At 45.9% G+C, this 72089-nt stretch overlaps 1 long non-coding RNA gene across 1 annotated transcript; it reads right to left on the bottom strand.

Moving 5' to 3' along the window:
- Window positions 1-24871: 24871 nt before the first annotated feature.
- Window positions 24872-51511, bottom strand: LOC308581722. The gene is made up of 3 exons (XR_014005214.1): window positions 51358-51511; window positions 30910-31026; window positions 24872-25145 (listed from the first exon to the last, which is right to left on the bottom strand). It is a non-coding gene; the product is annotated as an uncharacterized lncRNA (long non-coding RNA).
- Window positions 51512-72089: the final 20578 nt, after the last annotated feature.

Genomic DNA, 72089 nt, shown 5'->3' with positions numbered 1-72089 from the left:
GTCAGCCCCCTGGACAGCAGGCAGATCAGGCACACAGGTCTTCCCCACTATGGTATTTCTACTGAATGGGTAGTAATTATTTCCAAATTTTCATATTTGTATAAAAATTCGCACATGTAAATTATATGCCAATCTTCAGCCCTGCCTTTGTCCTTTTTTTCTTTTTTCTTTTTTGGTAATGTGTTGTTGGTGTTGTTTTGGGAGGGTACATAATTGACCACCTTAGCAGAGACCAATTTCATAGCTTCCCATTTTCATTTCAGAATGTTCACATTCAGGAGCAAAAAATGGTCACTGAACAGTTATGCATTGCTTTGTTTTAATCCTAATTTGCAAGCCCTGCCAGCTTCCCTTTATATACCCTGTGCAAACATGCCTGCGTGACTAGTGACAGCCCTGCTTCTAGCACAACCACATGGGTTGAGGAAGGCATTCCACAGGACAGAGGAAGGGAAGTCTGTGATTTAAGGGAACAGTCATAGAGCATCTGCTTTGCATGCAGAAGGTCCCAGGTTCAATGCCAGCATCTCCTGGTAGGGCAGCGAGTGTCTGTAGCCTGAAACTCTAGAGAGCTAATGTTCAGTTGAGCCAGGGAGGTTTCTTAATTTTGCTAGTTTGAGGACTGTACAGCTACCTAGAGCCTGGGGGGTTGGTGAAGGGACAGGGGACGAAATCAACCTTTTGAGATTCTGACCACTTCCAAAGAACAGTAGTTTGTGGGAAGAAGAAGAAGAAGAAGAAGAAGAAGAAGAAGAAGAAGAAGAAGAAGAAGAAGATTTATAGGTAACTTTTACAAAATAATAATAATGAAACTGAAACTCCATAGACATTTCCACCTCACTTCAATTTAAAACTCTTTAACTTGCAATTGAGTGCCTGCAGGGAAAGGACAAAGAGAGCCATTCTGCTGGTGACTTGATGGGAGGGAGCAGCTGCCAGAGAATCTGCTGTGTTGAGCAGGGAGGCACCTTGGAACTCACTTTCTATAAACACTGCTGATCCACCTTCAGGGGCCTAAAAGCATCATCATCCTTTCATCCCAGTATGCAATAATTTGGCTGTGTGGGCTGCAGGTATTGGAGCTGTGATTTCTGATCCGGGGGATATGAGTCACTGCTGGAGCTTCTTAGAGGGGAAAGGATTATATGGTGCTCGTATAAACAGAATGATATCCAGGCGGTAAGCTTTCCCCCTGCCCGTCTGATCCGTCTAATTTAAAAGTAACAAGACTGTCGCTGACAAAGCTCAACATTCATTGAAAATGCATATGCCTTACTCACTTCCCTAGCACGCACATTATCAACTGATCAAACTGAGCATGGGGCGATTCATGCAAAAACTATCAAGGTTTACAGAGGCTACAATCATATAAGCAAGCACAAAGAGCAGTAAGCACTTCCGTGGGTGTTATTCAGGAGGTCATGCCTTGTATTGTTTACTATCCATACTTGCTTGCTTTTTACATGGCAGGGGTGCCTTACTAAGAAGGAGGAGGATGTTCTGTGAAATGATCTGGAGATACATGAAGAACCATGGGGTTAGAAGCAATTTGAAGGCCCAGGAGCATCCATTGTGCCGTTGGGTGCTAGTCTGGACTCTTTATTTCTATGGAATATGGCATTGAATAGCCGGCATGACTTCAATACAAAATATACCCCTCATCTGTGACCCTGGTAAAGGTAAAGGTAAAGGGACCCCAGACCATTAGGTCCAGTCATGACCGACTCTGGGGTTGCAGCGTTCATCTCGCTCCATTGGCCGAGGGAGCCAGCGTACAGCTTCTGGGTCATGTGGCCAGCATGACCAAGCCGCCTCTGGAGAACCAGAGCAGCACACGGAAACGCCATTTACCTTCCCGCTGGAGTGGTACCTATTTATCTACTTGCACTTTGACATGCTTTCGAACAGCTAGGTTGGCAGGAGCAGGGACCGAGCAACGGGAGCTCACCCCGTCGCGGGGTTTCGAACCGCCGACCTTTCGATTTGCAAGTCCTAGGCTCTGTGGTTTAACCCACAGCGCCACCCGCGTCCCGTGACCCTGGTACAAGCTCCTATATCTCACGTGACTGGAAAGAACAGCTAACATCCTGGCTCTAATAGCTGCAGAAAAGTTCAAGAACACTAATCCTTGTATTTGCCAGAAAAATATAGTTATCAGCCTCCTGGAAACAGGAACCAGACTCCAAACCGACCGTGAAGAGAGAGCTAGGGCTGTTCTCTCCCTTACTACCCATGTGTGTGTATTAACATGCATGTCAAGTAGAGTCAAAATAGTCCCCGCTTGGAGTCAGAGATTTAACAAGCCAGAGGAAAGGGCTGAAATCTGAAGAATGACACCTCCAGAACTTAAGTGAACCACTAACCATTTTTAAAAAGATATATCAAAAGTCTTTTCCAAAAGCAAAATAGGTACAAATGAGGGACCACGTTCAGGTGCAGAGATCTCAGGTTCAATCCCTGGCAATTCATTAAAAGGATATCAAGTAGCAGATGATGCAGAATGCATTTGCCTGAGACCCTGGAAAGTCACTGCCAGTTCTGGATAACATATGGCAGATTCCTAGGGACAATGGCTTTTTTTTCCCTGCTGGGGAAAATACCAAAACACACGGACTGTCCCAGATCAAGAGTCTGCATATGTCAGCTTGGTTGTGCAATTGTTTGGTGACATGTTTCCTGGCATTTGCAAGATTTGCTTTTGCTATGGCCAATGACTAATGCAGTTTGTAAGTTGAACTGAATGCCGACATTGCTAAATGTGTGCTTTTGATTTACTAATTTTCTCCCCAGGAGGTGTGTGGCCTGACAGGACGAGAGTCAAAGCAAGCGGCAAATACTGCAGGATCAAATGTGCTCAAAACTGCAACTGCCAGGCTGCTCTACGTCTATATCAATTATTGAAGAGCAACTCTTGCCCTGCTCATTAAATAGCCAATGCTACAAAGGATGTAGTCTATACTGATTGAAATAGCATGCTGTGCATCTGCTAATGTTTCAAATAATGAGTGGGTAAAATAATCAACAAACACTGAGTCAGTTAACAGCCCTATAATATAGTTACATGCTACCACAATATCCGCCAAGCGGCTGCCCGAGATTCCAGGAATTCCAGGTGGGAAATCAAAGCACAACGGAATCTGCAGTATCTTAGAAATATGGTTTATTCACACATTTTTCACCTGAGTTTTATGAAGACACAGTTTAGAGCATTTACATCCCAAGAGAGGTTTGTCCTTCCCAACAGTGCAGTACAGTGGTACCTCGGGTTACAGACGCTTCAGGTTACAGACTCTGCTAACCCAGAAATAGTACCTCAGGTTAAGAACTTTGCTTCAGGATGAGAATAGAAATCGTGCGGCGGTGGCGCGGCAGCAGCGGGAGGCCCCATTAGCTAAAGTGGTGCTTCAGGTTAAGAACAGTTTCAGGTTAAGAATGGACCTCCAGAACGAATTAAGTCCTTAACCTGAGGTACCACTGTAATAGATTCAGATGCATCCTAACGACCACCCCTGTGTCTCTCTATATGCCTGCTCTAGCCATCCAGCATGGCTGTTGCCCTTTAGGCCCCACATGGAGTTCTGCCCACTTCCTCCTTCATCCCAGAAACCCCTGCTCCCCAAACCTCTGTTGTAAAAAGATGCCCTCTCTTCCTGTGGTGACAACTATGAAAACATTTGTGTACAGATTTAGACCCTGTCATCCTCAGGTGTGGCTGGGAGAGGCGCATGCTTGACATTGTGGAGAGATGCTGCCAGCGAGTGTAAGCAATGCTCTGCTTCATGGACGAATGGTCTGACTCATTATAAGGCTGTCTTCTAGGCTCCTGCCTCATCAGCATCTTTTGATTTATACATCACCTTTCCACTCAAAAGTGGTGAAATAGGAAGACATCTCAAAACCAACCAGTTTCATAATAACATAACAAAGCAACAACAGCAAAGACATACAGTAACAGCAGCGAATACAACAATGCACACAAAAATACAGCAATGCAGTACTATAAATGCAATAGGGTTGCATGATGAACTACAGAGCAACTCCTGGCAGCAACTACTACTACTACTACTACTACTACTACTACTACTACTACTTCAGCAGCAACAGAGCTCACTTTGGTCCCATCAATACACCCTTCTCGTACCTCCTCTCATTTGTCCACTCTCTTGGCCACAAGTGCAGATTTCAATTGCTTCCTCATCCTCAGCTGGCTGGCCTGCTTCAGCCACAGGTAAAACACATGGAAAATAATTGGTTCCACTGCTGGAGCGCAACATGGTTTATTCTGCTTGGAGCAGGAGAGCCAAGACTAACATCCTCACATATTAGGGGTAGTCACTCCCATATGAGTGGTCTTGCCACAGCTAGATGTCACACATACACACACTGGTCCTTAGTATAGTTCTTTTCTCTCTCTTTTTCCAGCCAAGCAGGCTTTGCCTCCTTCCCCACATTTTAGCCTTCGGAGCCATCTGTCACACCTGGCTCAGGCATGTGGATGGGAGAGCCCAAGGCTACCGAAATTCCGAAGTGCCAGATGGCTGTCTGTGAAGACAATCAAACTGCCAGGTTGAAAGCAAATAAAGAATCTAATGTGTTGCTCCCTGGGAAGAGAGAGGCAGTTAATTCAACAGGAGAAGGATATGTGCCCACAGAAGCTCAGAATGGGGTGGGGGAAGGGCAGCCATTTAGCAAAAAGGAACCAAAAGAAGCCTACCTTTACACAACGGTTTCTTCATTACAGAAACACTTGGGGGAGGACAAGACAGTGCTTGTGAGAATCTTTTCTCCAGGATGTCCTTGGTGTTGACTCTCCAATGGTTTTGGGTGCTCCTGGACAGGAATGAAGAACTCTGGTGCAGAGGAGCTGCACACTAGTTTCTGCTCAATAAGCTTCTCTTTGGAGATATTTTGGATATGCCTGTCATGGTTGCCACTCAGCTGAGGTAACCATATTATTTTCATGTGTGGCTTCTGGGGCCATTTCCAGAAAACAAGAGGGAAGGCCATTCCCTGCACCACCCTTGTTAGCCATCTTTAGATGTTTTTATCATGCATTCTGATCTGATGCAAATTTATTTGGAAGTAACCCCACTAATTTCAGTGGAACTTGTCGGCATCCGGGGGTCGAAAGGCTAGCTGGCTAGCCCCCAGCTGGATCATCTTCTTCCAGCTGTGCTGCTGTGAAGATCCATCGACCACTGGCTCCGACATAAATCAGTGACCCAAGCCTCCCAGACTTGGGCACACTATACTTAGCAGTGTAAACTGCACAACAGAAGAGGCTGGGGCTTGTGAATACATACTATGGACTACGAATTTATTAAACATAAATCAAGACAAAGAAACTTGTTGTCTCTCCTTGCTGTCTCCTCGGAGAGAGAGTCCCTAGTAGGGTGTTTGAGCATTGCTAGCTCAGTCTAATAAACAATATTTAGGCTTGACCTAGCTGGGTTTTGTCTTGGCTTCGTACCTCTTACTCCCCTGCCTGATCCAGAGGGCATAGGTTTTCTATTTCTTAATATAGTTAGTTCAGATTCCAGCCCGTGACAATTTAGGCAGCAATAAAATTTCTGAAAGTGCCAAAAGAATCTGTTACTTATGCAACAAAAGACTAACTTGGCTACCCTTCTGGAATTAATCTCAGAAAAGCAATGCAGTAACTCAACCTTCAGAAACATTCCGCTGATGAGGGATGAGGAGAGCAGCTTTTGTATTCTCCTTTCATGGAAGTATAATCTCTAAAACAGATTCCCACAAATAACCCAATTGCAAATTGGGAATTACCATTTATGACTTTGAAAACCAGCCTTGTGGTAGGCCATGCATATTATAATTATTAGACGCATATAATTATGCTTATAAAGAACGCATAATTTACTCTTTTGCAGCCAAAAGATCCAGGATGAAGAAGCTGGGATATGCAGCATCTTTTCCTTTGATCAAAAATAGCAGGAGCAAAAACTGCCTTGCAGCTTATATAGAAGGTTTTTTTTTTCTTAAGAGAAACAAAGGCAAGCAAGAAAACACCTACTTTTGTGGCCAGTGGCAATAAAACCAAGCAAGAAAACTGGTGACAAAGATAGAATTTAATGCAGATTTGCATGCTGAATACAATGCTTGTGTTGCATTGAATTGTGATCTTATGTTCCATGACCTTCTTTGCCTATACACAGCATACTCGGCAGCAGGGGGGTAGCCAATATGGTTTCTCCAGTGCTATTTTCCTAGAAAAAGAGGTGCCAGAACTCACCATGAATGCCTCCCTGGTTCTCTTATAATGGCAATGGCATCCACCTGAGAGGTGCCAGAACTGAGTTCCTGTGAGCTGCAGCTGAAGAAAAGCCCTGGGTTTCTCTGCAGATATTGTTGGACTCCGGTTCCCATCAGCCCCAGCCAGTATGGCCAATGGTCAGGGAATATGGGAGTTGTAGTCCAACATCACCCAGAAGGCCTCATGTGGGCTGCTTCTTGCCTATGAGATTAGTGAAGACTCTGGAGCTTTGGGAATCGCCCATGCCCAAGATTCAACAGAGCTTGTTGGCATAACTGGATACAGTGGTGCCTCACAAGACGAAAAGAATCCGTTCTGTCTAGCGGTTTTTTCGTCTTGCGAAGCAAGCCCATTGACGGATTAGTGGATTAGCGCTATTAGCGGCTTTTAGCGGCTTTTAGCGGCTTATCGGCTTATCGGATCAGCTGATAAGCGGCTTAGCGGCTTAGAAAAGGGGGGGAAGGGGGGGAAAACCGCAGGAACTCGCAAGACATTTTCGTCTTGCGAAGCAAGCCCATAGGAGATTCGTTTTGCGAAGCACCTCCAAAACGGAAAACTCTTTCGTCTAGCGAGTTTTCCGTCTTGCGAGGCATTCGTCTTGTGGGGCACCACTGTATCCAGAATGTAACATCGGTATTAGAGAAGTGGTGTCCAGACATTATGCCTGAACAGGTTATGTAAACACAAGTTGGGGGCACATATGCTGACCTGTCCAAAACATCTTCTTGTGCATGGTGCCCCCATTTGTTCCATGGCCACCAACATTCCTCAGATGAAAACAGGGACATTCTAATCTACATTAGTATCACGGCTTGAGCATTTCCTAATGGTCAAGTATAAAAGTTATTAGAGGAAAAACACAAAACTACAATATTTTAAGCACAGAAGTCTTTGAATTTATACACAGTGGTACCTCTGGTTAAGAACTTAATTCATTCTGGAGGTACATTCTTAACCTGAAACTGTTCTTAACCTGAGGTACCACTTTAGCTAATGGGGCCTCCCGCTGCCACCACGCCGCCGCTGCGCGATTTCTGTTCTCATCCTGAAGCAAAGTTCTTAACCTGAGGTACTATTTCTAGGTTAGCGGAGTTTGTAACTAGAAGCGTCTGTACCCTGAAGCATCTGTAACCCGAGGTACCACTGTATTGCATTTACTGAAGCCTGAGAGGGAAAGAATAACAACAACAACAACAACAACAACAACAACAACAACAACAACAACAACAACAAACAACAACTTTTATTTGTATCCCGCTCTCCTAGGCTCAGGGCAGCTAACATCAAATATAAACATGGATATAAAATCAAACAATAATTAAATCACCTCTTAAAAACAAGTCAGGATAAAATTGAAATCTGAATTAGATGGCTTTCCGCAGGATTTGGGTTGGGAACAGTAAACGCTCATCAGGCCCAACTGTTTGTGCTGATCTTATATGGGCCTGTGAGAATGCTGGGAGGCCTCTTTCATACTAGTTCTTATACAAGAGAAGGGGAGTCAGGCTGAGGCCTGACCAAAGGCCTGGCGGAACAATTCTGTCTTGCAGGCCCTGCGGAAAGATGTTAAATCCCGCAGGGCCCTGATCTCTTGTGGCAGAGCGTTCCACCAGGCCTTGGCCCTGGTTGAGGCAAGTCTAGTCTCCCTGAGGCCCAGGATCTCCAGGATGTTACAGTGGTGCCCCGCAAGACGAATGCCTCGCAAGACGGAAAACTCGCTAGACGAAAGAGTTTTCCGTTTTGGAGGTGCTTCGCAAAACGAATCTCCTATGGGCTTGCTTCGCAAGACGAAAATGTCTTGCGAGTTCCTGCGGGGTTTTTTTCCTCCCCCCCCCTTTTTCTAAGCCGCTAAGCCGCTTATCAGCTGATCCGATAAGCCAATAAGCCGATAAGCCGCTAAAAGCCGCTAAAAGCCGCTAAAAGCCGCTAAAAGCCGCTAAAAGCGCTAATCCGCTAATCCGTCAATGGGCTTGCTTCGCAAGACAAAAAAACCGCTAGATGAAGAGAATCACAGAATGGATTCTTTTCGTCTTGCGAGGCACCACTGTATTATTTGCAGACCGTAAGGAAACCCACATCAATAAATACTACTCAATATATGTGCATACCACTCAACTGTCCCAATTTTTCTCGGAACTCCCTGGGTTTACAGAAGCCACCCTGGCTTCTGAAAGTAATCCTGGATGTCCCATTTTGGCCAACACTGCCACCGCCATGCCATGGCCCTCACCGGCGGCCCAGGTCAAGCCCACTGGCTTTTCTGAAAGTGCACTGACAATGCACTTCTGGTGCGCCATGTTCTGACTCTGTTGCCTCTACCACTGTCTCTACTGTGTCACATCCTTCAACTGTGGTCTCTGCCCTGCTGCAGGCACCGCATGCAGGTGGCAGGAGTGGCACAGCCTAGGACGCAGGCCTCAGGTGGTGGCACAGCCCATGCTTAGGATGTTGGCTTTTCCAGCAGCAAACCGACAATGCACTTCTAGCATGCTGCCACCGCCGCCACTGCCTGTGGGCGGCAGTGGTGGTGCAGCCCAGGCCGAAGCCACCAGTTTTCCCAGGAGCCTGATGGTGCACTTCCAGCGCATCTTGGCCTCCACCTCTGCCACTCTGAAATAAATTGTGTGTGTGTTTTAGAAGGCAAGATGCGAGCATGTGCAAAATGCAAGCATGAGCACCACTACGTCCACCCTGCCAAGTGAAAGGAGCCATGATGGACAGGAACTGAACAATGAACTCCAACTTCTACCCTACAGTTCTTAGTCAGTAGGACTCAGCTATACACCTGCGAATAAAACGTTTTAAGTGTGTTTTAAGTACAATATACCAAGTGGCCATAGATGGTGAGCCTTATGAAAAATTCAACGTACTTTTAAAAATGCTTTTAAAGAAAGCATTTTCAGAACGGTTTTTATATGTGTGTAGATTCTACCAGTCCTGCAATAATCCACATGCATCAAAACATTTCACACACAAACACACACTCATTGTTCACAGGTGTTTAGAATAAGTGGCCCAAATATAAGGTGAGTGGAAGAGGGCTTACTCATAGCTAGAACCTTTCATTGGGATCTGGATGAAAAATCGAGTTTTGTCAAACCATTTCATCAAACATCATTATAATGTATTGTTTAGAATCAATGCACATTTAATAGCTGTTTTTATAGCGATAGTTTGCATCAAAAAGTTGTATCTGCACAGCAGAGTCTGAGTGTATTCCCACTTCCAATACACACAGAGACACACACACACATAGCAAAGCATTTGGCAAAATGCTGTAAATAAAATCTAATTCAATTTAGGAACACAAAAAGCAAATTGTTGTTGTGCACAGGCTAATAGTTATGCATGGACTAATAATAGCTACAGGAGCAACAGACGAGAAGAGAATACAAACAAAAATCCATACATATCCCTGCAGATTTGGAGTGGAAATGACTCTGCATTTGTTACGTGCAGTTCCACACAGGAGCAAAATGAGCATATATCACGGGGAAAGCAATTTTGATTCAGTGGCTCTTCTTGTAGCTTCCTCTGAAGCTTCAGTTAAATGACAGGGCTGTTAGGAGATGTAGCAAAGTAAATATACTCCCAATCATGTCCCAACTAGCAAATATATTGATTTGATTTAAATCAACACCGCCGAGAATAAAGCTTTGCTTGAATGTGATTCCATCTGACACTCACCAATATTCCAGGTGTAGGAAGCAATTTAGTTAGCAGCTCCCTCTAGCAGTCTCATTGCATAAACTGCAGGGAGATGGAAGGCGGGAAATCACTTGCAGCTATAAGCAAGCCACAAACAAGCTGTGACAAGTGCCTGCCGCAGAACCTCCTTCCTCTACCAGGACCAACATGAAATCGGTGCAAATAGCAAATACACCTCCTACAAACTGCATTCTTCAAGCTTCTTTCGCTCACATCTGTTTTGCACATCTGCTGAAGTATTTTTGAAGGTGGCTTTTCTGTTCGTTCCTTTGTGAAAGAAAAGAAGGAGCAGAGAGGGGTTAAGAAAGAGAGTGGGAAAGAAGACAGAGAAAGAGAAGGGTGAAGTATCTCATTGTCTAGAAAGGATATTTCCTGGTTCACACTATGAAGCCATTTTCAACTGTCCCCTCGGATTGAAATGAGAGCTGCCCATAGAGCTCAGTGATTAATCTGTTTAATTATTGCCTTCCTGCTTAAGTCTGTGGAAAGGTATGGCAACTTCAAGGCCATTGATTCGGGGTTTGTTAGGCTCTGCATTTTGGGGGCGGGGATGCTGGAGACCGCATATTCAGAATGTCATGCGATGCCTGCAAGAACTTAGGTCCACCAGGAGCCACAAATAGGCTCTGTCCCACCAGGTAAGCCTCTCCTTGGGGCCATTGCTTTGTTAAGTAGAAAGCTACATGTGTGGCTGCATGCTCTTGCATTTGGCTTTTGGAAGAGGCTCTGTTTAAAAGGCTATCAGTGGCTCCTAGCCATGATGGCTATGTTCACTCACAGGTAGTATGTCCCAGCTGCTGGGAATCACAAGCGGGTACCGGGTTGTTGCACTCAGGTCCTGTTTTGGGACTTTTCATGGGCAATTGGTTGGTCACTGTGAGAACAGGATGTTGGACTAGATGGGTGCAGCAGGCTCTTCTTATGTTCTTTTTGTGGGAGAGGGGAGATATGGACATGGAGGAGCAGGTGGAAGAGGAGGAGGGGGAGAAGGAGGGGGAGAAGTCAGGGACTGGACATAGGAGGAATGGTGGAGACCGCTTCCCCAGCCAGACAAGAAGGAGACAGTTCAGAATTACAACAGGGTTTTGAGTGAAGTAACAGCTCAGAGGCAGATGAGGGGGAAAGCTGGGAAATAATGGGAGAGCAGGAGGAGGAGGAAGAAGAAGAAGCACCAGGGGAGAGACAGCTGACAGACTCAGTGTCTTTAGAAAGCTCTCCCAAAACATGGCAGGCATTGAAAATAGGAGAGCAAAGAGCTCAAAGGCAAGAGGCGCTTTTCAGCACCTGTAGCAGTGACTCATGAGGAAGTGGGAGGAGACAGAGCAGGTGGGGTTTCACTGGGAGTGACACCATTACTCCAAGAGGCTGCATTTCTCAGCCTCTCTCTGTGAATATTAAATAAATAGCATTGGTAAGACATTTCCTTGACTTATCTGTTCCTGGCTACCTACCGTGGGGGGGGGGGAAGGGTGGATCCTCTGACGCCTGACAGCAGGAGAGAAAGAACTGATAAAGTGTCTTTAAAAGTTCAAAGAGATAAGTATTATCCCAGCAAACCTCACAACAGCCTTGAATATAGCAAATATGTACCATTGACCCTGACTTCCTGACAACCAGAATTTGAGAGTGTAAGTTGGGATGCAAGAAAACGGAACCAGCCAAAACATCGTGTGGAAAACTGAAGGTTTTCAAATGAGTTGGGTTTCCCTGAGCAATGCTGCATGTGTTCCACAGGATGGATTTCCCTACACTGCCCCCAAATTAATTGTGGAGAACAGGATGTGCTTTTGTTTTCTTTCTGTTTTGGTAAGACAAGAATAGAAGAGCCGTACTGGAGCAGACTGAGGGAGCATCTAGTCCAGCATCCTGTTTTAACAGTGGCCAGGCAGATGCCTATGATGCCAGCGTGGTGTAGTGGTTAAGAGCGGTGGACTCGTAATCTGGTAAACCGGGTTCGCTTCCTCGCTCCTCCACATGCAGCTGCTGGGTGACCTTGGGCCAGTCACGCTTCTCTGAAGTCTCTCAGCCTCACTCACCTCACAGAGTGTTTGTTGTGGGGGAGGAAGGGAAAGGAGATTGTTAGTCACTTTGAGACTCCTTAAGGGGAGTGAAAGGCGGGATATCAACTCCAAATTCTTCTTCTTCTATGGGAAGCCCACAAGCTACTTTTGGGATCCATCTGGATCCAAAGCTTAGCTAGAAACCATATATAAAAAAAATTAAAACCCTATTGTAGGTGGGGAAGTGAGGCTGTAGGGAGAAGACCATCTGCACATTGTTGTTTTAAACTGGCTTTTTCCAATATTTGCAATATAGCATAAATTATGGGCCATTGTCTGAAACTAATGTATTTTAAATGTGAGTTTCTATTTCAGATTTTTCCCCAAGGAAGAATTCCAGCCTCTTAGTTTATGGTTCCAATTCCTCATTAGCCTGTTACACTGAATTACAGGTACATTCCAGCCAGAATTCAAGTAGATCAACAGGACTATTGCACAGTGACACCAGTGAAGAATCGGGGTCCAATTTTCTGTCCTTCCCCCTTTTTAGGCTGAAAAAAAAATACAAATAGGACCTCCCTGTGACTAGGTGTTCATTCAGTTCTCATGTGCATGCAATCCCTGCATTGAGGAGAGTACAGGCACTGTGGAATTAAATAAAATGCATCACAGACTTAGCAATGTAGGAGCTAGGCTAAAGTGTGCATTATGGAGTGCAGAGAGGCATCATGTGATACATCCACGCGTGAACCAAGAAAAAGTCTCATTTCAAAGATGAAAATTTGGGGACATTGGAACCTAGGAAACTGCCTTATATCGTTGATCCATGGTTGGCACCAACTGTAGGATATGAAGAGCTGCAAGAAAAAGAAAATGTTCTGTCTGGAAATGCCAGGAATTCAACCTTGGAATGGAAAGCAGGTGCTTTTCCACTGAGCTCTGCAAAACGTTCAACCTTCAAAAAGCCCAAGTCAAATTGTGAACCTCCTGACTTTCCAATTTTGGGGTGGGGTGTGGGGGACTTCATTCAGCTCCAGTTGATTCCCTCCTAAGTGATAAACAAACTAGGCAGGTATGTGAACACACAGCACACTTGATGCTCCGAAAATAGGGGGGGGGGATGAGAATGAGTAGCTCATTTCTGTGGCGTGAGGGGAGGGAGATCTTCCAAAGTATGAGCTTTTCTCTGAATCTATCCAAATTAAATCTTTATACCTCCATCCGTTTCCATGGAGACATGCCAATTTCTGCTAGCATGACAACAGAAAAGTTCAAATAAAAATGCATAGACCATTTGTCAGTTTCTAGTATATACTTTGGAATATGTTCTGTTCCCAGTGTGGCTACGGTATAATTGTCCTCATTAACACGGTGTATTTTAGTAATGGGAATATAATTGCTAATGTTTATAAGACATATAATCTCATTACCTCCAACCTTATTGGTATTCCTTAGCATTAGCCTCTATGCTATGTATTCATTGTACCTCTCCTTGAAATACACAAACATTTCTCTGTTCCTCGGCATGCAGACATTAAGACATGTTGCTAGCTTTCTGGCAGATATCATGGCTCATCAGGGAGACAAGGCTGCCGGCCTTGTTTTTAATACATTTAATTTACCGTTTTTGAAACAGAGCCAATATGCAGAAGGATGACGCCACAGTGTAATTATCTTGTAGTGCTCCCGACACTCCAGTTAAGAAGGAGAGAAATGACAAGGTCATAGATTGCCTAGAAAAGACATTTGTCCACTAGAGGGAAGAAATGAAATCCAAAGCGGTCTCACACTTATACCAAACCAGTGGCATTCCAGGGTCTCAGGTGGAAGTCTTCCACAACACATTCACTTGCTCCTCTTTTAATTGAAGTTGCCAGGGATTCGCCCTGAGACCTTCCATGTATACATTGTGTTTTCACTTAGCTTTTCGGATGAAAAACTGGGGAGGAACTGAAACAAATTCAGGAAGTACTCAGCAACCGTTGAACATAAAAAACATATAAAGCAGAGCCTGCTGGATCAGGCCAGTTGTCATGGACTGGGCAGAGGAGGAATGGCGGAGACCACCTCCCCCTCCTGACACTTCAAGGAAGGAGAGGAAGACAGTATAGATTTACAACAAGGGTCTGAGGGAGGTAGCAGCTCACGAGGACGCAGACGAGGGGGAAAGCTGGGCAATCATGGGAGAGCCAGAGCAACAGCTGGCTGACACGTTGTCACTAGAAAGCACTCCAGACCCTCCATCTCCCAGAGGCCAGTGAGCATTAAAAGTAGGAGAGCAAAGAGGCAGGGAGCACGTAGCAGCAACCATAGAAGTGATGAGTGGGGGAGACAGGGAGTGGAGATTCACTCAGGACAACACCATTATCCAAGAGGCTGGGTTCTATAGCCTCTCTCTGTAAAGATTGAAATTAAAAAGGAGGGTAAGAAACTTTCCTGGACTTTATACTTTTCTGGGAGCCAGTGACAGCATCCTGTCACCAGTGGACCATCTAGTCCAGGATCCTGTTTCTCACAGTGGCCATCCAGTTGCCTATGGGAAACCCACAAGCAGAACCAGAGCACAACAACACTCTCCCAATACTGCCTCCAGCTGTGGAGGTGGAACATATCCATCAGACTTAAGAGACAATAGTAGCTTCTCCTCCATGAATGTGTCTACTCGTCTTTTCAAGCCATCCAAGTTGGTGGCCATCAGTGCCTCTTGCCATGTGGAAGTGAATTCCATAGTTTAACCATACACTGTGTGAAGAAATACTTTCTTTTGTGTGCCCCAAATCTCCCAACATTCCACTTCATTGGATGTCCCAGAGTTCTAGGGCTATGTGTCAGGGGGGTACATTTCTCTCTTCACTGCAATCACCACTCCACATCCGTTGACTTTTTATGGCCTTTATTTACAAGTATTTACAAAAGGCATCACAAACTAATCACCATCAGTCTGAGTCTAATTCAGATACCGCCAATGGCTTTCGCCCCCACCTCCAGCACCTAAAGCGTGGGAACTTTATGACTCTCCTTTGATCCTGCCTCTTTTCCTCACGTGAGCAGATGTAAATCTCCCTCTGACTCCAAGCTTAACCCAAGTTTCCAAGTTCATCAGCCCAGCCACTTCTTCCTGGTTTCTTGCATTTACAGACTCTAACACTTCACTGCTGAGCCCTGCTCCCCCCTCCTCTCCAGACACACATTCCTCTGCTGCTTCTGATCCTGGCCCAATGCTCTTTCCCATGTCAGGGAACTCTGAGCATTCTGACTCTGCCCTGACACTATGAGAGAAATTTCTTCCTATCCACTTTATCTATATAAAGGGAACCCTGACCATTAGGTCCAGTCGTGACCGACTCTGGGGTTGCGGCACTCATCTTGCTTTACTGGCCAAGGGAGCCGGTGTACAGCTTCCGGGTCATGTGGCCAGCATGACTAAGCCGCTTCTGGCGAACCAGAGCAGCGCATGGAAACGCCATTTACCTTCCCGCCAGAGTGGTACCTATTTATCTACTTGCACTTTGAGGTGCTTTCGAACTGCTAGGTTGGCAGGAGCAGGGACTGAGCAACGGGGGATTGCGAGGATTCGAACCGCTGACCTTCTGATCACCAAGTCCTAGGCTATGTGTTTTAACCCACAGCGCCACCTGCACCCCAACTTTATCTATATACCATGCATAATTTTAGACAATTTTGTCATATCACCTCTTACTACTAAACTATAATGCCTCAGGTGTTCTGACCTTTCCTCATAGGTGAATTGCTCCATCCCCTTATCAACAGGTTTCTTCATTTGTCAGCATATTGAAAATAAGCGACTGAACCTGAAACTTTGCTAAGCTTTTATCTGCTATTTGAGACTAACAACACCCCCATATGGTATAAGGGTTGGGTCCCTTCTAGAAAGTGCTGTAAACAAAAGTGATGTTTCTTTCACATGTGACTCAGAGCAGCACAACAAATGTCAGTGACTCTGTAGACCTCTTTGCAATGAGCAAGGGGTGACTTCTTATGATTAGTTAGTTCCCAAAGATGGAGACACGCCAAGTGGGTGGGTGGAATTTAAGTGACTTTGCAGCATCAGAAGGACGGAGCAGGCAGAATTGTCTGCTTAATGGGAAATTTAGTCCTTTTGGCTTCTAATATAATCCCAAATATGTCACTGCAGCTTAGATGGGGATGGCAAATCAAACAAATGGAAATGGGTGTGATTCATACTTATAAAGAACTTCCTGCAATTTCATTGCCCAGTTGGTACATAAATTCATAAAATCAAGTGTTGGGTTATAGTTCCCAGAAATAATGCTCTCTTGAGGGGAGATTTTAATGGAGAAAAGATTTCAAACACTCATGTTGAGGAGATATGGATAGTCTGTTTCCATTTGAAAATGACTTTTTGGGTTCCTTTGCACAGGTGTCAGGCTTCGGGGAATCAGCTTCCTTCCCCATGGCCGTGAATGAGCAGATCAAATGAAACGGAATTCTTACCAAAATAAAAAAAAATCCTTCCAGTAGCACCTTAAAGACCAACTAAGTTAGTTCTTGGTATGAGCTTTCGTGTGTATGCACACTTCTTCAGATACACACTTCTTCAGATACACACTTCTTCAGATACAGTGTATGCACACTTCTTCAGATGCACACTTCTTCAGAAGTGTGCATACACACGAAAGCTCATACCAAGAACTAACTTAGTTGGTCTTTAAGGTGCTACTGGAAGGAATTTTTTTTATTTTGACTATGGCAGACCAACACGGCTACCTATCTGTAACTGGAATTCTTACCAGTCAGTTTTTTAAATAAACACAGCAAAGGACAAAAGAAAGCATCTAACCAGAATGGTGGTACCCCAAATTAAGGTCACTCCCCTGCCCCCCAACCATCCCTATTAATCTGTGTCATGCCTACGTCTTGTTATCTGATCTTGGAGCCGCTGTGTTTTCTGTTCGGACACTTTCTGAGCTTTCCGGGGTAGATGGGGAAGGGGGGTGGATACTATCCAGAGACTATGAATCTATTCTACTCTCTAGAGTACTCTCTAGAATCTACTCTCTCTCTACCAGTGTTTCTTCTGCTAGCTGTTCCCCATTCAGTATTTCCCAGCTTCTGCCTTCTGAACTATGCCCCTCTGTAAACCACTGTTCCAAATCTATGCTGTCCTTCTGCTTCTGGGAAGATTCAGGATCAGGAGGAGGGGGTGGCTCCCACCATTCTTCCTCAGTGCAGCCCTCCTCAGCACAGTCCCTGACAACAGGCCTCCAATGACAGGGGAACTCTTCTTCCATGGTGCAATGCCATACTAATGAGCAGTGTGGTAAACTATTTCACCCACGTGGGAAGGACAGTTAGATGGGTCTTTCCCACACAACTGGCATTCCAAAGGAAGGTTGGATGTCAACCAGGTGGGGAAATTGCAGATGTGATGTTCACAGATTCATTCACTCCCCATGGAAAGCAACCCATTTTCAGAGATTTATCATGCACCCTTGAAAAGGTGCAAAAGATGCTTGCAATGCGACAGAAGCAGGCTGGGGAGAGGGAGGAGAGGAAACATGCCTGCCATGAAGAAGTAACTGCAGCAATATTCCCTTGCCCACATCCAGTTTGAGATACATAATTGACTGTTAGCCACAGAAGGTGGAGAACATGAACATACTCCTTCACAACCCTCTGTAAACAATGTTGTGCAGTCAGATGACGTCACGTTTATAACATGATTTATAACATGCACTTAAGGAAAAAGTCATAGAAAATGGTGCTGAAGGAACAGTATATTGGGGCTGTAAACAGCTGCAAAGATGTGAAATAGAGCTAAGAGTGTTCAGGGGTCTTTTTTGAACTGTTGCCTATAAAAGGTTTACATGTGAAAATTCAGGGCAGCACTAGTTGGAATTCCAATGTTGTTCATAGGAACATAGGAAGCTACCAAGTTTGACCACTAGTCTCATCTAGCCCAGTTATGTAGTTATGTAAGTAACTATATAAAATATTATATATAAATTATATTATATATAAATATATAAAATATTGTAACTATATAAAATGAGACTGACTGGAAGTGGCTTTCTGGAGTTTTAGGCAGGAGTTCTTCCCTGCCTTACCTAGGATGCATTTTTAAGTAGTAGAATTTGATTTTTTATCAGGCTAAGTAGACTGTTGGTACTACTAGTACTAGTAATATAGAAAATGAATATTTGGGATGAAATGCTGGTCAAGAAAGTCAGTCAAGTCTGTTGCAGATATTGTGAAGGCTCCCTGTCCTCATTTGGCACATTAATATAATTCACGTAGGTCATTAGAACGAAAGTTTATTTAGCTTTCACAACCTTCCTTTAAGAGTATGTTTTAGTGTGGGTGTCCATGCAATGCTGCCATAGTTCACATCAAACTGCAAAGCAATTTGCTAAAATATACGATCAAGCATACCTCACTTTATTTTCACACCAACAGGTGCATTTTATAAGATATTTTATTTGTTTGAAATTATGGGAGGTGCAGTGAATTGCCCCTCTCTAAAAGACAGTTAAAGAAGCTAAATAGGGAAAGGGAAAGCTTTCACCAAGTTTTGGAATGTGCCAAACAGACACCAAGTCTCCACACAAAATGGCCACCTCCTGAAGTTGTTCTTCTTTTTTAAAAAAAAATAAACAACAAAGTGGCCCACAAACCTTGAAGATGCTTTCATGTTTTGATGTTTTTGCTACAACAGATGTAGCAGAAGGCAGAAACTCCAAACTATCAAAGAACAGCCTGTCAGACAAAGGAAGAAAAATTCTGATACATTAGCTATTAAATACTATATGTATTTCAAAAAGAGAGAGAGAAATCTTTTTGGGTTATGACCACTTTGTGACTACTCCAGTGATGTACAGAAAAATAGCGCATCATTTGCATCTTAGGCTTTTTGCGAAATGATGTCCATTTCCAAGCAGAATAAAATGAACATCAAAATTCTGCCACTCAAATGACCCTGTGATAGTGTCATTCTTACAGTATTTGTATGTTGTTGATACATAATTCATAATGTATATAGAAAGTTGAGGATTTTATGCAGATGATACACAGCGAACCGCTACTTTGGTGATGAAGGAAGTGTCAAAAATGTGATGGCATTTAGATTATAGTTTTAGACATTACAGTGCAATGCCATTTGCTTCATGAAATATACAAGCAATGCCTATTTGTGATTGCTGCCAAAATAGCCATTTTCACCCTAAGAGCTCAGTGTGGCCTGCCTGCTTATATAACCAAATAATCTTCAACTATAGATGCTTAAATATCAGTTTCAGATTTTTATATGCGATTATTATCCCAGAATAATCATTGTTCTAAGCTTCTTTTCAACAATATTCAGAAATGAACTTGTCAACAGCTAACAAACTTCCCTTTCACTTTGTGTATTGCAGTGATCTGGGGAGCAGCACCTTTGGGGAAATTATGCCCCCTATTCTCAAGGATGCTGGGGCAGGTTTGCATTCACTGAAAAAACATCCTTTCTTCCATACTAACTGCATAAAGTAAACCATTGTGATGGTATTCTCCCTGTTCCAGATGGCCCCCACTGATCCCAGCCACTGAGAATCATATCTGCTTTTACCTGCCTAGCTCTGCCTAGCTCTGTTCTTCGGTATGCCTCTTGGTTTCCTTCCTTCAGATAAAGCATTCTAAGTCCTAAGGTCCCACCAGGCAGTCTCTGAAGGGAAGAGTCAATCTGAGGCCCTGAGGATCCTTGAGACCTGAAAAGGGGGGTTTCTGACATCACCATCACTTTCCATCTCTATGCTGCTATTTGGGGGATGCACCCCAAAGAGCCATAACACTTCAATAAAAAGATGTTACCTACTCCCTGATAAATATACCATTACAATAAAGGGTCTAGCAGTATTTTGTTTCAAAACCTAGTATCAAATCCAAACGAGCAATTCATTTTGATAATACTAACATTCTAATGTTTACATTCATTATAAAATAGGCAATATGAATCATTAAAACACATCTCAGTGACTTTTATTTATCAGTGGAAGTGCTATCATGAAGAGCTCTTCCATGGGTTGTGTTGAAAGAAACACAACCCATGGAAGGAGAAGGAGCTTCCTCCAGTGCAAGGTGTCTTCCACTGATAAAAGAACTCCTTCCATAATATGAAGGGCAGGGAAAACCTTTGGCTCCATCACTTCATGTCTAGTGTACCTCCTAGGTAGCCAGACCAGGACATTTCTACTAATATCAAAATGGTTCTTTGGGACTAGGATTCAGCACATCCTTAACACTGGCTCTCTTTTCAAAACCTGCCCTTCTTCCCTCTCTGGAGTAAATCACCCACACATTCCCCTCGCTTGCTTTAACCAGTGGTTTGTTTGTTTTTCTGGGGGCACAGGGGTACACATACCCCTAAACGTTTTGTGAATCTAAGTTTGGCCACATTGAGTGCCAGTATTTCAATATGAGTAGGAAAATGAGAGTACCCCTAAACATTTTTTTTAGACAAAGCACTGGCTTTAACCATGGTTTAACTTGACTTGTGACAATGTTAACCAGGGTTCCATCTTAATTATTATTTGAATCCAGGGTTTGAAGTAGGATTTATACAATCAAGCTAAGGGATAAAATGATAAAACAACAGCATCCAAGTATATTTAACAAGAACTACAATGGCAGCAATAGAAATCCTTCCATTTTCTCTGCACATTGAAATGGCATGTGCACTGCATTCTTTGAGGCTTCACAGACAGGAGCGCAGTGGTATTAAATGTTCAGCCTTTCTGTCTGCATGGTGTGTGGCTGTGAGAGTTTGAGAACAGAATCTGGAGCCTCTCTTCATCTCTCTTCTGAATTGTCTTTCTTTGATGTTTATGAGCTGACCTCATAAAGAGTGAGGAATGGAAAGGATTATACAGCATGACAATGAACAGCAAGGCAAGTCCACTGCAAATAAAAGCACAGTGAATATTTTGTACATGATATAAATAGACCCTGACACTTTTGGAATATTTTAAGTTCTGTCTATCATTCAGACTGTTGGCTTGTCTACTCGCTCTTGTAAATAAGAAAGCCAGTGATCTTGCCACATCTTTGCCTTGTGGTTTCCTTCTGATTCTGGAATGGCATATTTGGATGTGTGCCGTTGGGGTGGGAGGGGAAACAATAAATTCATTCTTTTGTATTTGATAAGCTTCAGAAGATTAACTCTTCTGCAGGTTATTTCAGTAGATATTACCACAATCAAAACTCAATTTTCTTTTGTGATGGTTATGACATTTCTGTGTCCCAAACAAAAATATCTTGCCATGGCATATCATTTTAATTTCCTCTTGTATTCATAAATCAAGTTTTTTGTTTTCAAAAGCCTGCTATTTGCTATCTAAACGTTGTTTTTTTATGTCCAATGTGACTAATTTTTCACAGAGAGCAATGCGATAGTCTAACCCTCATGTAATAGTAAAATGAACTGAACGATTTCTGTGCAATTACAGTCAAAGTTGTGGACTGTAAATAAGTTGTTGCTGAAACTTCTGGGCCAAAACAAAGTTGGAGTAGGGTGTCCTGCGCTGTTTTTGTTTTTACATAAAAGCAGCAGTTGGGTGGATCCACGTTGATTCAATGTTACAGCCTGTTTAACCCTTGGCCTCCCTCTGTTTTACCAGTTCCCACTGAAGCCACGATTAGCCTTGCTGCAGGGTGAAAATATATAGGCAATTATATTTTTCCCATTACAAACTTTGATGGGAAAAGGAATAAGACTGGAAAAAGATGGATGAACACACCAGTGACGAATGCAGCTCGTGATTGGAGGAGGAATGTGTAGAGACCAAGGCAGCGGTACCAGTTTTAAGAAGTATTTATTAATGCCATTTATTCAAGACATCTCATCCATATAGCACATCCACACATCCTTGGCAGGAATATAGTTTGATTGTTGCTCTGTCAAACAAAGTGCCCAGCTTAGTAGTACAGAGAAGTGGTGGAATGGAGCAGGTAGGATCTCCATTCTGCCCCTTGGGGGTGCTGCAGAGGTCGCAGATTTCTTACACTCTCAGCTGAGTCTTCTGCTTACCGTATTTTTCGCCCTATAAGACGCACCGGCCCATAGGACGCACCTAGTTTTCAGGGGGGGAAATCAAGGAAAAAAATATGATTTCCCCCCCGCAGCTCTGGGAGCAGCGGACAGGCTGCACGCAGCCTGTGCGCTACTCCAAGACCTTCTCCCTGCTTTTGCGGGAGGTGGCGGAATTCCCCCACCTCCCGCAAAAGCCCACAGGAGCCCCACTTGACTCCTGCGGGCTTTTCGACTAGGAGGGAGAAGGGACTGAAAGGGCCAGTCAGTCCCTTCTCCCTCCTTGGGGAAAAGCCCCCAAGAGCCGCTTGCTCTTTAAAGGCTGCACGGCTCCTGCAGGCTTTTCTAGGAGGTGGGGGAATTCCCCCCCCCTCGTAGAAAAGCCAGCAGAGGCCGCGGAGCCCCTTTAAAGAGCGCACGGCTTTTGCCTGCTTTTGCGGGAGGTGGGGGAATTTCCCCATCTCCCGCAAAAGCCCAAAGGAGGGTTGGAGAGCAGCGGCAAGGCGTCGCGCGCCTTCCTGCTGCCCCCCATCCTCTGGGGCTGGCGATGGGGGAAGCGCTGCTTTCCCCACCGCCAGCCTCAAACCCGGGTTGGAGAGCAGCGGCAAGGCATCGCGCGCCTTCCTGCTGCCCCCCATCCTCTGGGGCTGGCGATGGGGGAAGTGCTGCTTTCCCCACCGCCAGCCTCAAACCCGGGTTGGAGAGCAGCGGCAAGGCGTCGCGCGCCTTCCTGCTGCCCCCCATCCTCTGGGGCTGGCGATGGGGGAAGTGCTGCTTTCCCCACCGCCAGCCTCAAACCCGGGTTGGAGAGTAGCAGCAAGGCGTCGCGCGCCTTCCTGCTGCCCCCCATCCTCTGGGGCTGGCGATGGGGGAAGCGCTGCTTTCTCCACCGCCAGCCTCAAACCCGGGTTGGAGAGCAGCGGCAAGGCGTCGCGCGCCTTCCTGCTGCCCCCCATCCTCTGGGGCTGGCGATGGGGGAAGCGCTGCTTTCCCCACCGCCAGCCTCAAACCCGGGTTGGAGAGTAGCAGCAAGGCGTTGCGCGCCTTCCTGCTGCCCCCCATCCTCTGGGGCTGGCGATGGGGGAAGCGCTGCTTTCCCCACCGCCAGCCTCAAACCCGGGTTGGAGAGTAGCAGCAAGGCGTCGCGCGCCTTCCTGCTGCCCCCCATCCTCTGGGGCTGGCGATGGGGGAAGCGCTGCTTTCCTCCACCGCCAGCCTCAAACAGCAGACTCTCCTGGCTTCAGCGGAAGCAACGCGAAGCCTCCGGAGCGCAGGCTTCGGAGGCTTCGTGTTGCTATCGCTGAAGCCAAGGAGTCTGCATTCGCCCCATAAGACGCACCCACATTTCCCCTTCATTTTTGGAGGGGAAAAAGTGCGTCTTATAGGGCGAAAAATACGGTATGTGGCACAGCAGTCTCTGGATTGCAAGACTAATTTGGAAAGTTTTCAGGATGGCAAGACCCTAACATAATCTTTCCAACCTCTTGGTCTGAATGCCTCTTGGTCTCAGGACTGAAAGACCTCCCTGGCTACATGTCTCAGAGGTCTTCAGGATCTAGCCACATGGGCACTGCTGTCCTGAAATGTGCAAGTTCCTTTCCCAATGAAGGTTGCTTTCCTTTAGTCTGATGTTTTGCTTGAAATGCATTCCTGTTTGCAGCCACTGGTCCCTCAACCTTGCTTTTCCTGTTCTGCCAACCCTGCCAAACCACTTTTCCAAAGGTCCACTCACCGTTCTCTCATTCATGCAAGTTATAATTGATTACATTGCACATGGTAATAATAACAGTACAGTGGTACCTCGGGTTAAGAACTTAATTCGTTCCAGAGGTCGGTTCTTAACCTGAAACCTTTCTTAACCTGAGGTACCACTTTAGCTAATGGGACCTCCCGCTGCCGCAGCGCGATTTCTGTTCTCATCCTGAAGTAAAGTCCTTAACCTGAGGTACTATTTCTGGGTTAGCGGAGTCTGTAACCTGAAGCATCTGTAACCCTAGGTACCACTGTATATGAGAGTATATCCACAAAATCTTCAGATGCATTTTGCAAAATAATACCTGACTTAATTTTGGTGTGTGACGCCCTGCCACAGTGCCACTACTCCCGTCCAATTAGGTTCCTTCTGAGCCTGCCTTTAGAAATGAAAATGTTGGAAAGGTTTGTAAAAGTCATTTACAAAACCTCAGGAAATAAAGCTTTGCTTTGTTGTGCAAGCTCAAGCAAATATTCCAACAATAAAAGCCAATGTTATTTGCTCTCAGAATGCACAGCAGCTAACTCAAGTTAATTTATTGCCCAATGATGGGTGTAAGCAATGATCTTGTCCTCTCTACAAGAGGTATAAACTGACTTTATTAGATTAATAGAGTCTTGAGGAATTTATATTCACTTTCCCCAACAGCATTTCTGTCACGATGACTGGCCTATGTATCCCTTATCTGAGATCAGCTCCTCTAATGTATAACTGAAGAGCATGCTGCGGAATCTTCTAAGTGGCTTTTCTGTAAATGCGTTATACTTCCAAAGGTAATGATTTCCACACCACTGCAGAATACATTTATAAAACTAATCTGTTGAAGGACTAGAAGCTAGTGAATTGAATACCAAGAAGAGTGGTTAGTCTCCTAGTTATTCCTGTGGCTCGGCGCTATGTATTATTAATGCCAAAGTTGTCATGCCTGTAAAAAAAATTAAAAATGAAATATACTTCCATCTGAACCACTCATTTGAACCAGAAGGCATTTATTTGTTCCACTGATGGTGAATAGCAAGTAGATCTCTGTGATGTTGATCAAGTACAATATGATCTGCATCTGGCATAATCCTAGAGATTCTTTATCTTTGTCTATCTCCAGAGGAAACAACAATACTCTGTATCATAATGTTAATTTATTTTAGCTCGACCGTGACTGCACTGCATACAAAACACCTCATGAAGTAGGCTCCTTCCTCCTCGTATCTGATGAAGGCAGCTCTTGCTTCTTAGGATGAAGTAGTCTCTTGTTTATGAACTTTCATGTGACGATCAGTTTGTTAGTCTCTAAGATGTCACAAGACTGTTACTTTTTAGTGCATGCATAACAAGAGCAACTCTATGATGAGAAACTGCACTTCGTGGACTGCTCTTGAAGACAAGAAAGGACAAATATTACATACTAGCACAAATACACCTATTCTCTCTCTCTCACACCTGACAAATGTTGCCTTTCATTTTTGCACCAATGATTTATTTATCTTTTGCTATCATAATGATAAGTGATATCTAATTGGTGTTCCTCCAGTGGCAGAAGACATGTGTCCGTAGAATGAAGAGGGGGTTAATTTTTGGTGAGTCTCCCTCATACCTGCAACTACCACTAATAATAATAATAATAATAATAATAATAATAATAATAATAATAATAATTTGTTATTTATACCCCCGCCCATCTGGCTCAGTTTCCCCAGCCACTCTGGGCGCCTTCCAACAAAAGATTTAAAATACATTAAAACTCAGTCATTTAAAACTTCCCTAAACAGGGCTGCCTTCAGATGTCTTCTAAAAGTCAGATAGTTGTTTATTTCTTTGACATCTGATGGGAGGGCGTTCCACAGGGCCGGCGCCACTACCGATAAGGTCCTCTGCCTGGTTCCCTGTAACCTCACTTCTTGCGGTGAGGGAACCGCCAGAAGGCCCTCAGAGCTGGACCTCAGTGTCCGGACTGAACGATGGGGGTGGAGACACTCCTTCAGGTATACTGGGCCAAGGCCATTTAGGGCTTTAAAGGTCAGCACCAACACTTTGAATTGTGCTCAGAAATGTATTGGGAGCCAATGAAGAGGACCGGGTGTTACGCGGTCTCGGCAGCCACTCCCAGTCACTACCCAAAAACTGCAGCAGATGGCTGGGAAACCCTCAGCACATATGGGGAGAGGGATGCAGCAGGAGGATGATTCACCCAAAAATTATCTACCTCCCCAACATGCTGGTGGATGCCTTCAGTTAGCAGAAGGTCATATGAGCCTTATCCCAAGTTAGACTACTAGTCCATTAAGCTCAATATTGTCAACACTGACTGACAGCAGCTCTCCATTTTTCAGAGAGGGGACTTTTCCAGCTCCACCTGGTGAAGCCAGAGGTTGAGCCTAGGACCTTCTATATACAGAGCAGATGAGCAACAGCCCTTCCCAACTGAATACAATTCAGTTCCATTTGGTGCTGATTCAATATGATATTGTGGTTAATGTATACTAGATTGTGTATATTCGCTGTAATTTGGGGTGGGGGGAGCAGCTTCATTTCAAAACTGGAGTGGATGTTCTATTGGGAATGCTTAGTGTTGTGCCAAATTGAATTGAAGTGATACTTGTTGCAAGTTTTCACAATTCAGGTAACTGAACAGGCCAGCAACAATTATTTGAATGGGTGGCTCTTCCTAGCTTTGGGCATCTGGTGTATGCCAGCTCTGTGTGAGAGAAGCTGCATTCAAATGAGAGAATGTACATTTAAAGGTGCTTGCAAGCTGAAACATGGCCAAATTCAATAAATCAAAATGTTTCCAAAATGGAAAAAAGTATGATACCCATAACTATCAACACTGGCTTCGTACCTTCCTTTTTTATAATAATTTTTATTAATTTTGACATATAAATTATAATACGTACCACAAAACTTCACAACTTATACAATCTTTTTTTTGGGGACTTCCATCAGCACCTCTGATGATCCACCATTCTTATCACTTCTTATGCATTTCTTAAATTCATATTGCCTTAAATTATCTTAACTAACCATCCTCCCCTTTATCTATTTTTGCAATAGTTCCAATAATTCACCTCACAAAACTTCTTGCAACATTAGCAATAGTTTTCTTAAAATTATTTGGCAAATGCTTGCTTGTAGCAGTCAGCATTTCAAATCAGAAAAGGCTCATCAGCCAAAGCTGAGCCAAAAGTTCAGAAACTCAGTGGTGGATGTTGGCGGGGGCAGATTTCATAAAATCGCAGCCTGTCACTGCCTTTTATGGCTACTGCCTTTTTCATGGTCCCAGCTGGCAGAGATCATGTTCCTGGGAGTCTCAGCTGCTCTTGGGCACCATCTCACCCAACAGACTTTTTAGGGGGATGCCACATCATCGTGTGGCATTGTCATGAAGTTGGGGGGCATCTTTGCGGAGTGGATTTAGGGGGAGCATTCTAAGAGGAGAGTCACTGAAAACTGCCTCGTGGAAAACTGATGGATTCTGATGGACAGGAGTTAGCACCCCCTCATATAACTGACAGCCCCAAAGGAAAATGGTGGTAATGGCATGTAGCTTGTGGTTGACCTTAAGCTCCCCCTTCATATTCACTGGCTCTGGAAACTGTTTGATCAAGGGAAGGGGCATTTGCTTAATGTTCAGGGGAAATGATGCAGTGCAGGAAATGACAAGAGCTTCAGCAAATAAAAGTGAAAAATGCAAAAGTAATATGAGAAATATCAATCATGTACTTTACAGCAGCACTTTACAGCTCTTTCTATTTATATTGCATGAAAACTCACAGGAAACCAAAGCCAGGAAGAAGGAACACAGGAAATGGAGGAAAGCTGCAGAATCCCTACTATGGATTCCGAGACAATACCACATAAAGCAAAGAATCTAATAACTGGAGATATTAAATGTATGTGGATCTATCGATATACATTTCACATTCATCTATGAAAGCTGGTCTCTCTTTTTTCCTAAATTAAATATGAAATAAAATAAAAGAAGGCTAGAAGAAAACTTATACAGTATTACCAAGGCAGCAGAAACTTTCATGGCTTAGCATGAATGAGCAAACATGGCAATGATGAATTTTTAACCCTGTCTGGGTGAGGAAAGACTACTATATGGGAAATAAACAGATACAGATAAATTTATTACACAGTGAAACAGTATGGGGGGCCCTGCATTACTTCTGTCATGCATTAGAAAGTGTGTCTCTAACACGGAGGGGGGCCCTCTATCACACATTGAGCCTGGATTTAAAACCATATTCCTGTGAGTCTTTTTGTTCCCTTAACAAATGTGAACTTTGAAGAACCTTTTGGATTCAGTCCTCACCAGTAATAAGACTGGACACTATTTTTGGTGGCATGTTTTTTTATAAAAATCCATTGACACACAACAGAGCATTGCAGTACTGAAACAAGAGAGGACCTCGTTTAGCATTCCAAGTTGAAGGACATGAGGCAACAATTATGGTAGTATAAGCACTTTGGAATTATTGAACTAGAGGGACCAGGGACCTGTTTCATCATAAAATAGCTTCCTGTGTGTCTCCAGAAAATGGTAATGTTTCTGGTAGCTGCATGGTTATTTATGCCAACATGCCATCTACCAACCAGTAAACGTTTTTGCAAGTAATCACCAATCCTTCCCCTAGACAAATGCCATTTCCCCTAATCTTAGATGCATGTGGGGTGCCTATAACCAGCCATTAAATTCACGCAAGAAACATTTGAACCAGAGACACTTCCTGGTTTGCAACTGAAATCTGATCTACTCATGCAGGAGAATGAGATGAAATGAAAGACTTTAGCAACTCTGGGTGCTGGTGCAGGACACCATTTCTGAATAGTACGGTGGTACCGCAAGTTACAAATGCCTCAGGTTACAAACACTTCAGGTTACAAACTCTGCAAACCTGAAAGAGTTACCTCGAGTTGAGAACTTTGCCCCAGGATAAGAACGGAAATCGTGTGCTGGCGGCGCAGCAGCAGCAAGAGGCCCCATTAGCAAAAGCGTGCCTCTAGTTAAGAACAGTTTCAGGTTAAGAACAGACCTCCAGAATGAATAAAGTTCATAACTAGAGGTACCACTGTATAGCAACAACAAAATCTTACCAATAAACACATTTATATTTATGAAGTCAATGTATAACCTGCAGAAATGTATACACATTGTATTATTTCTTCTTGTGAGGATTTTCTTGCTACAAAAGGCATTACAGCGGTACCTCGGGTTAAGAACTTAATTCGTTCTGCAGATCCGTTCTTAACCTGAAACTGTTCTTAACCTGAGGCGCACTTTCACTAATGGGGCCTCCTGTTGCCGCTGCGCCACCGGCACGTGGTTTCTGTTCTCATCCTGGTGCAAAGTTCTTACCCAAGGTACTACTTCCGGGTTAGTGAAGTTTGTAACCCGAAGTGTTTGTAACCTGAGGTGTTTGTAACCCAAGGTACCACTGTACTCTTGGGAAGAGGGAAGGGGTCCCCCACTATCACCTTCAAACTGAAGGGCATTGGAAAGAAGCCCTCATCCTTAATCTTCAAAGCCCTGGGACATTCAGGAACAAACTATGAACAATCCTTAATGTAGTGGTTTATTCTCAGTCCCTCGGGCTTCTAGTCCAGCTATTCAGTACTAGCTTCCTAGTTCAATGATGTTTTTCTATAGCAGAATATTACAAATAGTAAATCCACCCATCCTGCTACAGTGGTACATTCTATCATGTTGCCTCGGGACTCACTACCTCAAGGGTAGCCAATCTGGTGTCATATAGCTGCTGATGGACTATAATTCCTCTGACCATCGGGGTGGAGCTGATGGGAACTGGCTACCCCTGCACATAGCTGTCAACTTTTCCCTTTTCCTGTGAGGAATCCTATTCAGAATAAGGGAATTTCCCTTTAAAAAAGGGAAAAGTTGACAGCTATGCCCCTGCACAACCTCATTCCCAATTCATTCTGCTGTGAGTTTCAGCTGTATCCTGGTCAATTGGCCACTATGCCGGGTGTGTGTTCCCCTTTTACAGACCCGTTACCCTCATACTAGGTCAAAGTTTGAAGCATGCAAGCCAGCTCTACTGTGGTTGGAAGACATGTTAATTGAACATTTCCTGCATCAGTACCAGTTGTTTCAGACTGGCACTGGAATACAGAGAGTTTTGTTTCTTTCTTTCCTACAGCTCTAAGCTGCTTAGTTCTTTCTCATGTTGGAATTGTATCCTCTCTGGAGAAATTGAGTAATCTCTCTTTTTGTTTTTGTTCTACAGTGCAAATCCTATTTGTGGGTTGACTGTTGTTGATGTTTTTATTCTTCCCACCACCCTTTTTTTTATTCACCAGACCTAACATTTGAGGTTACAAACCCTGAGACATTTGGCTTCTGATCAGTGAATACCGGCTTCCTTTTTAAAGAGCTCTGCATCAATTGTTCTTTCTTTAGCTATTTCCCAAGAAGCTAGATCTATTGGGTGTTTATTTTATCCTTGGTAATTCACTTTCTTTCCTTGTGATTAGGAGATGAATGGATTTTTCCCCCCAACCTGTTAAGGAAATCCATAAAGAACAATCTGACTTCTGTTGGGAAATGGCCAAAGTGACATTTTGTGAGTGATTAAGGGAAGACAGAATGTTATTCGGTTGCCAACATGGAGAAAGCCAATTCTAACAAAGACTAAAAGAGCTAGAAGGGAAATTGTAATGAATGAGTTGGTTCTCTGTGAAGCATATTAGTGTCAGAATATCTTGCATTCTTTTAAATATTGACAAGACAGTACACCATTTGCTGTTTTATATTACAGTGCAGTGTTCAGAAAGAAAGAGGCACAAAAACCCAAGGGATGACTAATTTTATATATGAAATGGAAGCAAACTATGAAAGCCATTTCTGCCCCGAGAGAAGAGATTAGAAACAATGTCATGTGAAACTAATACTTTCATTGGGATTTCATGAAGTACAAACCATCTGTCTTCCTCAATTTGTTTTCTTTATTTCAGATGGTAACCTATACCAACCCAAGGGCTTGGCGCATTAAGAATTCAGCACGATGGGGTGGGGTAAATCAACAAGACACAATGCCCCAATTAAGAAACAAAATGCCAACTTTAGAAATGGACTTTTAACCCCAACCATTAAAAGTCAGCAAAGTGTATGATGTACTTTGTGAGTATTCTCCAGGTTGCCTGCATGATACATCTCGCTAATTACTTTTCTGATGGCTGTGAAGCTTTGCTGTGTAAGTTAAGTCTCTCTTTGTGTTAGAAATCAGATGTTTGCCTGGAATTAGAAAGATTTCTCTTTTTTCAAAAAGAAGAGCTATATTTGATAAAAATGATGGTCGCTGCTATTGGAATTCATAATTTTCATTTAGTTTTCATCATATGACAGTGGAGATTCAGATTAGAATACACTGCTTGATTTAGATCAGGAGAGATTCTAAGACAGAAAATAGATCAGAATTATAGTGTTGGAATGAAGCTCTTCCTTGAGTTGAACCCAGTGCAAGATGATAACAGAATTCTTTAGCTCAGACTTCCCAAACTGGTGGCCTCCAAGTGTTTTGGACTAACATTCCCATCAGCCTCACTCAACAGGGCCATTATCTCATTGCATTTCATAAGAACATAAGAGCATAAGAAGAGACTACTGAATCAGGCCAATGTCCCATCTAGACCAACATGCTATATACCTGGGGGTCAATTTGTCTTCCAAAAATTTGAATTTATTTAAGGACAACTATGAAAAATGTTGGCTAGAAGTTAAAAAGGATTTAGAAACTTGGTCAAGATTGAAACTTTCCTTGTTGGGTAGAATTGCAGCGGTAAAAATGAATGTATTGCCAAAGATGTTGTTTTTGTTTCAAACCCTACAGATTGTGGACAGAGTGGAATGTTTTGGCAAATGGCAGAAGGATATTTCGAAGTTTGTTTGGCAGGGCAAAAAGCCCCGAATAAAATTTAAAATACTAACTGATGCAAAAGAAAGAGGGGGATTTGCCCTGCCAGACTTAAGGTTATATTACGAAGCTGCAGCCTTCTGCTGGATGAAAGATTGGTTACTTTTAGAGAACACTGATGTCCTGGATCTGGAAGGGTTTAATAACTCTTTAGGATGGCATGCATATTTGTGGTACGACAAGGTAAAGACTCATAAAATGTTCAAAAACCATATTGTCAGAAAAGCAATATTTATGGTCTGGACAAAATACAAAGACTTACTAGAAGGTAAGACCTCGAGGTGGTTATCACCAGTGGAGGCCAAGGCCCCAAAAAAACCCAATATGGAGGCTGGCTGGCTGAAATATGGGGAAATAATAGAAAAAACTGGTGACAATTGGAGGTTACAGAGCTATGAAAAATTAAAGCATAAGGTGCAAGACTGGTTTCATTATGCTCAAATTCAAGAGGTTTTTAAGTTGGACAAAAAAAACAAGATTCCAGGTGGAAAAATCGAAACTAGAGACAGAACTGTTAGAACCAAAGACTAAGGTACTTTCGAGAATGTATAACTTGCTGCTTAAATGGAACACTCAGGATGAGACAGTCAAATCAGCCATGATAAAATGGGCTCAAGACATTGGGTACAACATTATGTTTGAAGACTGGGAAAGGTTATGGACCACCGGTATGAAATTCACGGCATGTAGTGCCTTGAAAGAAAATATTATGAAAATGATATACAGGTGGTACATGACCCCAGTCAAGCTCGCTAAAATATACCATTTGTCTGATAATAAATGTTGGAAATGCAAGGAGGCTGAAGGGACATTCTTTCACCTCTGGTGGACCTGTCCAAAAGTGAAGGCCTTCTGGGAAATGATCTACAATGAATTAAAAAAGGTATTTAAGTATACCTTTCCCAAGAAACCAGAGGCCTTCCTTCTGGGCATCGTCGGCCAGAAAGTGTTAAAGAAGGATAGAACGTTTTTTATGTATGCAACAACAGCAGCAAGAATACTTATCGCAAAGCACTGGAAGACACAAGATTTGCCCACACTGGAAGAATGGCATACGCAATTGATGGATTATATGGAATTGGCCGAAATGACTGGCAGAATCCGAGATTTGGGAGAAGAGACAATGGAGGAGGACTGGAAAAAATTTAAGGATTATCTACAAAAACATTATAAGTTATATGAATGTTAAGAATTTGCATGATTTGGAAAATCTAGCTCCAGCAATAAGATTTGGTATATTGGAAATTAAGATATAACTATGAAAGGATTAAAGTTTAAAATAACACTGTACTTATTTTAGGGCAAAAGCAAATTGATAATAAGTATTTTGAACCCAAAAGAGAATTATTTGAAAGTACTAATAACACATGAAACAAGGTATTAATTTGCTGATATTTTTATTGTAAAGAAAGCAGGGTGAGGGAGACGTGGGGAAGTCCAGTTGGTTATGAAAAAATGTATTGGAAAGTTGGATCTCTTTTATTCTTCTTTTTTTCTTTCTTCTTTTGTTATCTGACTTTATATTTGTATCTGGAAAAAAGCAATAAAAATATTTTTTTTTAAAAAAAAAAATTGCCCAACATGCTATACTCACAGTGGGCAGCCAATGCCTGCGAGAAGCCTGCAAGCAGAACCTGAGTGCAGCAGCACTCTCCTGGCTTGCAACTCCTATTCAGAGGCAAACTGCCTCCAACAGTGGAGGTAGGACATGTTATTGGTTTCAGAACTCACAGGGTTAAGGAGTTCTGGTGACGTCTCTTTCCTGAGGCGTGGTTAGAAACACTTAGGGAGTGGTTTGACGCTAAGTGTTCAGTCTGGTTTCGCTTTTGCGGAGAGAGGACGCAAGATGTGTGCGTTGTCACCGGGACAGATTTAAGATCTGGTTTACTTCATGATTAAAGGCTAACAAGATAAGAAACGCCTTTGTGTCTGCTCTGAATTTATTACCCACATGCTGCAATTGCTTCACCGCTGTGTTTATCTCTGCTACCGGCAAGAGAGAGAGGCAGGAAGGATCTTTGGATCAGCATGGACAGACAGCAGAGCTGCGCAAAGGGAAGCGTGCTGGACTCCATGTTTGTTTCTCTTGGCACACATGGCAACTTTGGCCTCTCCGTTGCCATAGGTCAGTGTTTCCCAACCACTGTTCCGCGGCACACTAGTGTGCCGCGAGATGTTGCCTGGTGTGCCGCGGGAAAAATTAAAAAATTCAAAAGATTTTTTTTTTTAAGTCAAATTTTCGATTGGGGCGCCGTCACTAGATGACCCCTGGGGTTCCCTCCCTCCCTCCCGCTCTGCGCCTCCCTCCTCCTCCTCCTCCGGGGAGGCCCTTCCTGGCTCTCGGCCAAGGCTTGGCAGCTGCCACTCACTCACTCGCTCGCCCACCCGTCCCTCCATCCCTGCACCCGGCCTCTCCCCCTCCGTCCCCGGTGCGGGGGCTGCCGGGATCCGTAGTCCCCTCGCCCTTGGGCTCCGCACCCGCGCGGGGTGCGCGAACTACGTTTCCCAGCGTGGCCTGGCGGGCCGGGCGTTTTGTTTGAAGCGCTCTTCTCCCGGCCATGGAATGAGCGCAGCGGCGGTGGCCGCGCGGGCAGGGGCTCTTCCGCGCAGACCCCGCGCAGCCGGCCTGCGCCCCCGCGGAGATCGGGCGGCAGGATGGAGCCCGGGGATCCCTGCGGAGGCGGAGCGGCGGAGGCTGCCCCCCAGGTAGGGCTGCGTCGGGGGGGTTTTATTTTTGCAATGCTGCATCCGCGCCGGAGGGGACGCATCGGACCGCGGGGAGACCCCTTGGCGGGCGTGCAAGGCAATGCTTGCGTGCAGGCGTTGCATGGAGTGCAGTGCAATGCAATGGCAACGCGGCGCCCTGCATGCATGCATGCAACTTCCACCGGCGCTCCGGACTTGGCAGGTGAGGGGGGTCCCCAGTGGGCGGCAGAGAGAGCCGGGAGGGCGAAGGGGAGCCGGGGGGGAGGAGCGCTGCTCCCCGAGCTGAGCCCGGGGGGGGGAACTTCGGCGTCGTTGCGCCGGGTGTTGGAAGCGGAGGCTGGCAGGGGCCCCTCACCTGCAAAACCTGGTCGCCTCTCATATATTTTGTGCATTGCATTCATCGCCCGCTTTCTCCTCCAAGGAGCTCCCGGGGGCGCGCGTGGTTCTCCCCGTGTTATCCTCGCAACAACAGCCCTGCGAGGTGGGTCAGGCGAGTGGCCCAAGGGAGCACCCAGGGATTGTCCTGGCCAGGTGGGGTGATTTGAACCCTGCTCTCTGCCCGGTCTTCGTCCTCATTTAGCCCCCACATGTGCATGACTGTGCATGACTGAGGTTTCCCCCCCTCGTCTTGGCTATGGTGTGAGTCTGTGCTGTTAATTAATGGGGTTCTGCCTTCGGAGAAGATGAGCCAGCCCTCAAGGAGGTGATTATGTAATTTGCTAGCAATTCATGTCCCTCCTGGCGTGACACTGCACGCTGACGTCACGGGGCTGTAATGGTGGTGTGCCTCGAGATTTTTTTCATGAAACAAGTGTGCCTTTGCCCAAAAAAGGTTGGGAAACACTGCCATAGGTTATGGGTGCTTGCCAACGCTTTGAAGCATTGCAGGAACGTCCCACATGTGGGGGATGCCAGCAGGAAAGTTGCTGGGGCCAGCCGGAGCTGTCTTTGAGGCTGGAAGGAGCTCGCTGGGAGGAGAAGCCGATCTGCCAGAGGCCGGAGGAAGCTGATGCTGTCGTGAGTAAGCTTACCCCGGGGGAGAAGGAGATGGCTCAGTCCCAGGAACATGGCTTTGAGCTTAAGCTACCATGTGCGAAGCTAACCACTCAAACGTGGTTGGAGTGGAGTTATTTAGCAGAGTTGTCCCTAGTCGGAGCCAAGCTCTGGGAATTGGTCCAACCGATGTCTTCGTCACCTGAGGTGGTTGTGGTTGCAAGCCAACGTGAAGCTGAGGAGCGTGTGCTTACTTTTCTGGCTGAGAATGTAAGTGCTGATTTAAGGCCTATAGTTCTGGATGCAAGGAAACCTGCGGTCGCTTGGCTAGCTCTCCAGGAAGTGTGCAACGCTGGGGGCGGAAGCAAGGGCCGGGAGATGGCTGCATCGGAACAGGGGAGGCAAGATGGCACTGACCACCTTCGTGGAAGCCGGTGCACAGCTGGGAAAGGCTGTGGGACCCCTGAGGGGGACGAAGGGACTATTGCGACTGCTGCTGTTGCTGCCAGTTTTGCAGAGTCTAAAAGCTGCGCAGGTGATGCAACGTGTCTGCGTGAGGAGCTTGGAGAGAGGCAAGCTGCTGGGGGCCCTTTACCCACCACTGGGGGTGCAGGAAAGCGTCCTGGGAGCCCTGGGAGCAGTGGGGGGGGGCGGTGAGCAGTAAAAGCACAGAAAAGCCTCTTTTTCCAAAGGCTGCCAAGAGTTGTTTGCGTCGTAAGTCGAAGCCTGGGAAACAGGACAGAGCTAAAGGCTTCAAGGTCAGACATCTGCTGCAGAGGGAAACAAGGCCTGCAGAGTTGTCTGGGAACTCTGAGATAAGTCCAGTCTTCGGAGCAACGGAAGATGTTGCGGTTTCAGAGGCTGCCAAGGACAGGGGCGGCAGCGGGACGTTTGTTGGCATGGCAACGTTACAGAACAATGCCAGCAGGGACCCAGCTGTGAAGTTTATAATCGACAGTGGAGCGAGTCATCACCTGATTGGAGAGACACCTGCTGGGGGGCTGCGGGACTGCAGGGCTGTTTTGGATGGGAAAATTGTGCAGTTTGCAAACGGTTCCCAAAAGCAAGTTTCTGACATTGTTGACGTGTATGTTCCTTTTTTGCAGGCGCAGCTGGAGATCTACGTTGTGCCGGGAATGCATTGTTGTCTGTTATCTGTACCAGCTCTTGTAAAAGAAGGGTACAAAATTTGTTTTGAAAATAACACCTGTTCCATTTCCAGAGGGGGGAAGCTGCTTGTCAATGTGGAGGGCAAGGACAATCTCTTTGTTCTGGAGACTCCTCTGGAGGGTGGGGGGAATGCTGGAAAAGCACAGGCGCAGTGTGCTAGTGTTCCCAGTCATAATTCATGTGTTCATGTATGGCACAAGAGAATGTCTCATGCTAGTTTGGAAGATGTGCAGAAGCTGCCCAGCTGCACTGAAGGATGCCAACTCCGAGAATGTGGGAGGTCCCTAGTGTGCAGGGCATGCAGCAAGGTTCAAAGGGGCAGGTTTCCTGGGGTAAAGAGGGTAACCACAAAACCTTTTGAGTTTGTTCACACAGATCTGTCAGGACCCATGAAGTGTGAGAGTCTGGGTGGGGCCAGGTATGTGCTGACGCTGACAGATGACTATAGCCAGAACGGTTGGTCTTTTTCTCTGAAGACACAACGCGAAGCAGCGCAGCTGATCAAGGATTGGGTTGCGGAGGTGGAACTAAGGTTCTCCACCAAGGTGCAAGAGTTCAGGAGCGACCGTGGGTCACAGTTCACTGGGTCTGCTCTGAAGGAGTTTTTCAAGGAAAAGGGAATTCGTCACCAGGTGACGGGTGCAAAGTCTCCTCAAGAGAGAGGCGTGGCAGAGCACAGGAGTGAAGCACTGGCTGAAGCTGTCAGGGTTTTGCTGTGTGACTCTGGGCTGCCTCAGAGCTTTTGGAGTGAAGCTTGGAAATTTGCCAGCTTTGTTTTTAACAGGTCCTACAATCACACTGTAGGTGACACACCGTATTCTCTGTTGCACAAGAGGAAGCCACAGGTGCATTTCTTCCGTTCGTTTGGTTCCAAGGCTTCAGTGCCAATACCAACAGCGCAACGGAAGGAGGGTGGTCCTAGGTTCCAGGACATGATCTTCTGTGGGTATGATCCTGCAACAAATGGGTGGAAGTTTGCATACCCAGAGGGTGATCAGACCAAGCTGCTGGTCAGCAAGCATGCTGAGTTCTTTGAGCAGGGTGGTTGGTCACAGCCTAGGTATGGTTCTGATTTTCTCTCAGAATGCTTGTCCGATTCTGAGGGGGAGGAAAGGGAGGAAGAAAGGGAGGAAGGAGAGGCAGAGGCGGAGCCTGTTGCTGATGACCAGGTTGCGGATGATGGTCAAGCACAGGGGTGGGTTTCTCCACAGGTTAAGAGGGAACCCAAAAGTGAGCCTTCATCTCCTGTTAGCCAAGTGCAGGAGGCCCGAAGACGCAGCAAGTCAGAGGGGGAGTCCTCTGTGCTGGGAGACACATTTGCTGACCCCAGTGGGTCAGGAGGAGCGCCCGAGGTTGTACTCCGGCGGTCAACTCGGACCACAAAGGGGGTTCCACCGGAAAGGTTTCAGGTCACCAGTGCGTGGGTTGGTTTCGCACAGTGTGATTCTGGGAGTGTGGAAGGGATTCAACAACTGCCTGGGATAAATGACAGTGGGAGGCAAAAGGCAATGGGAGGTGAGTTGAACTCAAAGAGGTCTGTAAATAGGGGTTCACAGTTTCCCTCAGGATTCGTGACGAGAGGGGGTGTTATTAGTTTCAGAACTCACAGGGTTAAGGAGTTCTGGTGACGTCTCTTTCCTGAGGCGTGGTTAGAAACACTTAGGGAGTGGTTTGATGCTAAGTGTTCAGTCTGGTTTCGCTTTTGCGGAGAGAGGACGCAAGATGTGTGCGTTGTCACCGGGACAGATTTAAGATCTGGTTTACTTCATGATTAAAGGCTAACAAGATAAGAAACGCCTTTGTGTCTGCTCTGAATTTATTACCCACATGCTGCAATTGCTTCACCGCTGTGTTTATCTCTGCTACCGGCAAGAGAGAGAGGCAGGAAGGATCTTTGGATCAGCACGGACAGACAGCAGAGCTGCGCAAAGGGAAGCGTGCTGGACTCCATGTTTGTTTCTCTTGGCACACATGGCAACTTTGGCCTCTCCGTTGCCATAGGACAGAGCCATCATGGCTAGTAGCCACTGATAGCCATGTTCTCATTTATTGTACACCACTTAGAGGTGCTTTTAACAAACAAACAAACAAACAAACAAACAAACACCTTTATGTACATCATAAAAAAATATAACTTCCTTTTTTTAAAAAAAGCTTTTTCTTGGTTTTCAAAAACATAACAAATAAAACTTACACTTTTACGTTCAGCATTTTGTTTCTTCTTATGCCTTCTCCTGCAGTGTGCAATGGGCATGTAAAGGATTTGATTATCTTTTCGGAACCCTGGCCCCAATCTTTATAGGGCTTTGTGCATCTTGAACTTGGCCCAGTAGCTAATTAGCAGCCACTGCAATTGGTGCAATGTGGTGTAGTGGTTTAAGAGCGGAAGACTCGTAATCTGGTGAACCGGGTTTGCGTCTCCGCTCCTCCACATGCAGCTGCTGGGTGACCTTGGGCCAGTCACACTTCTTTGAAGTCTCTCAGCCCCACTCACCTCACAGAGTATTTGTTGTCGGAGAGGAAGGGAAAGGAGAATGTTAGCCGCTTTGAGACTCCTTAAAAGGAGTGAAAGGCGGGATATCAAATCCAAACTCTTCTTCTTATTTACTCTGTGCAATTTCGCGCCCAGACTTCCTTCCTTCCCTGCTTCGGTTTTCCCATTTTACATCCTCTCTTACAGATTCTTATTTACACCTATCCACATCACAAGTTTTATGTTAGCCCTACTACAGGTTTTAAACTACTACAATTATTTCGTATATACACAACAAATTTACTCCACTTTTTGGTCTCAAATTTGATAAGTCATTTTCGCCAATTCTGCATACTCAAATAATTTCGTCTGCCACTCCATTAAAGTTGGAATCTCCTGGGTTTTCCACTTTGGGGCCACAAGAATCCTAGCAGCAGTCGTTGCATACACAAATAACTTGCAATCTTCTTTTCTCACTTCCTCTCCTATTATCCCTAGTAAAAAAAAGCCTCTGGTTTCTTTGGGAAGGTGTATTTAAAGTTTTTTCATTTCGTTATATATCATGTCCCCAAACTTTTTCATTTCAATATAACTTCCAGAGGACACCAGGTTGTGAAGGGCTGCTACAAATCAAAACTGTTTCTGAATGGTTGTGTGGGGAAGAAGCTAAGTCCTTTCCCACTTATTTGAGCACATAGAACTCTGGCTATGCAGCAAAGCCTGTAAGAGGGGGTGGGGGAGCAGAGACCTGGCAAATCTCTCCCTGCGACAGAGCTGTTAAAAAGACCTGTTAAAATTCCCTGTCGTTCAGGAGTTACAAACCCCACTATCTGTCACTGTCAGGGGTTTAGGAGCAGAGGCACGGGCAAGGGAGGAAACAGAGAGCGAAGGGGAGGAGGCAGAAGAAAAGATGAGTGATGACGACGACCCGAGATCTCCTAGTCTTTCCAGTGAATCAGAGGATTCCCAGAAAGGAGCACCAGTGGCCAGGGCAAGGGGGGCACCCCAGGAAGATAGAGCCAGAAGGGACTCAGGGGGGAGCAGCTGGAAATCGGGACCAGCGTCACCGCCAGGAAGCAGGGAAGAGGAAGGGAGCCAGGGGGGAAGCGCTGGCAGCTCACCACAGGAGGGAGGGCATGAGTCAGGAGTGGCCACACCTCCATCGGGGAGCGAAGAAACGGTTAAGAGGAAGGTGGAAGGTTGGGCGCGCGCGCCAAGTTCAAATGCAGAGGAAGGCGGCGCAGTAAGCAGCCCCGAAAGGGAACCAGGTCCTAAAGCCCGGCGCAAGGAGGCAGGAGGGTCCGGGTCAGCGTCAGAAGAATCCCGGAAGGAGGAGGCCCCGGGGGGTAGAGGGACCCAGAGGAGGACAGTCAGGCGGAAAAGGTGGAGCAAGGCTAGGATATTAAGCTGGTGCTCACGGGGCGGAGACTCAGACGGAGCTTCGCCGATCTAGCTACTAGACGTAGAGTTTGCGCGCAGCAGCGTGAGAATGGAAACTGTAATTCAATAAAGACTTTTACTTAATGATCGTTGGCTAGCGTGATCCTCTGTGAGCTAGGATCTTCAAGCAGCTCTGACAGTAAGCTCCGTCTCTCCATTGTGGGCATCTACAGCCTCGAGGAGGGGAGAGAAACAGGTGCCTACTAGCGAGCTCACGAACGGCAGACGACATGACGGCTGAGCAGCAGATAGAGGACCTCAGAAAAGCAGTGGCACAACTGAACGCCGAGGTTCTCGCATCCAGGAAGAGAGAGGAGGAGGCAGCTGCCGCCTGCAGGGATCTCCAGGTCAGGTTAGACGTGCTGACAAAGCAGACACCCCGGCAGGAGGGAATTGGGTTGGCGAGACGGACAGGCGGGCTGGTCTCTCACTTCGATGGGAACCTGCAACAGTATCCCAACTTTAGAGCCGACGTACTGTGCGCACTGCAACTGCTGCATAAAGACTTTAGAGATGAACAAGAGAGAGTGGGGTTCATCATGTCCCATCTGCATGGGGATGCGAAAGCATGGCTACGCAATTTATGGAGAGATAAGGATCCGGCGCTCCAGAATGCGGATGCCTTTATTAAAGCGATGGATGGGTGCTTTTTATCAAGTATTGACGTGGATCTTGCACGGAAGGAGGTGCATGGGCTGAGACAAGGGAGGGCCAGCGTCAGGCAGTATCATGCCCGCTTTTTCGCCTTGGTCAGTGCCCTGGAATGGGACAGAGATTCGGCTCCTGTAAGAGACCTCTTTTGGGAGGGGCTGCACAACTCGATTAAAGATGAGATCGCGAGGGGGGAGAGACCCCGAACCACCCAGGAGGTCGTTCAGAGGGCACTGGCAGTGGGGGTGAGGCTGGAAGGACGTCCGTGGAGCAAGGACGAAGGGCGTGGAGGGCGCGAACCAGCCGGGGGCCCCTCCTTCCTTCCCAGAGAAGCAGCGCGGGCGCAATCCACGCCTCCGCCAGGAGGAGGAGCCGAACCTATGGAGGTTGGAGGTGCAAGGGCTCAGTCAGCAACCAGAGCCCTAGCACCGGCAGCAGTGAAAGCGAAGCCTCCTAGAGGGAACAGGAAGTGTTACGTCTGTGAGGAACCAGGGCATATGGCAAAAGAGTGTCCCCAGAGGCCCCACAAGCTCACTGCAGCCTCAGCAATGGTGACTGCAGCAACGCAGCAAGGAGGACCACAGCAGGGAAACGACGCGGTCTGGCTGGAGGAAGAGGCACTGGGGCCCAGCCAGACGTGTTAGTGACGCAGTCCCCAGAGATTTTACAGCCCGTGAACCCCCTCCCGCCCAAACCAGTAGTGAGGCTCACAGCATCTCTCCAGCTGCCCAATGGAATCACCATAGACGTGCCAATCACCATTGACTCAGGCAGCAATGCGGACTTTATAGGGCAGGACTTTGTCGACAGGCACGCTGTGCAGTTGCTGCCGGCCACACTGCCCCTGCAGGTTGTCACGGTGGATGGCAGGGAGCTGCTCGGGGGGCAAGTGGTGAAGCAGACGCCACCAATGGTGATGCGACTTGGGAATCACAAAGAAATCATCAGCTTCAACGTCACTCAACTATCTGACACGCCCGTTGTATTGGGCATGAGTTGGCTGGACAAGCACAGCCCAACGATGGCTTGGTACCAGAGGCAGTTGATCTTCGGCTCTTCCTTTTGTAATAATAATAATAATAATAATTTATTATTTATACCCCGCCCATCTGGCTGGGTTTCCCCAGCCACTCTGGGCGGCTTCCAAAAGAATATTAAAATACTATGGTACATCAAACATTAAAAGCTTCCCTAAACAGGGCTGCCTTCAGATGTCTTCTAAAAGTCTGGTAGTTGTTGTTCTCTTTGACATCTGGTGGGAGGGCATTCCACAGGGAGGGCGCCACTACCGAGAAGGCCCTCTGCCTGGTTCCCTGTAACTTGGCTTCTCGCAATGAGGGAACCGCCAGAAGGCCCTCGGTGCTGGACCTCAGTGTCCGGGTAGAACGATGGAGGTGGAGACGCTCCTTCAGGTATACTGGACCGAGGCCGTTTAGGGCTTTAAAGGTCAGCACCAACACTTTGAATTGTGCTCGGAAACGTACTGGGAGCCAATGTAAGTCTTTCAAGACCGGTGTTATATGGTCTCGGCGGCCGCTCCCAGTCACCAGTCTGGCTGCTGCATTCTGGATTAGTTGTAGTTTCCGGGTCACCTTCAAAGGTAGCCCCACATAGAGCGCATTGCAGTAGTCCAAGCGGGAGATAACCAGAGCATGCACCACTCTGGCGAGGCAGTCCGCGGGCAGATAGGGTCTCAGCCTACGTACCAGATGGAGCTGATACACAGCTGCCCTGGACACGGATTTAACCTGTGCCTCCATGGACAGCTGTGAGTCCAAAATGACTCCCAGGCTGCGCACCTGGTCCTTCAGGGGCACGGTTACCCCATTCAAGACCAGGGAATCCCCCACACCTGCCCGCCTCCTGTCCCCCAGAAACAGTACTTCTGTCTTGTCAGGATTCAATCTCAATCTGTTTGCCGCCATCCATCCTCCAACCGCCTCCAGACACTGACACAGGACTGTCACCGCCTTCACTGGTTCTGATTTGAAAGAAAGGTAGAGCTGGGTATCATCTGCATACTGATGAACACCCAGCCCAAACCCCCTGATGATCTCTCCCAGCGGCTGCATGTAGATGTTGAAAAGCATGGGGGAGAGGACAGAACCCTGAGGCACCCCACAAGTGAGAGCCCAGGGGTCTGAACACTCATCCCCCACCACCACTTTCTGAACACGGCCCAGGAGGAAGGAGCGGAACCACTGTATGACAGTGCCCCCAGCTCCCAGCCCCTCAAGACGGTCCAGAAGGATGTTATGGTCGATGGTATCAAACGCCGCTGAGAGATCCAGCAGAACTAGGAAACAGCTCTCACCTTTGTCCCTAGCCCGCCGGAGATCATCAACCAGTGCGACCAAGGCAGTTTCAGTCCCGTGATGAGGCCTGAATCCCGATTGGAAGGGATCCAAATGGTCCGCTTCTTCCAGGCGTGCCTGGAGTTGTTCAGCAACCACTCGCTCAATCACCTTGCCCAAGAATGGAAGATTTGAGACTGGGCGATAGTTGGCCATCGTGGCCGCATCTAAAGATGGTTTTTTAAGAAGCGGTTTAATAACCGCCTCTTTCAGCGGGTCTGGGAAGGCTCCCTCACGGAGGGAAGCATTCACCACCCCACGAAGCCCATCGCCCAGCCCTTCCCGGCTAGCTTTTATAAGCCAGGATGGGCAAGGATCAAGGAGACAGGTGGTTGGTTTCACTCGTCCAAGCAGCCTGTCCACATCCTCGGAGGTAACAGATTGGAATTGATCCCACTCAACTTGACTAGACAAAACTCTAGCACTCTCCCGCCCCGGCCCTGCTCCCACGGTGGCGTCTACCTCTTCCCGAATCTGAGCGACTTTATCTGCAAAAAACTTTGCAAAATCATTGCAGGAGATCATGTGGCCCGTACTGGGCCCCGATGTAGCAGGTGGTTCCGCTAAATTGCGGACCACCTGAAAAAGTCTCCTGCTGCTGTTTTCTGCAGATGCAATAGAGGCGGCGAAGAAAGCCTTCTTCGCCGTCGCTACCGCCACTTGGTAGGCTCGACACTGAGCTCTAACCTGTGTCCGGTCAGCTTCAGAATGGGTCGTCCGCCACCGGCGCTCTAGCCGTCTCAACGATTGTTTCATTGCCCTCAGATCCGTGGAAAACCACGGGGCTGTCCGGGCTCCATGCAATCGGAGAGGGCGCTTCGGAGCCAAACAGTCAATAGCCCTGGTTAACTCCACATTCCAGCGGGCCACCAGGGAATCAGCTGAAAGGCCATCAACATGGGATAAAGCATCCCCTACCACTCTCTGGAAACCATTTGGATCCATTAAGTGGCGGGGGCGGACCATCCGAATCGGTCCCACCTCCCTGCAGAGGGGAAGGGTCGCGGAGAAGTCAAGTTGCACCAGGAAGTGGTCTGACCATGGCACTTCTTTTGTTTCGCTTTTACTTAGTGTCAGAACACCAACATCCATGGAGGTAAACACCAGGTCCAAGGCATGTCCGCGGCTATGGGTTGGGCCAAACTTATTCAGGGACAGCCCCATGGAGGCCATGCTTTCCACGAAGTCCCGAGCGGCCCCTTGTAAGGTCGTGTCGGCATGGATATTAAAATCCCCTAGGACAACCAAACTAGGTGTCTCCAGGAGAACATCCGCCACGACCTGAAGCAGCTCGGGCAGGGAATCCTTGGTGCAGCGGGGAGGTCGGTACACCAAAAGGAATCCTGTACTGCCCCTATTGCCCAACTTCCAGAACATGCACTCAGAAAACTGGGTCTTCCCAATAGGACGCCTGGTGCAAACTAATGACTCCCTAAAAATCACTGCAACCCCCCCTCCCCGCCCACAAGGCCTGGGTTGCTGTGCGTAAGAGAAACCTGGTGGACAAGCAGCGGCAAGAACAGGCCCATCTGCTTCATCCAACCAAGTCTCTGTTACACAAGCCAGGTCAAATCCTTCATCCATGATCAAGTCATGGATGGCAGTGGTCTTACGAATCATTGACCTGGCATTGCACAGCAGCACCTTCAGGCTATGTGGGTATCCCTTGCTGATTCTAGTATCCGTCCGGACAAGACCAGACCCGGAGGCAGGGATAGTCCTCAGACAACGACTAAACCTGCCTCCTCTGTAATGACATGGTCTGGTCTTAGCGTAACTCCTCCTCCTACCCGTGATCACTGAGATCGGTTGTCCCAGCGCATCCCCCTCTGTGGAACATGCCCCAGCCATTTTGTTGGCTGGGACCCACTCCCCGGCAGCCCTGACCCTTCCCCTTAAGAAAAAAATAAGACCTTAAAACAATAAAAAACCCCAGAAAACAAAAACAATACAATAAGACAATAAGACCTTAAAACAATAAAAAACCCCAACAAAACAAAAACTATAAAAATTACAAATCCATTAAAATCAAACAAATTCCCAACTAAACATCCATCCCACCCCCATCCCCGTCCCCGCAAATACAGAAAAATAAAAGGAAAAGGAAAAGGAACATTTTAAAACATTTTAAAAAGAACTCTGCGCCCCTCCGGATCCCCCTGGGCCGCAGCAGCAGTGAACACTGCATCGTGCCCAGGCAGGAAGGAGAGGAAGAGGAGTCACAGCTGCTGCTCGGCACGCTGCAAGCGATTCCCCACAAGTACGCTGAATTTTTGGAAGTTTTCTGCGAGAAGGAGGCAGACAGGCTACCCCCTCACAGACCATATGACTGCAAAATTGACCTGCTGCCGGGGGCGGCGCTGCCTAAAGGGAGACTGTATTCCATGTCAGAGGACGAACTGCAAGAACTCAAGGAGTTCATTGATCATAATTTGCAGCGCGGCTTCATCCGGGAGTCCAAGGCAGTGGGGGGCAGTCCCGTATTCTTTGTTAAGAAGCGGGACACGCCCCAAAAGAGACTCGTAGTGGATTACAGGATTTTGAACAGTGTGACTAGGCCATCGGACTTCCCCATGCCCCGAATTGACGACCTCCTCGCAAAGGTACGGAAGGGCAGAGTGTTCACCAAGTTGGACCTGCGGGGGGCGTACAACCTCATTCGCATGCGGGAGGGTGATGAGTGGAAGACAGCCATGTTCACGCCACTGGGGACCTACGAATATAGAGTTATGCCTTTTGGATTGCAAAATGGCTCCCACGTTTTTCAAGCTTTTATGCATCACGTGTTGGCGGGACTTCTCTACAAGACGTGCGTCTGTTTCTTAGATGACATCCTGATCTTTTCGGAGTCGCAGCAGGAGCATGACAAACACGTCAAGGAAGTGCTGAGCAGGCTAAAGCAACATAGGCTCTACGCCAAGCTGGAGAAGTGCCAATTCGACGTGACGGAGGTGGATTTTCTGGGCTACAAGCTGTCTGACAAGGGGCTCGCCATGGACAGCGCCAAGGTTCGAGCGGTGTTGGATTGGAAGAGCCCGCGCAACCGGAAGGAGGTCCAACGGTTTGTCGGCTTTGCGAACTTCTATCGCAAGTTTATCAAGGGCTTCGCGATGCAGACGGCGGCCATCACTGACACGCTTAGCTCCAAGAAAAAGAAGTTCATTTGGACAGAGCAGGCGGAGCAGTCCTTTCAGGCACTCAAGCGTCTCTTCGCGTCGGAAGAGCAGCTGCTTCATGTCAACCCCAGCAAGCCGATGAGGGTGGAGACAGACGCTTCGGACAGAGCCGTGGGGGCGGTCCTGCTGCAGAAAGACCCGCAGGGGGTGTGGCGACCGGGAGCGTTTTACTCCAGGAAGCTCAGCAAGTCCGAGCAGAACTACACCATATGGGACAGGGAGTTGCTGGCCATTCACGCAGCGTTCAAGGCGTGGAGGCACTTTCTGATCGGCGCCAAGCACACGGTGCAGGTTTGCACGGACCACAAGAATCTAGAGCACTGGCGCACGGCACAGTTCCTGAATCAGAGGCAGATACGTTGGGCTGAGTTCTTTGCGAACTTCGACTTCCGAATAGAGTATGTCCCGGGGGACACCAACATCATGGCAGACGCTCTCTCCCGTAAGCCACAGTATCTGGAGGACGCAACACCAGCGGCCGCCATGCACATCTTCGCACCGACAGTGTGGGCGTGCGCCGCGGCGACCGTGGACCTAGAGGCGGTGCGACGAGCGTTGCAGGGGGACTCCTTCGCACGAGCAAAGATGGCAGAGGTGCAAAGGGGCAAGGCAGCGGCCGACGGTTTCCAGCTAAGAGATGGATTGCTCATCCGTAAAGGGGCCATCTACGTGCCGGGAGACGAACTTCGAGCCAAGGTGCTGCAGCAGCTGCACGACGCGCCCACGGCCGGGCACTTTGGCAAGGAGAAGACGGTGGAATTAGTAGCCAGGGATTTCTGGTGGCCTGGAATGAGAGGGGAGGTCGCAGACTACGTGGCGAGGTGTGACACCTGCCAGAGGGCCAAACCGGTGCACAAACCGCCGGCCGGACTGTTGGAACCGCTGCAAACTCCGGTCGAACCTTGGGAAAGGGTGGCCCTGGACTTTGTCACGGATCTGCCCAGCTCAAGGGGCAAGACGGCAGTGCTGGTGGTGGTGGACCTGTTTTCCAAGATGGCCCATTTCATTCCGTGTGCTAAGGTGGCCACGGCGGAGCACACCGCCAAACTGTTCATAGACCACGTGTTCAAGGTTCACGGTCTGCCACGGTCTATTCTGTCCGACCGGGGGCGGCAGTTCATCTCGAATTTCTGGCAGAAGCTGATGGGCTTCCTGAACGTCAAGATCAACCTGGCGTCGGCGAGACACCCGCAGACCAACGGGCAAGCGGAGCGGGTCAATGCCATCATGCAGCAGTACCTGAGATGTTATGCAAATCAACAGCCTGCGACGTGGGTGGATTACCTGCCGCTTGCCGAATTCGCCTACAACAACACGAAGCACGTGTCCACGGGGGTCACGCCGTTCTTCGCCAACAACGGGAGACACCCCAGAACCTTCCCGGGACTGGAAAGAATGGGGGAGGGGGAGCCGCAGACAGCAGATGCGTTCGCGTCGGAGCTGCAGGAAGTCCACGATCAGCTGAGGCGCCACCTGGAGCTGGCCAAGCACGCATACAAGGTACAAGCAGACAAGCACAGAAGGGTTGGAGAAGAGCTCCACGTGGGAGACTGGGTTTGGTTAGCAGCCCATGCAGTGCCGGCCAGGTCGTTGGCCAAGAAGAAACTAGGGCATAAGCAACTGGGGCCCTACCAAGTCGAAGAGCAGGTCAACCCGGTAGCTTTCAGACTGGCACTTCCGGAGGGTTCCAGGATGCATCCAGTATTCCACAGATCGGTGCTCACTCCCTACAAGGCACCGCACAGGTTCCAGGAACCCGGAACGGCGCCGAGTCCGGCCAGAGACAGAACAGGGCACGCGGGAGTGGCACAGAAGGAGCGCATCAACGAAGTCACGGAGATTTTGGACTCCAGATGGGGGGAAGAGGGGGTAGAATACTTTCTCGCCAAGGAGGGCACCCCGGCCAGTGCGAACAGCTGGGTGCCGGGATACGCCTTAGACGAACCTCTGCTCAAAGACGAGTTTCATGCCCTCTTCCCACATAGACCTATGCCAGCAGACTTTTTCGACGACTGGCTTTTCACGCCCACGCTTTCGGCCAGCACGTTTCCGGGGGTTCGACTCGGACGAGGAACCGACACGAGACGTCCGTTCCCCGGAGGGGTCACCCTCGGGATCCGCCTCGGAACCCTCGTATTGGTGGGACGATAGGCCAGAGGAGCAGTTCCGCAGAAAGTGGCTGGAATGCTCAGGACGAGCAACGCCGCCAGGAGGAAGTGAGGGAGAGACGGACATGGACATTTTCGGGGACGACCCTGGTTTCGAGCACGGCGGCACAGAGATGGAAGCGGAGGTGACCGTCGTCGACGAGAGCAGGGAGGAAGAACCGGAAGACTTCAGATGGAGGCCCGCCACGGGAAGCGACCGATATCCGACGTTCGTCCCTTTGCAACAGCAGCCCCCAGCTCCAGCACCGGAAGGAGGGGAGGGGGGAATGGGGGGCTTCGAGGGGGGGATGGATGTCAGGGGTTTAGGAGCAGAGGCACGGGCAAGGGAGGAAACAGAGAGCGAAGGGGAGGAGGCAGAAGAAAAGATGAGTGATGACGACGACCCGAGATCTCCTAGTCTTTCCAGTGAATCAGAGGATTCCCAGAAAGGAGCACCAGTGGCCAGGGCAAGGGGGGCACCCCAGGAAGATAGAGCCAGAAGGGACTCAGGGGGGAGCAGCTGGAAATCGGGACCAGCGTCACCGCCAGGAAGCAGGGAAGAGGAAGGGAGCCAGGGGGGAAGCGCTGGCAGCTCACCACAGGAGGGAGGGCATGAGTCAGGAGTGGCCACACCTCCATCGGGGAGCGAAGAAACGGTTAAGAGGAAGGTGGAAGGTTGGGCGCGCGCGCCAAGTTCAAATGCAGAGGAAGGCGGCGCAGTAAGCAGCCCCGAAAGGGAACCAGGTCCTAAAGCCCGGCGCAAGGAGGCAGGAGGGTCCGGGTCAGCGTCAGAAGAATCCCGGAAGGAGGAGGCCCCGGGGGGTAGAGGGACCCAGAGGAGGACAGTCAGGCGGAAAAGGTGGAGCAAGGCTAGGATATTAAGCTGGTGCTCACGGGGCGGAGACTCAGACGGAGCTTCGCCGATCTAGCTACTAGACGTAGAGTTTGCGCGCAGCAGCGTGAGAATGGAAACTGTAATTCAATAAAGACTTTTACTTAATGATCGTTGGCTAGCGTGATCCTCTGTGAGCTAGGATCTTCAAGCAGCTCTGACAGTCACATTTAATGGAAAGCTTCCCTGAGGGTGGTTCCTCTCCAGGAAGGCAATTGCAGTTACGAAATCCAGATACATAAAAGCCTCTTTATGGAAGACAACCAGAGATGCGAGAGCTGCAAATGTTTGGGCCTGTTATGAGTGGATCTCATCCTACCCCTAATTGACAAGCTAGACATCAGATCCCCTTTCTGGTACAGAGGTTCTGATCTTCCACTGTATGTATCTAAGGTGCCTTCCTTTAATTCTTGTAGCTGCACAATGTATGAAATGAAAGAGAAGGTACAACAGTAGAACATAGACCTGTGGACTATAAGAAAATACAATATTCAGAAACTTGAAGCGGAAGGCACTGTGAGTGAGTAGCTCCTGTGTTCGAAAAATTGGCCAGTTGCCTACCCTAATGGAGTTTTACTCCCCCTGAAGGAGCAAGTTTGCGGTTTGCAAGTGCTGGATCCAGCTCCGTCATTGGAGGCCCAGGTAGCCTCAGAGGCTAGAAGTACCTTTTACCAACTGTGATTGGTTTGACAGCTATGGCCATTCCTGGACCTGGAAAGACTTTCCACAGTAGCTTGCGCACTGATTACTTCAAGACTGGATTACCGCTTCCCTCACACTCTATCTGGAAGCTGCAGTTAGTGCATAATGCTGCAGTACAATTGCTGACAGGAGTGAGGCCTTGTTGGCATATAAGACCTGTTGCTGATCTGCTATCAGGCCAGATTCTAAGTGTTGCTATTAGTACAGTGGTACCTCGGGTTACATACTCTTCAGACTACATACGCTTCAGGTTACAGACCCCGCTAACCCAGAAATAGTGCTTCAGGTTAAGAACTTTGCTTCAGGATGAGAACAGAAATCGTGCTCCGGCGGTGTGGCAGCAGCGGGAGGCCCCATTAGCTAAAGTAGTGCTTCAGGTTAAGAACAGTTTCAGGTTAAGTACGGACCTCTGGAACGAATTAAGTACTTAACCTGAGGTACCACTGTATACAACTTGGAACTACATTTTGCCCCACGTGTGCCCACTCATCTGCTTCGATTGGCAGAATTGGCACTTCTATAGGTGCCACGTAATACCTGTTCGGCATTTGTAAGAACTTGATTGCTTAGTGTGGTACAGTGCCTAAACTTTGGAACTCCCTGCCTATGGAGATCAAGCAGGTACCTTCACTGTACTCTTTGTGGTGCCTGCTAAAAACATTGTTGTTTAAACAAGCCCACCCAGGTGCTTAGAAAGGGTCTCCACAGCCACAGAAGGTGTTGCATCATCCCAACAGTTTGAGTTTGACTTCACCCCAAAAGCACATTCCGTTATTGTCTCCTGAGACAGGCAGCTGGCAACAACTATTTTAACTTTTATATGTTTTGAAGTGTAGTTGTGAATTTTCCTCTTTTATCTTATTTATAATAATAATTTTATTATTTATACCCTGCCCATCTGACTGGGTTGCCCCAGCTTCCAAGATACATAAAAACATAACTTTTTACCTGTTTAATCTTTTGTAAACCCCTTGGAGGTTTCATTTACAATGAAGTGGTTCTTTTATGAAATAAATAAATAACGGGGAGGTTCACATTACTAAAGTACTATTTAGGTCGTTCCTTTGTAAGAGGAATGACGAGGTATCCAATGAGAAATTCGATATCTGAAATTAATGGTAGCAGAATAACTCTATAAAGCTGAGGCTTTAAATAACAACATCAAAGTCATATCATTAGGCCTTCCCATTTCAACTAAGCCTTTTCAGTCGGGTACCTTGGGATAAACGGTATTTGCCGCATGAACCAGCGCTTGGAACAAAACGTTACCTGTGCTTTGCACAATAAAAGACTAACTTGTGCTGTGCCAAGGAATTTAATGAGCTATGACTCCAAATCGCCCATAGGGAATAGTTCTGGTTTATTGTTTATCCACAGCGCTGCCTAAGGTTCTGTATGAGTGCTTTACACAAATACTGTCATTCACGTGGAAGAGAAATCTATGCAGCTGAAATGCCAACTGTGCCTCTTTTTGCAAAATAGCAGGCTCTTCGCCAAATCTAATATTTGTTCTGCTCTAGGTTTGTGTGTGTGTAATAGTAGTCAACGAAGTCTTCCTCAAGAGTAGACCCACTGAAATTAACAAGCCTTTCTAATTTAGGCCCATTAGTTTCAACAGGCCTATTCTGAGCAAAACTTAAGTCATTGAGACTAAGTCGCTGTTGAAAAATTTCTACCTTTCAGTTGGCATGGGAGTTTTGTTTGTACTGTTTGATCTAAGTCAGATCATCCCCTCATTCACATCACCACCTGCAACCATCAGGACAGTGGCAAAAAGGTATGTGTGAATCAGTCCTTGCAGGCAAGATGGGGGACCTTAAAAAAACAACAACCACTGTTTTTATTTATTTTCATGGTAAAGAAGATAAATTTTGAGAAAACAATGCTTTTTTCAGCTCATAGGCTACATTCCCTCATTGGCAGCCATTCGGGAGTTGCCAGTGTTGGGTGGAGCATCTGGTTTGACTCGTACCTTTGCACAGTAAAACTCAGAGGTAAAACACCCACCCACATCTCTTTATCCTTAAGCCAGGAAGAAGCATTATCCTGGTTCAAGGATACAGTTCAGGCATTTAAGGGTGGGGACTGGGCATAGGAGAACTCCATTGCCCCAAAGTATATTCAACGAAATCTCACCCTCACCCCCAAATTTCACCTCCCACAAATAACATGGAGAATTTGCGAGGCCATTTTAGCTCAACTCCAGCGACTACCACTTTTCTCAGTACAGTGGTACCTTGGGTTACATACACTTCAGGTTACATATGCTTCAGGTTACAGACTCCACTAACCCAGAAATAGTACCTCGGGTTAAGAACTTTGCTTCAGGATGAGAACAGAAATCGTGCTCTGGCGGCACAGCAGCAGCAGGAGGCCCCATTAGCTAAAGTGGTGCTTCAGGTTAAGAACAGTTTCAGGTTAAGAACAGACCTCCGAAACGAATTACGTGCTTAACCCGAGGTACCACTGTAGCTCCTCCTTTCCAGTAGCATCCTTAAAAGTAATAAAAAATACTATTAGCTTCTATAAAATGACTACAAACTGGTATGTTGTTACCAGAATTCTGGACTAGAGATGGCCAATCTTGCAACATTAGCACTCCAGTTTATATTACAATAAGGCTATTAGTTGTGTCGCCACCATCATCATCAAATCAATAAATTACCTCCCTACAGTAAAGTCTCAGTTGTGCTGGTAAAATTCCCTGTCACTTCAGAGAATACCAAGATATCCATTTTCAGACATTTCTCAAAGGTCTGTGTCAGGGAACTGAGATCGGAGCTAGAGGCGGAGGGAAGGCTCTCAAATGATGCTGGAGAAGGGCCCAGCAGGGAGAGAGGCAGCTCCGCAGATGGGGAAGCAAATCAGCACAACACCAGAGATATAGAGGGGCTGATGGGGGAATCGGCGAGAGGGCTCCAGGACTCTTCACCGGACACCAGAGGGGAGAGCACGGGTCCTCCGCTACCCACGCCCACCCTGCGCAGAAGACTTCCCCGCAGGGAGAGTAGGAGGAGACTTGGCGTCAAACAACTTTTATGTTGGAAAAGATTTAAGAAACGCCCACTGACGGATTCTGCTAGCGACTGAGGCAGCCACGAAGTGAAGGGCTGCCCAGACTGAAAGGTTTAGCAAGGCAACAAAGCCTGGAGAGGCGGCAACTTACGCACGAGCAACCCATACACATTACAGTCTGTTTCAATTTCTGCAGAATCGGACACCTTGCATTTAGGTCTCTTGTTTTAATTTAAACAGGAACTTTGGCCTACTTTTAAAATAAGTTTCTTGAAAAGTTGCAATATTAGTTCTATGTTAAAGGAGCTTTTTTGCCTGAATTCTTATAATGAATAAGCTCATCCCTTCCTTTCTTTTATTCTTTATTTCTTATGGCTTTAACACTTACAACCCTGTTGGAACATCACCAATGGGGGTCCACAAGGTCATTATTTTGGTCAATGAGAAGCAAAGGTAACTTTGTACAAACCCCTCAATTTCTTGTTCGCCTCTCCCAAGAGGAAGCCCATGTATAATTTAAATGACCTCTTGTTTTCATTAATTATGTATCTGATGAATTGCTACTGAAGAAAAGAATCTGGACTTTTGATCTGTGACAAATCCTCATTGTTATTTTGCATATAAAAGGAAAAGGAATCCATCTCAGGACATGAACTAAGAACATAACTGAATAAATATGGTGTCACAGAGAGTTGGAAATATAGCATGTTAAATTATAGAAATTGCACATAGTTCTCTATAAATGGGCCATACTGCCTCCATTCGTAAAGAGCAAGGTTGCACACAGGTATATCTGACGATATTTTTCTCACTCCAGACACTAAATGTGCATCAGTTCGGACAAGGCCATTTTTTCTTTATAGGGAGCCAGGTTATGCCCTTCTTATGTCCTTGGGTCAATTTGACTGCCAAGCTTCCTATATATCAAGGCAAATCTTTTTTTCTAGGGATCTTCAGCCTGGAATTAGTAGAAGTTATGTTCAACTTCACACCAGCTTCTGCCAGGGAGGCAGAGAGAGACTTTGGTTTCTACTACCTTTTGCTATACAGTGGTACCTCTGCTTACGTACTTAATTCGTTCTGGAGGTCCATTCTTAACCTGAAACTGTTCTTAACCTGAAGCACCACTTTAGCTAATGGGGCCTCCTGCTGCTGCTGCACCGCTAGAGCATGATTTCTTTTCTCATCCTGAAGCAAAGCTCTTAACCCGAGGTACTATTTCTAGGTTAGTGGAGTCTGTAACCTGAAGCGTATGTAACCTGAGGTATCGCTGTACATCTTCTGTAGCCCTGTAATATATTTTTCTTCTGGGTGGTATTCCACTAACTTTTACTCAGAGTGGTCCAAAGGATCAAAAAAGATGCTCTGAAGCAGCAAAGGAGCATAAAGGAATTGACCTACTGTTCTCTCATTTGTTCTCTCCCCATATGTAGTACATCTTTTCCCTTTCAGCAGGTTGGGCAATTCCTACTTTGAAAGAGAGGGATTATAGTCACGGGCTCCTGAGCTTGCGCCCTTAAGCCACAAATAATTATAGGGATGAACCTGCAGGTAGGTGCCCTTCTACCCGCTCAGAATATTTCTCCGTCTTGCACAATATTGTCTGACTGGCAGCAATCTTTCCCATCACCTGCTTGAGCTGGAGATCCTGCTTGAGCTGGACTTCAGACTCAAATGGTCTGAGGACACATGGTGCAGCCACCTTGCTAAAGCTGAGCAGACCTGGTCAGCATCTGAATGGGAGTCCATCTGAATGAGAGACCACCTGAGAACCCTATGCTTTGAGTTCGATCACGGCGTCCATGGACTGGCTGGATGCAGAGGAGTGATGGAAGGCGCCAGCCGGGGAGCCCCCTAGGGAATTCCCAAGGGAAGAATGCTCTGAGCCAGGGGATTGGTGGGGGGATGACTATGAGCAGTCAAAGGGAGAAGAGGGAGCAGACTGGGAGGAGGAGGTTCGGGAGCAACAGGGTTTAGTGAGCAGGAAGAGGCTGTGGCAGAGAGCTGTGCAGACTCTGAAGTTGACACAGGGACAGGGCTGTAGCTCAGTGGTAGAATGCCTGCGTTGCATGCAGAAGGTTCTAGGTTCAATCCCCGCATCTCTGGATAGGGCTGGCAATGCCCCCTGCTTTAATTCTTTGGGAAATCTATTGCCATTCAGTGTGCACAATAAGGAGCTAGATGAACCAATGGTCTGGCTCAATACAAGGCAGCTTCCTACGCTCCTTGATACAAGGGATTGAACCTTGGACCTTCTGAATGCATGCCTATGCTCTACCCTGGGGATATGTTCCATTCCTAAGATGGGGGAGTTGATACAGGGAGTGTAAAAGAAGATGCAAAATAACTCCTTTTGCTGCACATCTTGTCAAGAACATGCATACTTCTCTGTCTGAATGTTAAAGCACTTTGGGTTTTGTCTCAGGTTGGGAACGGGGACTTCTATGTTTATTTATGAGAGTGGTTCTATGTAAATATTTCACAAGGCCATGCCCATTTTGGCCCCTGGGATCAGTCAGCCCCTTCAGCGTGGATTATGTCCCTTTGCCATGCAAACAGCTGGAGTTCTTCAGTTAACTCAGATTTGTGGATGAACACTAGAAGGGCAAATGCCTCCTGTAGGTTCTCTCTGTGTGTGCTTTTCTTTTTTAAGCTTTCAAAATGCATCTGTTGACAAGATATAAAAGGCACCTTTCTCCTCCTTTGATGCGCAGATTTCTGAGGAAGAATGTATTCAACTTGGAATCACAAGAGACAAGATTTCTGTGATTTCCCCAAACGGAGGAGGAGCAGGTGTTAGATTAACAGCACATATCACACCGAGATGAGAGGATTCGTATCCACTCATGGATCCTGCATCGTAGAACTGTGAGCACCACTGAATAACAATGAGAAAACTAGATTCTGAAAAGCACCACTAAGAGTGCTAGATGCCATCTCAATAGGCATAAAACTGGAGGTGTTCTGCAGCAAGGTTAAATTTAGAAAGAAAGTGATTAGCACTGAACTATCCCCCCCCCAATAATGGGCACAGCGGATTCGTAATTAGTTTCAGTTCAAGACAGAATACACGTTAGTGCAGTCCATGTTTTGGCTACTAATCTCCATATTTCTGCTTGGAGAACCTGGGCTCAGCAGATCTGCAGATGCAGCATAAACCAGTGAGCTGCATAGGAATACCACCTCTCGCTTTCCCCTGTAATAAATTTTAGACTCTTGGTCGAAATTAAGTTTCTAGCCCTCTTTGCTATAAGCTCAGTGGCAGAGCACATGCTCTGCATCCCAAAGATTCCAGGTTAAATCCCAGCAGGGCTGGGAAAGTCTCCTGGCTACAACCCTGAAAAGCTTCTATCAGTTGTCGATGTTAATAAGCTAGAGGAGGCAAGGGACTGACAAAGAACAAGGCAATGATTCCTCCCAAAAAAATCTAAGCCCCCTTGAGTTAGTACCCCTACACACATAAGTGCATGCCATCCATTCCAATGTCTTGCCCACATTTAGTGCATAACATAGCTTTAACATTTCCCTCCCAACAGCTTCTCAGTCAGTGGAAGAGGATGGCACCATTTATGCCATTTTCCTAATGCTTCACCAACCTACATCTGCTAAAGTAATGGATCAGCCATTGCTCTTCAAGTTAATACACTGTGTTTTGTTTATGTCACTGGTTGATTGGCCCTAAGTCACTACATTCTGGCTACCAGACCAGAGCACTCCTTCTGGATTATGGGAGCCCCCCTTTTTAATCTTCCACAATTATTTTGATCAGCCACAGCCCTGCCAGCATGCCTGCTACAAGCGAACAGTTTTCTAGACAAATTACATCATTTGGGTCACTTCTAGAGGACCTGTTCATTGTGATTTGTTTGCACAAAGTTTGTGGGGATGTTAAAATGGCTCCTCTTTCTTGAGCATTCATTCTGATTTATTTCTGGAGAGGTTATATGATGTTGCATCAAATGAGTGCTATCACACACTTTCCCATCCATTTCCCCTCTCTCTTTTCCCTTTTTGTAAAAAAATCCAATTCTGGGGATGGGGTGGGTTTGTTGCACAAAAGTGTCAAATCAGCTTTAATTGCTTAGCCTGGGTTTTCCAGGATGTGATTGAATTCCACCTGAAAATAGTGATAGTCTGGAAGCACCCATAGCTCCTGGTTCAGGCCATCATTTGGACCATCACCAAGACTTCAGATGAGAAGTCTATCTAACCCAGCATCCTGTTCTCTTGGCGACCAACCAGGTGCCCATAGGAAGTCTGCAACCAGGACATGAGCTCTCACTTGTAATTCCCAGCAACTGATATTTTTAGAGGCCTATTGTCTCTGTTACTGGAGACATATAGCTGTGCTGACCGGTAGTTATTAATAACCTAATCTGCCATGACTTTCTTTAATACCCTTTTCAAGCAGTGTTATAGTTTAGTTTATAGTTTAACTGTCTGCTGTGTGAAGTACTTTTGCTGGTCTGCCCAGGTCTTCCTGGTCTTCCACTACTGAGCTTCACCGGATGACTCCAGGTTCTAGTGCTGAAGTGAACAAAGGGAGAAAAACCTCTCTCTATCCACTGTGTCCTAGCTATGCATAATTATATACACCTCTATTGTGTCCTACTTTACTTGTCTTTTTTCTTCTTCTTTTTGTCTTAGAGGAAAAGCTTATTAAAGGAGAATTGGGCGGGGTGCTCTCTGTGCTCTATAATTACATATTCTGCCTGTTTCCTCTGCGCCGATTACCATTATTCATCCAACAGGCTATAGTGCATAATCATTGTGAACAAAACACACAAATCCAACTGCAAGCAAGTTTCTACCGCTGATGAAATACAAATGTTGATTTTGTAGAATGAGAAACAGTAGCAGGATGGAAGCTAAAAGCAATTTCAGACTCCTCTATTACAGGAGCATCAAAATTGAAAGTAATCTGTTTTTATGTATCTGGAAGTACCTTCCACTTTGGTCTGTGCGCATTCTAGATATATGACAACTAATGCGTTTCATCAACTACTAGGTTAATATTCTCATTTAACGGCTACTTCCTAGGCAGGAAATGTACCTGCCATTAGGTTCTTTGGAAGAACTGGGTTTTCGAGATACAGAGTACATTCTGCAAACTTTTGTGGCGCATCTCTTACATTGAGATTAATGGCAAAAACCTGAATGGGCTTCAGGGCCTTAATATCAATATAGTAGAACAAAGTTCAGTGTAGGTTCACGGGACCATGATTAATAAGCCATATGTATGTGTTCCATATGGATTTTTCTGACTTGGTTGTACATTTACAGGTTTTCACTCTAATCTGTTTACCCCCATAGATAGTGTCGTTCACTTTCCTCTTTTCTTGTCGGAAATATATTCCACATTATATCTGACATAGGGCTCATCCACACCTCCATTTGCCCCACCACTTTCACTCTAGAAAACCTGAAGTTTAGCACTGAATCAGAACAATTGGCAATTGGGTTTTCCACAGATTACCATTTGTTCTGATGAAGAAGAAGAAGAAGAAGAAGAAGAAGAAGAAGAAGAGGAGGAGGAGGAGGAGTTTGGATTTGATATCCCGCTTTTCACTCCCTTTAAGGAGTCTCAAAGCGGCTAACATTCTCCTTTCCCTTCCTCCCCCACAACAAACACTCTGTGAGGTGAGTGGGGCTGAGAGACTTCAAAGAAGTGTGACTGGCCCAAGGTCACCCAGCAGCTGCATGTGGAGAAGCGGAGACGTGAACCCGGTTCACCAGATTACGAGACTACCGCTCTTAACCACTACACCACACTGGCTCCTTTAGTGCTAAGGTGTAGTTTTCCAGGGGAAAGCAGAGGGGCAAAAGCAAAACCACTCGGACCCATGCATAGGAAGCACAGGACGCATAAAAAAAACTCTTCTCAGATTCATGAATTCTAGTTATGGGTCAAGAAGAAGTGAGGATGAGGGAGATGTTCATGGTGAGTCCTGGCACCTCTTTTTCTAGCAAAACAGCACTGACTGTACTCAAATCATAACTCAACAGGCCATATTCAGAAAGGGTTGGGAAGCAAACACAAAGCAGGGGGGTGGAAGAGACTAGTCAAATGTGTTTTCAGGCTGAGCATGGCAGTAGATGTCAGAGTCTTCTTCCCAGTGTGGCTCATCAGTAATAGGCAGGAAGCAGTCTGTGCATAAGAGGAGCTGTGGGAGTTCTCAAAAGTTAACAAATTGGCAAATCACTGAACCAGTCAGTCATGGAATTATTGTATCATTCTTAAAGCAAGCACCTCAGGGTGCAAAGCATAAAAAGGTTATGAGAAGTCAGTTCAAACCAATATGCATCAAATTGGAGCTAATGTTGAGCCTGAGAGCTTAATGTATCCAATACGGCCAGTTTCCGTAGCTGGGAAGCATAATACACAAAAGGTGGTGAACCAAAAAAGATGTCTGTGGAGGCAGAGGCAAAAATTCTGTAGGAGAACATCAGGCAAAGTGAAGCCAGAAATGTCAGGGGAAATGAAGGCACCATAGGCCATGCAAAGCCTTGTAATTTATTTAACACCAGAAGTATAGAAAATCAATTTATACCTTACTCCAAGTTAGCTGAGCGCTCCCTCCCTCCCTCTCTCTCTCTCTCTCTCAATGAGGGGGCTTTGCTGTTGGAAAGGCTTCATCTTCTAAGTACTGTAATTTAGCTCCTGAAATGTGTGCTAATGGCAGGTGAATGGCTAGATATCCCATTCAAAGAGAATTGAAGACCCACACACATGCACACATGGGGTAGGGGGAGAGCTCTATGCTTTCAGGCATCAAGCTGAGAAGTTTCCCTGAGGCACAAGTCTTCAGATCTAATAGCAAGACAGATTGATCCCCTGATTTATAAGTGCTTCAGGAGAAAGTTTCAGATCTAAAAATCAATGCTTTGAGGCGAAAGAGTTCTTGTGTGGTCAGAATAAGAAATACTATTAGGTAGGCATAGTGTAAATCTAGATAACCTTCTCCAACTCATAGCTCAAATAAAGGCATTTATGAACCAAGGACTGGGTATGAAACTACAGATCATCAGCCTAGCCAAAAGAAAGGGGAATCTAACACAGGGGGAGTCTTGGTTTCTCTTCCCCCGCCCCAGTAGTTTAGGACTAGAAAAGTAGCCCCACTGCCCACTGAATACTAAGAGAGCTGTCCAAGGTCCTGAAAAGGAGGGTGGGAAGGGGCAATACAGCTTGGTTGGACTGGTGAGGGGCCCTTCTGGCTGAGGCCAGTGGCTGATCCCTACCTTCAAGTAGTAGTAGTAGTAGTAGTAGTAGTAGTAGTAGTAATAATAATAATTATTATTATTATTATTATTATTATTATTATTATTATTATTATTATATTATTATTATTTATACTCCAGCCACTCTGGGTGGCTTACAGCACATATAAAAATATAGTGTGCTGCCAACCCTGACTTTCCAGATTCCAACATGAAATGTGAATATTCCATGCCCATGGGCAGATGGTGGTGCTGATGCTCTTGCAGTAGAGGCACATAGTGGCCAAACTAGTATCTGTGCACAAGGACCACGGTCTGTGAAACCTCCAGGTGGTACCTCAGGCCCAAGAGCATGGAAAAGAGCCAGCCTGGGGCTGATAGAGGTTAAGCGCCCGGGGTGACACTGGGAGAGGACCGCCACTGGGTCTCCCACCACTCACCCCTGAAGCCAAATGCTCCCTGCTCATGCACTGCTTCCTGGCAGCTAGTTAAAGGGACAGTGACACCTCCCTCAACCAGACAGGCTGTTGCAAATTTGGTTGGAGCCAGGCAAGAAGAGGCAGAAATAAATGGAAATAAAGTGAGTGTGAATGAGTGAGCAAGCCAAGCTTTTGGCCTTGCCCAGTTGCTAGGCTACCCAGTGCACATGGTGTTCTATCTCTCAACAAGAAAACAAGATCCAAATGTGTGTGGGGGGGGGGGGGCTTTGCTAGCTCAATGCATGGACCAAGCAATTGTTTGGTGACAAAAAAGGAAAAGGCAGGCAAAGTGAGATTTTGATGTGCCTGAAACTGAAACTTTTAAGAAACTTGAATTTTAACATCCCAGTTCACAAGATGATTCAAAATGATTTGTGTGCTAATACATTTTCTTTTGTATTTGAGAAAGATAATCGAAGATTGCTGCATTATTTATTTTTGCAATTTAAAATAAATTTATCAGTTTCAAGTTTTGTGCTTTTCATGGGGCAGGCACGGAGGGTGGGGGGCAGTCATACAAGGAGTTAGTTTTGCCTAAGGTGCCTGGCACCAGCACTGACTACAGTTACCATCAGCCCCAGCCAGCATGGTTGAAGGTCAGGGATGATGGGAGATGTAGTCCACAAAATAGTTGGCTGCTCTGACCTAGCTCATGTTTTGGATTGTGTGAGGTGGTGTGCAGAGGTCAGGGTGGTGCAAATGGTCCTGTGGAGCCAATATGGTGCTCCTGAATATACTCCCTTGCTATTTGTTTTGCCCTCTCCGTTAAGGCAGAGAAAGGAATCAAAAGAGCAGAGCTCCTGGGCCCTGGTGCCAGAAGTATACAAAAGGAAAGCGTTTGGCAGCACAGAAAGCCGAGGAGGTCATAATGGACATTTTCTCCACTGCTGAAAGGCTGATCAATCCTTTCAGTGAGTTTCAAGATGATTCAGTGTGTTCAGGTGTTTGCACAAGTGAGGTTACAATTCATTTGCTATAGGCTGGACAGAAAGGTGAAAAGTACTGATGGAATTCTTCAACAACCATTTGCTTTCCCCTGCCCGGAAAATTTATTCTCCCATCAAAAGGCATAACCTGAAAACATACAGTGATCAAACCCAAAGAAAAGCTGTGCTTTCTGCGAAGATGTCATGTTGCAGTGTGTCGAGAAATTCATTGCAAGAGGAGGGCAACAAAGATGGTCAGTGATATAGAAAGTAAATCCTATTTTTAAAAGCCGAAGGAACCGGCTATGTTTAACATGAAGAAATATAGGCTGAGAGGTGACATGAGAGCATTCAGGTATTTGAAGGGTTGTCACATAGAAGAGGGCAAAAATTCAGACCCTGCAAGTGTCCCCATTTTCCAGGGCCAGTTGCAGATTTACAGAAGCTGTCTCAATAAAAAAAAATTCCTTCCAGTAGCACCTTAAAGACCAACTAAGTTAGTTCTTGGTATGAGCTTTCGTGTGCATGCACACTTCTTCAGATGAGCACACGAAAGCTCATACCAAGAACTAACTTAGTTGGTCTTTAAGGTGCTACTGGAAGGAATTTTTTTTTATTTTGACTATGGCAGACCAACACGGCTACCTATCTACTACAGAAGCTGTCTCAGTTTCTGATTTGATCGCAGAATGTCCCACTTTTCCTTCGGATGTCCCTATTTACACCAGAGAAATGTTGCAGGGTATGTAGTTATGTGACCCATGAGCCAAGGAGTTAAGTAACTATAAAACCTTTAGAAGACATCTAAAGGGAGCCCTGTATAGGGATTTTTTTTGGTAATGTTTAATGTTATATCAAGTTTTTATATACAGTGGAACCTCGGGTTAAGAACTTAATTCATTCTGGAGGTCCGTTCTTAACCTGAAACTGTTCTTAACCTGAGGTACCACTTTAGCTAATGGGGCCTCCCACTGCTGCCGTGCAATTTCTGTTCTCATCCTGAAGCAAAGTTCTTAACCAGAGGTACTATTTCTGGGTTAGCGGAGTCTGTAACCTGAAGCGTCTGTAACCCAAGGTACCACTGTATGTTGCAAGCTGCCTAGAGTGGCTAGGGCAGCCCAGTCAGATGGGTAGGGTATTATTATTATTATTATTTCCTATTTTCACTGGAGAAATGTTGGAGGGTATGAAGACTTATTTTCTGCTGACCCAGAAAGCAGAATCCAATGTACTTTAGTTGTAGCAGGGTTGATTGCAGATGTACACGAGGAGAAATAATGTAACAGCAAGAGCAGTTTGACAATGGAAACTTTGATGACCAGTGGGCTCTCCCTCACTGTAGATCAGAGGCTAGACATCTATCTTTTGGGGCTGCTATAGCTCTGGATTCCCTGCACTGAGCAGGAAGTTGGAATAGATAACCTAGAATTCCCCTCCAACTCTATGGTCTTATAACTTTTAGTAGGGCACAGCAAATGAAAATGAAAACTTGTATTGACTCTTTGGGATCTGTTCCATAACTCCTCCATAACTTACCGTATTTTTCGCCCCATAAGACGCACCGGCCCATAAGACGCACCTAGTTTTTTGGGGGGGAAATAAAGGGGGAAAATTATTTTTCCCCCAGGTGCGCTGCGCTAATCCCGAAGCTTGGGGCGTGCGGAGAACAGCACGCCCCAAGCTTCTGGGTGCCGGCAAGGTCTCCGCTAGCCGTGGGAGAGCCGGGCGCCTCTCCCAGGGCTAGCGGACCGCTGCGCTACACCAGAAGCTTGGGGCGTGCGGAGCTCAGCGCGCCCCAAGCTTCTGGGTGCAGGCAAGCTCTCCGCTAGCCCTGGGAGAGCTGGGTCTCCCACAGCTAGCGGATAGCTTCCTGAAGCCTGGAGAGCGAGAGGGGTCGGTGCGTACCGACCCCCCTCCCTCTCCAGGCTTCAGCGAAAGCCTGCATTCGCCCCATAAGACGCACACACATTTCCCCTTCATTTTTGGAGGGGGAAAAGTGCGTCTTATAGGGCAAAAAATACGGTATTAACTTTCTTTAATCTAGAAGGCTATCTTGTTAATATCCTCCCATTCCACCCCCAGCCCCCCAAAATGTTGCAACACACTATGATCACATTGGTATTATCAACAAACAACATAATGTCCTTCCAGCGGCTGGTGATCTTGGAGAAAGTTTTTCTGAACTGGTCCAAACTTTCCGGCAAAGTACAAATGGATGCCTTTGGACTTTGGCACAGATCAGTACAACTTCAAATGAGACAGAAGAGCTGCAGCTGAACAGCTGGTGGTTCCCAATCCATTAAGAGCTCTGCAAAGGAACAGCAACTGCAACCTACAATTCAGTTAGAAAAAGCTTCTTCCCAGTGGAGGAAGGAAGGAATGATTTCAGAAATGTGCCTTGCATATTATATGGAAAGATGTAGGACACTACTTAATAGAGAATGTTTTGTTCAGGGAACTGAGAGTAAGAACTATGATGTGGCCATGAAGGATGGCTAAGGATATTTCTTCATGTGCTGTTAAAGAACTTCTGAAGATTAGTTGTGGAGAGAATGGAGGGGCAGCCTTGCTTACTTGACCTCCCTCCAGCTGAGCCACCACTGCATACCTGGAAGAAGAGAGAGGCAAGGCAGTGGCAAGGTCTGCAACCTTGCCACCACTTTGCCCCTTCCCCTTCTCCATCTTGGTGTGCAGCAGCTACCTGGCCAGGGGGAGGTCAGGTAAGTGATGCAACCCCACCCCACCATATGCTACTGCTCAATATTATATTCTGCAGTTCAGATGCTGATGCTGCAGTCCTTTGCATCAGCCAGAAGCCACAATGGCCTATTGCTCTCAGTTGGCCATAGTTGCAAAATTGGGTTGCTGTTTTTAAGTCTGGGTGCAAAAAATCACCAGTGCTATTGGACCCCAAACATCCACTAGATCAGGGATGTTCAACCAGTAGATCACGATCTACCGGTAGATCCCCAGTTGATCCTGGTAGATCACAGGATCCTTGTCATGTACAAAAAGTTATGGGGGGAAAGCTAAAAAAACTCTGTGCAATCCTCCCCAAAAACAGCTCAACAACTCTGAGCAATCCACCCACCTCATGCACGCTCCTCCTCCCTCCAATGCCAAAGGGTAGATCACTGCCCGTTTTTTTATACTGGGAGTACATCACAGTCACTTGGGAGTTGGACATGCCTGCACTAGATGTGATACAGTGAAGGCTTTGTGTGGCAAGTTCCTGCCTCCCCCCAGTGGCAATAAAGACACATGACACAGATATTTAAGGTTAATGGGCTAAATATGGCCATAAATATGTGTGATGGACTGCTTACTGTAGTGTTTCAACACAAAGAATTCTCTGGTCTTGGAAAAGACATAACATTTCCAGAATCAACATACGGTGAATTTTTTATGCTACCTACATGGGAAAAAATTAATAGAGGATGTCAGTCATTCCTGATGCAGCCTGCTCTGCCTAGCAATGTCTTCATTTCCTGACAAGGCCATGCATGCCACCAGCCAATAATGCAATATATCAACATCTCAAAGTGGTGAATTGCCATGTGCTGCAGTGGAGAGCTCTCTGGTAAAGATCATTTACTCCTTTCCCTCACCATGGCTAGTACTTAGGAGAAAACATGCTTGGTGTCATTTGGGTACTGGATAGTCCAGCACTCTGCGGCAACAAGCAAAGAAACAGTTGTACAAGGAGGGACCCTGCCTTGTTATTCAGCTACCCTGTGAGGCAGTTGTGTTTTTTGTGCTTTTGTGCTGAAAACCAGCCTATGATCCTTGGATAAAGGCTGGTATAGAAATGTAATAAATAATAATAATAATTAATAGTGTCCCTGGTCCCATGCTGCAGAATACTCTTCCAGCAAAGATTCAGTAGGCATCCCCACTTTTGAATTTCAGGATTTTTTAAGATTCAGGTAGGTAGCCGTGTTGGTCTGACGCAGTCGAAATATATATATAATTGTCCAGTAGCAACTTAGAGACCAACTAACTTTTTTCTTGGCATAAGCTTTCGTGTGCATGCAAAAATCCTGAAGACCTTTTTCTACAAACAGACCTATGCAGCTGTTTAAAGCATTTTTGATTTTTCAGTTGTTTTAATGATTATTTTGTTTTATATGTATAAAACACACACACATAGATAAATAAAATACTGTGGTGATCAATATGGACACATATTCATATTTCTTTATGTTCTATCCCATCTTTTGATTTGGAAGAATCCATAACAAACTAAAGTGGGTGGTAATGTACAATAATATGCAGTAGATTGTCCAAATCTCTGAGTTTCCTTTCAAAACAAATAAACAAACCAAGGTGCAAACTTTGAAATTACAGAGAATCATTAAGCTGAATGACCAATCAAACACTAAGCAGCTGCAGTGGCCTTTGGTGGGGGGGGGGAGAAGCCCAGAACATTAATGTCATTAATATATTTATAAAATCATTAATATATTTGGCCTTTCCATCTCAACAACCCCATCCTGAGTTGTGACTACAAGCCTGAGATTGGGAAAGTGAAAAAAATGTCTCTTTCTTTCTCTTTCTCTCTTTCTTTCTTTCAGGGAGGTTAGGCTATGGGAGCAGCTACTACTGATTATCTTCTGGGTTTTAGGAACATACTTTCGATAACATGAGTATTACAACCAAATGGGAACTGTTGATTTTCCTGGCTTTAGGAGAGGACTTTCACAGATCTTAATGGGAAACAAGCAGAAAGGAAAGGAGTTGCTTATTCATCATAAAACAGCTGACTTAATCCATAGGCATAGCCAGTAGGAAGCCGAGGAATGAGCTAACAATAGGGTTTGGGGGTTGTTTTTCTATCATCTCTTTGGAGGTTATACAGCAGATCGGGAGAAGGGCTTCTATTTCCACAGAGATGAGAAGAAGTGGCAGCGGGGGGTCCAGTGTACAAAAGGAATGTATTTTAGACGGACGAAATGTGGCCTCATTCCATTTCTGAAAATTGGTCACACGCCAGTAACTTGAGAGAGATGATTCATTTCAGTGACCTGATTGCATTATTGACCAAGATTCCACAATGACCTAGAGAACTAAGTGCATGGGTTTTTCCTCTCTTGTAAAAATGATTTGTGTGTGCCACTTTGTCAGTCTTGCTTTTAAAGCTGTGAAGGCCCGGTAATGGAGGTACCAACAGCAATCTGACACCTTGGGATGTAGAAGTAAAAGAAAGAGTTTAAAAACTCCCAAATTTCACCTCTCCCCTTGTTTTCTCCTCCGGTGGGCATGAATTATGGTGGGTTTTTTTAAAAAAAGTGTGTGTGTGTGTGTGTGTGTGTGTGTGTGTGTGTGTGTAAAAAAATAAACATAAATGTTGCAGGTTTAAACCAGGAGTGAACCTGTGGCTCTGCAGATGCTGTTGGACTTCCAACTGCCATCATTCCTGACCTTTGGCCATGTTGACTGAGGCTGATGGGAGTTGGAATTCAACAACTGGGGGGGCTCTGCTTTAAACTAGGTTCAGCCACCTCTAGCAATATCATTGCCAAACTCAGCACAGGGGTTCCTGAGTCAGGGAGACAGTCTTTGTCAATGTTTGAGACCATTTTGAATCACCTTGGTGAACCCAAATGTGACTTTGGGATGACTCCACCCAACTTCTAGCAAACACACAAATTACGCTATCCATTCAAAACTCACAACAATTTTTTTCTCTCAGCAAAACCCTGGGCAGTGCTAATAATAAATAAATGCAGTTCTCTATCTAGATACCACAAAGAAATTGCCAGATGGACATACAGTATAGCCTAACAGCTGATAATCAATCAAAATTTCATTTCTAGCTCTTACGGGTATAGTTGTCAATAAGCCTATCCAGGTTTAATTTGCCTTAAACCTTTTAAAGGACGTATCATCTGCCATCTCTAGATTCTCTGCATTTGTGCTAATGGCATCCTGCAATAATGAATTCCATAGGTTCGTTGTATCTTGTTCATTTGGATAAGACTTGGCACCACCTTGACTGCGCTCTCTAACCACATTGGCATCTTGTTTGTACTTCTGGAGCCAGCTAACTGTGGATTTTATCCAAACCATGCTCTCTCTCCCTTGCCTCTCCCTCCTCTCCATTTGACAGTTAAACTGAGAAGTCAAGAGACTTTCTCAATACATGATGTATTTCATTGTGTGTTGCCAATAGGCAAGCCCTCTCCCTCTTACCAGATCTTGAACAAGATTTGTATCTCAACATTGCTTCTCTTGATTGTGATCTCTGCCCTTGACCATGGGCGCTGTGTGCCAAAGGCTGCAGGGTATGAATTAAGCAAATAGACAAATACGAGATCCAAACTGAAATCTGGCCAATATATCTCAAAGAGTAACTGAATTCATAATTATTTTATTCTACAATCTGGCTGCTTCATCTATTATATTTGGCCTTGATCCAGCTATATTTGTCAGCAGCTTGTCATACAAAACACCTAGCACAAGTGGTCCTTTGCAACAGGTGGTGGCCCGATAGCAGCGCTATTCATATGTTCTCATTGGCAACACTGGCATATAGGTAGGCATAGCTGGCATTGTTGCAAGCAAGCACATTCCTGTATTTATCCATCTCACAGCATGTACAGTACAAAGCAAGATGCACGGTGCTTTTTCAGGACCTATTTTGTTTCAACTCACAAATATTTCCTCCCCCTTGTCAGGACAAGAAGTGGCAGGACTACAACAAAATTGAGTGATCAGGACTGAAATAAGCCCAAATAAAATGAAGGGGCCATGCTGACACATTGATTACCGTATCCTAGCAGCAATGAACTCTGAGCAGCTAGGAGCTATAAAACCCATAGTGAGGGGAAAGGATATACCTTAAACAACTAAATTATGCCTATATTTTAAAGAGTGCAGCTCAGAGCTTAAACAGCAGTGAACATTTAAAGAGACTGAACCCCACATGCAGAATAACAGGCTATCAGGTTATCTATCACCTCTTGCCACCCTGGCAGAATGGCTGACATAAGACAAGGGAATTCAGTTGCACAACTGATGATTTATTTAAACAAATAAGTCATACTAAAGGTTGGCAGCTAATGAATTGGTGGTTGATGCTGAAAATGACTCTCTGCTCCTCTTAGCCACGCTGCCACATTAGATCCCCAGCCCAGTAGTGTAGCGTGGGTTGCCAGCATACAGGGCTGCACAGAGGGAGGGAGTGGGCAGGAGGGAAATGGACAGTGTCTGCATGTACATTCAACTGCCTAAGGGCATCCGCATCACCCAGGAGAGATAAGAAAAGAGGAGTCATTCTGTTGTCTGTAGAGGTCGCTTCCTGGTTCGCATGGAGAAACCATTTTCCATGCAGGCCAGTGATGGAAACGCACAGCTGTCTTGAGGCAGCAGGTTGTTGACATTTTACACCCCTAACCATTTTGTGGTTGGACACATGGTTGGACAGTGTTGATGGTTGGACAGTGTTCTCGAAGCTACCAGCATGAGTTTGACCAAACTGCAGGAGGCAGTGGAAGACAGGAGTGCCTGGCGTGCTCTGGTCCATGGGGTCAAGAAGAGATGGACACGACTAAACAACTAAACAGCAACAACAACCATTTTGTCCCATAGCTTCTCCTTCCCAGCTCCTGACTTACCTCAGACTGTGGTTTAAGCCTGACAGGATGAGACAGGCAGCTAGTATAGTCCTGCCAAAGACGTCTGGGGAAACTGGGCAGGGTATAAATAATAAATTATTATTAATAATAATAATTATCTTTCACATGCAAGCTGTTTTGATTGAGACTTGTATGTGTGCCCTATTTCTGTGCCTCTGCAATAATTGCTCTAAATGGCTGAGAGAAAAAAGGACAAAATGCAGCACCATTTCACATGCCTCACAGGGTTCCTCTCCATGGCCACTCAAAAAATGGCAGCATGGCCAATACATTACTGAGATGACATTCCCCTTTATCCTGCAACAGTTTACAGATATCCAATTTGACTTTTTTTCCCCATTCCGTAATAATCCTTGTGGGGGGATGGGGACTGAATGCTACTTAGATGTATTCATCAACAACTTTAACTGTTACAAAAACTGCTGCTGCTTCTTGTTCTTTTATTAATTATTCTACTTATTTCAGCCTATTTTCCCTGAGAGACCAGAGGGATTTCAAAGCATTATTATCTTCTGATAGGAGCATAATTACTCCTTTCATTGCAAATGAAGGACAAAGCTTTGTAATAGAGGTGTGAATTGCACTGAATGTAATCTTAGTTATCTTTAAATTGTAATTGCAGTTCAGAATGGTACAAGTCCTACAGCTCTGGTTGGTTGGCATGAAGGTATCCAATTCTGGCTCTGGCCTTCAGGCTGCTCTGCCAAGGCAAACGAGACTTGCTTAAATGAGATTGGTGAATGGATTAAGAGGATTCAGCTGTTCATATGGTGACACCAGCATTTCAGGTGGGGACAAGTGTTCCATTTAAACGTTTGCAGCACAGTTTGTCCAGTCAGCTATTTCTGCTTTCTATGATGATGAATGGATCGACCAATTTATCCTAATGACAGCTGTGGAAACTATGATATTCCACAAGGCTGAATAGTGACATTATACATTACATCTTAGTTTTATCAATTCCATAGATTTACAATGAGACAAGCATGGTGGCCTTTCCCCCTTTGTCTAATAATTGCTTTTATTTAATTAATTAATAAGATTTATATACTCCTCAATCAGCAAAAACCTTCTAAATGGTTCACATAAAGCAATAATAAAAAATCATTAAAAATACCAATAAGATCAAATAAGTTGGTATCAAACTTATCAAATAAATAAATACAATCTTAGAATGTGCAGAGGTGGCAAAATTGACGGTGCTGATAAAAGATACAAATTTAGAAACTTTTAAAGAAGACTGGAAACCCTTTCTAGTCTATATAGAAAGTTATTTCTCATATGCAAAGATCACAGCAGGAGTTGAAGTGTAAGAAAATAGCAGAATATATTAAGAAACATGTTAGAAATGATGAAATTAGATAAGACAGAACCTTAAAATGCAATGGTATGTAACTTGAGTTAAAGACATTGATGTTGGGTGAGTGGGAAGTCAATAGTTTTGTTGAACTGGAATATAATTGTTGAGTAACTTTCTATATAGGAAAAAGAATAAAATATTTTAAGAATAGATAAATAAGTACTATATCATAAAATTTCATGTCTAGGTAGGCTATTAATTTTATTTAACTTTATACACTACTTAATCCACAAAAACCTCTAAGCAGTTTACGTGTATTTATTTAAATTGTTAATTTATTATTAACAGGCATTTATTTATATCCTACCTTTCCTTTAAGGAGCTAAAGGAAGTGTACATGGTTCTCCCTACTCCCATGTTATCCTTACAACAACTCTGAGGTAGATTAAACTCACAGATGGTGATTGGCCCAAGGCTGCCCAGTGAGTTGTGTCGGCTGAGTAGAATTTGAGTCTAGTTCTCCAAGCCTTAATCTGGCACTTAACTACTGTTCAGCACTGGCTCTTAGGGATGGTTGATGGTATCAAAAGGAGGCCCCGCAGAACCGACAGAGATGCATTCTACTGGCCTCATTCTCAGTATAGGTCATCTATGACCAAGGCTGTCCATTAACAGACCCCAATGCATTTTGTCCCTCTGCACATGTTATATTAGAGCATTGTCAGCTGGAAGGGACACATCCAGCTGCTGCTCCACTGTTGGAAAAGGCAACAGTCTGAACCACGGTGGGGGTGGGGGAGGGGGGTATCACAGTATCTTCTTATATTTTACATAGTTCAAATTAACTATCCTAAAACAGCAAAAGGATTTTTACAGAACTTTGCAGTAAAATAACAATAGAAATAGATAGAAATAGTTGTTTTTTTTGTAGAAACAGCAATTTGCCTATTTTTTATTCAGTGCCCAATCTATCCAGAGGGTTGCAAATTTAATCGGACTAAAACACATGCAAGCCATAATATGGTGTGATGGCGAATCTATTGGGTGTAGGGAGGGGAATGAGAGAATGCAAAGCATGTCTTACAAAGCCTTTTGGTATGTTTAG

Source organism: Podarcis bocagei (genome assembly GCF_964188305.1).
Source record: "Podarcis bocagei genome assembly, chromosome: 2".
Taxonomy (NCBI): domain Eukaryota; kingdom Metazoa; phylum Chordata; class Lepidosauria; order Squamata; family Lacertidae; genus Podarcis; species Podarcis bocagei.
The sequence above is the reverse complement of the archived record's forward strand: the minus strand, read 5'-3'. Positions and strand labels throughout refer to the sequence as shown.